Source organism: Rhinoderma darwinii, chromosome 1 (assembly GCF_050947455.1).
Source record: "Rhinoderma darwinii isolate aRhiDar2 chromosome 1, aRhiDar2.hap1, whole genome shotgun sequence".
NCBI classification, from domain to species: Eukaryota; Metazoa; Chordata; class Amphibia; order Anura; family Rhinodermatidae; genus Rhinoderma; species Rhinoderma darwinii.
The window spans coordinates 506,587,472-506,659,560 of NC_134687.1; the positions used below are offsets into that span (position 1 = coordinate 506,587,472).

Below are 72,089 nucleotides of genomic sequence, written 5' to 3' on the forward strand. Positions count from 1 at the left end.
CTGTGAAACACTATATACAATGAAGGAAATAAGTATTTGATCCCTTGCTGATTTTGTAAGTTTGCCCACTGTCAAAGACATGAACAGTCTAGAATTTTTAGGCTAGGTTAATTTTACCAGTGAGAGATAGATTATACAAAAAAAAAAAAAAAGAAAATCACACAGTCAAAATTATATATATTTATTTGCATTGTGCACAGAGAAATAAGTATTTGATCCCTTTGGCAAACAAGACTTAATACTTGGTGGCAAAACCCTTGTTGGCAAGCACAGCAGTCAGACATTTTTTGTAGTTGATGATGAGGTTTGCACACATGTTAGATGGAATTTTGGCCCACTCCTCTTTGCAGATCATCTGTAAATCATTAAGATTTCAAGGCTGTCGCTTGGCAACTCGGATCTTCAGCTCCCTCCATAAGTTTTCAATGGGATTAAGGTCTGGAGACTGGCTAGGCCACTCCATGACCTTAATGTGCTTCTTTTTGAGCCACTCCTTTGTTGCCTTGGCTGTATGTTTCGGGTCATTGTCGTGCTGGAAGACCCAGCCACGAGCCATTTTTAATGTCCTGGTGGAGGGAAGGAGGTTGTCACTCAGGATTTGACGGTACATGGCTCCATCCATTCTCCCATTGATGCGGTGAAGTAGTCCTGTGCCCTTAGCAGAGAAACACCCCCAAAACATAATGTTTCCACCTCCATGCTTGACAGTGGGGACGGTGTTCTTTGGGTCATAGGCAGCATTTCTCTTCCTCCAAACACTGCGAGTTGAGTTAATGCCAAAGAGACACAGCAAACGATGGGTATGATCCAGCGCAGGGAAAAAAATCAATCGAAAATCCGGATAAGTTAAAATGGAAGCTGGTTCCGATTTTATTGGTATGGAATAAAAAACGCAGGGAGAGCTGACTCCCGCAGAGGAAAGGTGGATAAATGGAGAGAAGATAGATGTGTGAAGCCTACGCGTTTCAGACGATCTCCTCGTCCTTAATCATGGCTGAAAAATAAATGATTTGACTGTTGGGGTGAGGGCTTATATCCGGTTTAATGCAGGTGTGTTGGATTGCGGTTCAGGAGACTGAAGGTGGAACGCAAACATATGATTGGTCTCGCGTCGTGTCTCATCATCCGTCTAACCCAGACATTTGCGAATCACAGCGCTAGGACCCGCAATGAATTCATGGTACGTATGTGTGTAGCTATCTTATATATTTGTTAATAGCGATTAGCTACGTCCATATTAATCTTTAAATGTCGGAAGGGATTCGACGTTTATTTGAGGAGAACGAAATTGTTGGTATATTTAATCCAGACCGGATATAAGCTCTAGGTGAAAAACGCCCCACTCGTCAAAATACAGTTTGGTGTGAAAAAAGTAGTGTGAATGCACCATAAGTGCAGAAAATCTAAAAAAGATAAAATGTGACTAGCATTGGCATATATGTCTCCATGCAGTAAGCTAATGTTTGGACATCAAAGTAGTATAATGTACAGAGACGACTTGACAGTTTACAGATGTTAGTGTGCTACATACTGTACAATAAAAGTATGTGGTCAGAGAACCCTTAATGGTTATAACAGCCTTATAACACCAGAAACACTGGCTATATAATATGGTTGGACGAATCTCATAACATTTCTTACCCTTTATTCCCATATAGCTTTTATAGAAATGTTATTGATTTGAGAAAAACCTTTTTGTTTATATATAATAATGTTCATGGGTATAGAAAGGGAAATCTACCACCCATAAAAATATATTTGTATTTGTATACTTGTCAATTTAGGGGTTTGATGTTCAAGGGTAAATTTTACTCTGCTATTAATTTTGTATTTCTTTGTAACGAAGCAATGTTCAAAGTGACAATATTAGACAAAGCTGACAAGGACTGTGATGTCCCTTCCCGTCTCTAGATTTAATTCGCGTTTCTACAAGAGGAAAGCCGTCAGAGTAAATCTTAGCATGCCACCCACGACGCTGGAAAATTTTGGATGAAATCTCGAAGGTTTGTTATCTGGGAAATTCTGAATTTTTAAAATTCTACTCGAACTTTATATGTATTGAGATTGGGCCGACAGCTCAAGAAAAAGTGCTCTCCCTTGGCATCAATTTTGCCCCTGCTTGCAACTTTGATCCCTTTAATACACTCATAGACATTAATAAATTTGTCAGAGACCTCACTATCAAGAGACATTTCACTAACAATACGGAGCCAGATTTAGACAGCCAAGATCTTAAGATAGAGAAAACATCCACTAAGGCTCAAAACCCCAAATTATATTGATTTGATGAATTGAGAACACTAATAGACCTGGAGAGTTTGAGCTTAGAATCACAATCTCAGAGGGTTAATATTTCTACGGAACTGAAAACCAGTAACCCCAAGTTCTATCCATTGGAATCAAGAATCGAATCAATGGACAGATTTCAAATGGCTGTGGAAAAAGATCTACAACTCCTCACAGACTCCACAACAACAACGAAATATCCTAAAAATTTGTCTAAAGATTCATTTCTAGCACTTAAGTCTCTAGAAGATAATAAGGATCTCATCATTAAAAAGTCGGATAAAGGGGGAAGCATTGTAATTATGAATAGAGATGCATACATCACAGAAGTTACCACCATGTTGTCTGATAAAGACACCTACAAGATCTTAGACCACAATCCTACCAATAATTTTCAAATAAAAATGAAAAAATGTATCCAAGAGGGTTTGGACAAAGGTCTTCTCACTTCCAAACAGTCTTCATATATTGATGTGGATTTTCCGACTATTCCAATCTTACATGCTCTCCCGAAAGTGCACAAAAATCTGAATCCTCCACCAATGAGACCCATTGTATCCGGCATAGGGTCACTCCTAGAGAGATTTTCGGAATGGGTGGACTCCCTCTTGCAACCCTTAGCAACGAAGACTCCAGGTTTTCTTAGAGACACTCAAGATGTTCTCAGATCCTTTGAGAATGAATTATGGTCCCAGGATTTTGTTTGGCTTAATTGTGATGTCATCTCATTATATACCAATATACCACACACTATAGCACATGAAGCATTGGAATATCATCTGCATAAACATAGCCCATATAGTCATGAGCTTCAACTGTATATTCTAGATGTCTCACTTTTTCTGATGCAACACAACTATTTCACATTTAACCATAAATTCTATCTCCAACTTAAGGGCGTCTCAATGGGGGCAAGATTCTCACCCTCTCTGGCGAATCTAGTAATGGCCTGGTGGGAGGAACTGTATATCTTTTCAGACAAAAATATTTTCAATACACACATTCACTGGTATGGTCGTTACATCGACGACCTGCTATTTATTTGGAAAGGACGAATTTCAGACATTTCTCTCTTTACGAGTTACCTCAACTCCAACGATGCCAACCTCAGATTCACCCACACTTTTCACCCTAATAATACAATCTTCTTGGATTTAGAATTGGAAGGGATCGAGGGAGAAATAATCTACACTAAGACACATCGCAAACCCATTTCGGGGAATACCATTCTGCATGCGAAGAGCAATCACCCTAGACAAACAGTTACCTCCATTCCCGTGGGTGAATTACATAGGGCTAGACGTAATTGCAACACGGAGGCTAGTTTTTTAGCGGAACAAAATATAATCTCCCAAAGGTTACGTAAGAGGGGATACCCTAACTGGACACTCGAAAGAGCTTCCAGGATCACTTCCAAAAAAAGCAGAGAGGACATGCTCACTAACAAAAAGAAATACTTAACATTGGACACAAATAAACCAGCTATTATTCTCCAATATAGCAATCAATTTTCAATAATAAAGAAAATTATCCTCAAACATTTACCTATCCTTAAGGAGGACCAAATTTTGGACAATATCTTAAAAGAAGGTTGCAGAATAGTTGCCCGCAAAGCTCCCACGATAGGTAATGTCGTGGCTCCATCGATGCTACGACCAGATACACATAAAAGCTCGTGGTTGGAACAAAGGGGATTTTTTAAATGTGGTACACATCCCTGTAAAACCTGTTCCTATGTTTCCCCCAAAAAAAGCTTTTCGGATTCAACAGATACTCACAACTTTTCTATAAAGAACTACATTAACTGCAACAGTGAGTCTGTGATCTATGTGTTGGAATGTACTTCATGTAATTTAAAATACATAGGCTGCACCAATCGTAAGTTTAAACAGAGATTTTTGGAACACCTGAGTTATATTAGGAATCCTAATATTGTAAATACATCCAATGCAGCCAAACATTTCATCCAACACCATAATAGGTCCACAGACTCACTGAAATGCTATGCTATTGAAAAGGTACATCCACCGAAACGGGGAGGTAATTTGAAACATAAAACGCTGGGCAGGGAAGCTTTTTGGATTTTTCGTCTAAAAACAAGACATCCTCATGGACTCAATCTGAGGAAAGAACTCATGTTTTATTATTAGATCAACTCTATCACAACCCTATCACTTGAATTGTCGGCCCAATCTCAATACATATAAAGTTCGAGTAGAATTTTAAAAATTCAGAATTTCCCAGATAACAAACCTTCGAGATTTCATCCAAAATTTTCCAGCGTCGTGGGTGGCATGCTAAGATTTACTCTGACGGCTTTCCTCTTGTAGAAACGCGAATTAAATCTAGAGACGGGAAGGGACATCACAGTCCTTGTCAGCTTTGTCTAATATTGTCACTTTGAACATTGCTTCGTTACAAAGAAATACAAAATTAATAGCAGAGTAAAATTTACCCTTGAACATCAAACCCCTAAATTGACAAGTATACAAATACAAATATATTTTTATGGGTGGTAGATTTCCCTTTCTATACCCATGAACATTATTATATATAAACAAAAAGGTTTTTCTCAAATCAATAACATTTCTATAAAAGCTATATGGGAATAAAGGGTAAGAAATGTTATGAGATTCGTCCAACCATATTATATAGCCAGTGTTTCTGGTGTTATAAGGCTGTTATAACCATTAAGGGTTCTCTGACCACATACTTTTATTGTACAGTATGTAGCACACTAACATCTGTAAACTGTCAAGTCGTCTCTGTACATTATACTACTTTCATGTCCAAACATTAGCTTACTGCATGGAGACATATATGCCAATGCTAGTCACATTTTATCTTTTTTAGATTTTCTGCACTTAGGGTGCATTCACACTACTTTTTTCACACCAAACTGTATTTTGACGAGTGGGGCGTTTTTCACCTAGAGCTTATATCCGGTCTGGATTAAATATACCAACAATTTCGTTCTCCTCAAATAAACGTCGAATCCCTTCCGACATTTAAAGATTAATATGGACGTAGCTAATCGCTATTAACAAATATATAAGATAGCTACACACATACGTACCATGAATTCATTGCGGGTCCTAGCGCTGTGATTCGCAAATGTCTGGGTTAGACGGATGATGAGACACGACGCGAGACCAATCATATGTTTGCGTTCCACCTTCAGTCTCCTGAACCACAATCCAACACACCTGCATTAAACCGGATATAAGCCCTCACCCCAACAGTCAACTCATTTATTTTTCAGCCATGATTAAGGACGAGGAGATCGTCTGAAACGCGTAGGCTTCACACATCTATCTTCTCTCCATTTATCCACCTTTCCTCTGCGGGAGTCAGCTCTCCCTGCGTTTTTTATTCCATACCAATAAAATCGGAACCAGCTTCCATTTTAACTTATCCGGATTTTCAATTGATTTTTTTCCCTGCGCTGGATCATACCCATCGTTTGCTGTGTCTCTACCGACGTGTGCCGACACGAGGATCCTGGCGCAATAGGCATCAAACACATTTTTTGCCTTAAGGTGAGCTGGAGGTTCTCTCCAATCTTTTTTCTCTTAATGCCAAAGAGCTCAATTTTAGTCTCATCTGACCACTGCACCTTCTTCCAAACACTCTCAGAATCATCCAGATGTTCATTTGCAAACTTCAGACGGGCCTCTACATGTGCCTTCTTGAGCAGGGGGACCTTGCGGGCACTGCAGGATTTTAATCCATTACGGCGTAATGTGTTACCAATGGTTTTCTTGGTGACTGTTGTCCCAGCTGCCTTGAGATCATTAACAAGTTCCCCCGTGTAGTTTTCGGCTGAGCGCTCACCTTCCTCAGGATCAAGGATACCCCACGAGGTGAGATTTTGCATTAAACCCCAGATCGATGTCGATTGACAGTCATTTTGTATGTCTTCCATTTTCTTACTATTTCCCCAACAGTTGTCTCCTTCTCACCCAGCGTCTTACTTATGGTTTTGTAGCCCATTCCAGCCTTGTGCAGGTCTATGATCTTGTCCCTGACATCCTTAGAAAGCTCTTTGGTCTTGCCCATGTTGTAGAGGTTAGAGTCAGACTGATTAATTGAGTCTGTGGACAGGAGTCTTTTATACAGGTGACCATTTAAGACAGCTGTCTTTAATGCAGGCACCAAGTTGATTTGGAGCGTGTAACTGGTCTGGAGGAGACTGAACTCTTAATGGTTGGTAGGGGATCAAATACTTATTTCTCTGTGCACAATGCAAATAAATATGTATAATTTTGACTATGTGATTTTATTTTTATTTTTTTATATAATCTATCTCTCACTGGTAAAATTAACCTAGCCTAAAAATTCTAGACTGTTCATGTCTTTGACAGTGGGCAAACTTACAAAATCAGCAAGGGATCAAATACTTATTTCCTTCACTGTACAGGGGTGGACTATATGTGGAGCACTATATACAGGGGTGGGCTATATCTACAGGGGTACTACATACATGGTTGGGCTATCTGTAGAGCTCTATATACAGGGGTGGGCTATATCTACAGGGGGCTATATACAGGGGTGGGCTATCTGTAGAGCACTATAGGGGGAGTTATTTGTGGGACACTATATACAGGGGTGGTCTATATGGGGGCACTAACTACAGGGGCTCTATGGTAGGCACTATCTACAGGGGGCACAGTGTGTGTGTGTGTGTGTGTGTGTGTGTGTGTGTGTGGGGGGGGGACACGGTGTATGGTGCTATTATAATTAGAGGTGCAGTGTATGGTGCTGTTATATTTAGGGGCGTAGTGTGTGGTATAATGAGAACTTTATCTTTGTTTATAGGTGCAGAAATGTTGGAAAAGTGAGAAGCTGAAGACATGTGAGCGGCAAACTGCAGAAATGGGCTGTGACCGGGAGAAGTCATCATAGAGGTCTGGACCAAATGGAGAAAAAGAACTAGAATCTGAGACGTCACCGGTGAGTCACTTAATGTAAATGTTCACTCTGCCTCTAATCAGTAATGTAGTCACTGTATGATCTGCAGCGAGATGATGGGTGGTATGATTATGATAGGATTTATTTTTTGTGAAACGGCATCTCCCAGCATATCCTTACCATTGTTCGGGCCATGCTGGGAGCTGTAGTTTTACGCCGTACATACCTATACGGCAGGGGTTGCACTAAATTGAGCTGTATTTATTCTGGGGCTGTATATATGTACCGAGCTTGGTTCTGGTGTTGTGTATAGGACCAATGTACAAATGTTTTTATGCTCGCGTTACATAAAAAGAAATGACACGTCGATTGGTAGAAAAAACAAACACGGCGAGGGGGAAGGAGATGTCGGGAAAGAGGTTGGGGGTGGGGGGGCGCCAAACTGAATCTTTGCCCCGGGTGCTGGAGAACCTAGCTACGCCTCTGTAGTGCTACACACCCTCCTGTAGATAGTGCCACACACTCCCTCCTTTGTAGATAGTAGATAGTGCATGGGTGCCCCCCAAACAAATAAAAAAAAAAACGTAGTCACATAGACCCGTGAGGTGCCGAGACGGTATCCTTGTGTAGGCCGGCTCCATCCAGTGGCGTTATCGTGCCGGAATGCGCAGGGATCCTGTCCCAGCATATTATGGACTGCATGCCTAAAATAGCCTGTAGCCTAGTGAATGGCAGAGCAGGGAGCGGATAGTTTCTTGCTCCGCCATAGTACTCAATTGCATCTGCGTCCTGAGGATGCAGATACAGTTGAATATGGCAGTCGCCCGGGGCAGCGGGCCAATGTCAGTTGCTAGTGACACGACTAGTATGTAAGGACCTTCTGGCCCTGGTCACAGGGGGTGGGGTTTGCTGGAACACGTCCGGGACAGTAATTTGCCTGGATTGTCTCTGTAAATTTGGGATAGTAGGCAACTATGTGCAGTGTGAATTTAGTCTAACTGTACCCAAATGTTATTTTTTCTAGAACGGTTTCTCGAACAAAAATTCCAGCCGCGAGTACTAGCAAACCTTCTAACTTTAGAGAGTGGTGCTAGCTAAGAAAATCTTCACGATGTAAATGTACATCATGAAATGTGAATACACTGACTTCTGAACTTTTCAGTGAGAGATACTGCAGTTAACAGTTCTGGAATGTAATCCGATGTCTTAAGATATAAAAATAATAATCATAATTTTAAAAAAAAGTAAACTTAAAAGGATATTCCGACCATAAACAATTTTGTCATATATGTAATAATCCCTAAATGTTTGATTGTCACAAGAACTGCTATTTAGGTCATGTTAGAAAGTATTCCACCACTAGGGGGCAATATAATCAAAATTATTAGATATTCATCAGAGCCATATGAGCTCACTACAGCAGGAAGAATTAGTAATAATATCATCAGATATTAGGATTTATGACAAATAAGTATATAGAAAGCCAGACGCTGTTACCTATTTGTCTGGCTAAATTGATGAATCCGGAAAGGAAACCATGAAAGAGTGAAAATAGCTATGACTCACTATGGGGTCTGCATTCACAATCTGCTGGAAAGAAAAAATAAGTTCTAACGTTAGAATCTCCTTGTCGCTTTGCTTAGGGATAGCTGTGAAATTTTCCTGTGATTCTGATTCATCAGGCTCATTGAAGTTATAATCTGCTGCTGGCAGATACAAGTACGACTTCTATAAAGATCATGTATGTGCAAGTGAAATTTTTCTATATCGAATTACATATTTTCCCCAATACAGAAGTGGTTAGAAATTAACGCAAGTATTAATTAATACAGCTGTAAGGAAGAGGCCTAGAAGTTGTCTGTCTAGTGCAGCATCTACCAACTGTGGGTTCTGCTGAAGTCTGATGTTCTGTGCAAACTAGTCCGAGGGTTTCATTAGAAAGTGCCACTGGAGTGGATGGACCTTTATAAGTTTCGGCGAACCAATAGTGTTAGCGAAGACTTTGCAGCCACATTGAAAATCTAGTAGAGGAGGATGGCAACACTTTTCTTTTGGTACGGAGTTCGCTGTGCTTGGCTCTTTAATGGGGGTACTGTGGCTTGCTTGATCAGCATGCAATCTTACTGGCTCTGTTGTGGGCACACTGTGTATATCCAGGTAATAAAGCCACTATGGCTTCTGATAAAGGGCTATTGGAAAAAAAATGGTCTGGAATGCTTTCAACGACAACTTTATTATTTTGCTATGTGGTCTAAAGATTACCAGTAGTAGTTTTGTATTTGTTGCTAGCCTAGTAGGTCTTCCTGTGAAATGATTTGCACCGGGGTTACCTCATGGAAGTCCACTGTAACCCCACCTACGTATATTTTACTAAGCTTGTCTTCTCACTTGAGCAAAGTACCCTGGGTAAATATGTCAGTGGAAAAGAGATGTAATAAGAAAGATCATTATTAGAGAGCTATTGAACCATACGTTCTATTATTTCCAGAAAACCTATAGTCGTCCAATAGTTTTAAACCATTCATTGGTTAAGAAAGCAACCCAGGGATTAGAATATGTTCTAATATATATGTAAGCAGGGGTGGGATCCGGCCGGGTCACCCCGGTTCCCCCGAACCGGTTGTTAATATTACAGCCGGTTCGCAGAACCGGGTGAAGCGGGAAGCAGGAACCGGTCCCCTGCATTCAATTGTATTCGCGTCCTTAGGACGCGGATACAATTCACTTCACTAGCGCTGCCCTGGCGAGGCACATAATGCCTCGCCATTCAGCGCTTTAGTGACGTCATCGCGTCGATGCATCGTTCCGCTGGAGGGGGACTGGCGCCGCTGGAGGATGGAGCGGAAATAGGACAGGTAAGAATTTTTTTTTTTTCCTTCTACCGTGGGCAGCGTTGTATATAGTCCCCAGTAGCTACAGGGGACTATATAGGGAACATAAACTACAGGGGACAATACATAAGTAGCAGTAGCTACAGGGGACTATATAGGGAACAGTAGCTACAGGGGATTATATAGGGAACAGTTGCTACAGGGGACTATATAGGGAACAGTAGCTACAGGGGACTATATAGGGAACAGTAGCTACCGGGAACTATATAGGGAACCGTAGCTACAGAGAACTATATAGGGAACAGTAGCTACAGGGGACTATATAGGGAACAGTAGCTACAGGGGACTATATAGGGAACAGTAGCTACCGGGAACTATATAGGGAACAGTAGCTACAGGGGACTATATAGGGAACAGTAGCTACAGGGGACTATATAGGGAACAGTAGCTACAGGGAACTATATAGGGAACAGTAGCTACAGGGACTATATAGGGAACAGTTGCTACAGGGGACTATATAGGGAACCGTAGCTACAGGGAACTATATAGGGAACAGTAGCTACAGGGGACTATATAGGGAACAGTAACTACAGGGGACTATACATAGGTAACAGTAACTACAGGGGACTGTATAGGGAACTAACTACAGGGTACTATATAGGGAACACTAACTACAGGGGACTATATAGGGAACACTAACTACATGGGACTATATAGGGGCCCTTATCTACAGGGAATGCCTCAGGGGGCCCTATCTACAGGGAACGTCACAAGGTCTCTATCTACAGGGAACGCCACTGGGGGCTCTATCTATAGGGAACGCCACAGGGGGTCCTATCTACAGGGGGCACAATACAAGGAACGCTACAGTGAATGCCACAGGGGGCACTATCTACAGGGAACACTAGAGTGGGCCCTGTCTGCAGGGAACGGTACATGGGGCACTATCTGCAGGGAACACTACTACCTACAGAAGGCTCTATGGGGAGCACTATATACAGAGGGCTCTATGGGGAGAACTATCTACAGAGGGCTCTACTGGGAGCACTATCTACAGAGGGGCACTATCTACAGGGGGCTCTATGAGGGGCACTATCTACTGGGGGTTCTATGAAGGGCACTATCTAGAGGGGGCACTGTGTGTGGTGCATTACTTTACAGTGTTTGACACAATTTTATTCATGGGCACAGTGTATGGTACTATTATAATCGGGTACAGTGTACAGTACTATTATATTCCGGGGCATAGTGTGTAGCACTATTATATTCGGGGACACAGTGTATGATACTATTATATTTAGTGGCATAGAGTGTGGCACCATAGAATTTGCTCTTCGTTTATAGGTGCAGAAATGTTGAAAAAGTGAGCTTCTGAAGACATCTGATTGAGCAAATTGACCCATTTCCGCAGAACTTATGCTTATGAGGGAATCAGTTTATTTTTCCACCAAAAGACACTTGGTTACATTTAAATGTTAATACTTTACTAGTTCCATCTATATACAATTAAGAATAGAAATCTTTCTATCGGAAGAATTACGTTTCCCCATGCTATCATTACCACTTTCAAAGAATTAAATAAATTTAAATGAAGACACACCACTGATAACCTATTATTTACATGGATATCAAATATAATACCTTATGAATATGGTTTAATTATAAAATGATCCTACTGTTGGTTTTTTACAAAGTATGTCATTAGTTGTTAAAAGAGAAATCATAATAAATATATTTTGTGAAGATAGGCACACATACTTTGCAACAGCTTAGGCCTTTTTTATGGAATATTTTATTCGAAATTATGGAACCAATAAATGAATGTTGGGACACTATATATGTACCTGGCTGTATCTGCCAAACGGCTCTGATGAAATCCCGTTCAGGGATGAAACGCGTCAGCTGATCTAATCAAACTGGGCGGGTAGTGACGTCTAAACCCTGCCTTGCAAATCCCTGACTATGCTGGAGACACCACATGGAAAAAAGATACCATACGGCTTGGAAGTTACCTTTTTGCCGGCGTGTGCCCTCACCCTCTCGGATTTTGTGCTTCTTGGTGTATGATGTGGAGTGATCCAATATACTGGCAAAGAAAGAATCACTTGATGTGACGGTGGAAGTTTGGAGGCCTCAAGCAATATATGACCATACAAATTGGAACTTACCTGGTGAAGGCCTTCCATGCGGCCCGTCGGGCTGACTGTTCTTCCACACGGCTCTCCGATGTTCGCTGGATGATTAGAGGTAAAACCTGTATGACCAATGGAAGTTGGGCTTGCCGTATAAAAATCTTGAAAAAACGGCCCTCTACAAGAGTAGAGATCGGGAGGGCTACATATTGACCCAAGGGTCTATGAATAGACTGCCAGTCACCATTAATCCCTATAACAATAAGGATGCAATTACTGAAGGGGAAGAGTGAAATAGACACGCTGTTAAATTTGTCACCTTACTATATGATGGCCATCTTCCTATGACGGGAACCACACTATACAGAAAAAATCATTACCAACTATCTGGAATAGGAGCTCTGGCCATTCCTAGGATAAAAAATATATATTGCCCAAAACCGCAAGTGTGAACACAACCTAGCGTTTGTTGAGAATTACCCCTCTGATATTATTCTTAGGAAAAATATATATATATAATGAATGTTATTCATCTTTTAAGGGATTCATTTTATGTATAGAAGATCAGTTCCAACTGTATGTTATCTTTTCCTGGCCAGGAGATTTTTTTAAATTTGTGTGTATATATTTATATTCCCGAAAATATTCGGAGTTCAAAATAAAATAATTTTCATAAATTTCTATTAACCCAAGAGTGCCTAGTATATTTCTGGAATACCTTTTCTTTTCTTTTTCTTTTTGTTTTCTATATACCTTCTATCAGAAATGGCACCGTGCTATATTTACATTGCATTTTTGGGTATGTTTATCAGGTATGGTTTAGTTATAACCACATGTTGTTCTATATGCTGTATATATATGTACTGAGCTTGGTTCTGGAGTTATATTCATCATAACAACCAAGCTCAATACATATATACAGCACCAAAGAGAAGCTCAGAACAAATATACAACTCCAGAACCAAGCTCAATACATATATACAGCACCAAAGAGAAGCTCAGAACGTATATACAGCACCAGAACCAAGCTTAGTACATATATACACAGCAACAGAACCAAACTCATACACATATACAACACCAGGACCAAACTCAGTACATATATACAGCAACAGAACCAAACTCATACACATATACAACACCAGAACCAATCTTAATACATATATACAACTCCAGAACCAAGCTTAGTACATAAATACAACCCCAGAACAAAGCCCAGTACATAAATACAACCCCAGAACAAAGCTCAGTATTTAAATACAGCATCAGTACCAAGCTCAATACATATATACCCATCAGAACAAAGCTCAGTTCATAAATACAGCACCAGAACGAAGCTCAGTACATATATACAGCAACAGAACCAAGCTCATACACATATACAACACCAGAACTAAACTCAGTACATGTATACAACTCCCGAACCAAGCGCAGTACATAAATACAACACCAGAACCAAGCTCAGTTCATCAACCTTAAAAGAAAAAAATGCTGGAAATAAATTCCTCTGTGTGTAATGAATCTATATAATATATGAGAGACACTTTTTGAATTGAATTATATATGTTTTGAGCTTGGTTGTTCTGAGCTTTATACTGAGCTTTATACTGAGCTTTGTTCTGGTGTTGTATTTATGTACTGAGCTTGGTTCTGGAGTTGTATATATGTACTGAGCTTGGTTCTGGTGCTGTATATATGTACTGAGCTTTGTTCTGGTGTTGTATTTATGTACTGAGCTTTGTTCTGGTGTTGTATATATGTACTGAGCTTTGTTCTAGTGCTGTATATATGTACTGCGCTTGGTTCTGGTGCTGTATTTATGTACTGAGCTTTGTTCTGGTGCTGTATTTATGTACTGTGCTTGGTTCTGGTGTTGTTTATATGTACTGAGCTTGGTTCTGGTATTGTGTTTATGTACTGAGCTTGGTTCTAGTGTTGTATTTATGTACTGAGCTTTGTTCTGGTGCTGTATATATGTACTGAGCTTTGTTCTGGTGCTGCATATATGTACTGAGCTTCGTTCTGGTACTGTATATATATGTACTGAGCTTGCTCCTGGCACCGTATCTGTGCATTAGCCGGGAGAGTTGTCGCGGCTTACTGCGCACTCCGCACTGTCCTCCACTCTTCTCATGTGCACAGCCTAACTAAATGGGCTGAGCACGTTTAGGATGTTGAATGTGCCCACATAGGCCTATACGTAATGGGTAAGTTTAATATAATATGTGGGGGTAGGTCTGTGCGCTTATGTAAATATATACATAGTGTGGCAATCCACACTAAAGCATTCTGGACAGGGCGCGTATGTCTTCGTTAAAAATTTGAATCCCACCCCTGTATGTAAGGCTAAGTTCACATCTCATTTTGTGCACACGTTTGTGGTATACGACGACGTATACGTTTTTAAAGTTATAAAAACGTATGCATTGGTAATATATGCTTACGTTTTTTTGTGGTATATGTCGCATACGTTTTTATACGTTTGTGTCCGTTCTTACTTATAAAAACGTATACTTTTTTTGTTCTTTAGCTAAATCAAAGTCAAGATTTCCCATATAAGGTTACAAGACGTATATGTTTTACGTATGCAAACGTAGGGTTTAATATTGCATACGTCATCCATATGTCGCCGTTGACTTCAATACAAATGAAAATGTATACGTTTTTGAAAAGTACTGAAAAGCGTAGTAGACTACGCTTTTCAGGACATGGAAAAAAAAAAGGATACAACGTAAGCACACAAAACGTGTGCACAAACAACACCATTAGGGCTTCCGTCCTGACCATAGATATCAGTGTGCACGCTGTGGTACACGTTTTGACACTATTTTCTCATGTCAAAACGTGCACGTCAGACGTATAGTAAAAACGAGATGTGAACTAAGCCTAAATGTAATGCAGAAATTCCTGCTGTGTGTTATTATTCATACAGTACAGATGTAGCCAAGTTTATCTTGACTCTGATAACTTGCTGCAGTGTGACATCACACAACAAAAGCCATTGAAAAGCCAAGTTACAGTTTCATCCAGTGTGCATTTAATGTGAAAGAGTCAATCACTGTAAGAAAAGTTTTATATATTGGAACCTAAAACTCTTGGGTATCTGTTGTTATTTACCCCAGATAATTATTGTTTGGCTTCTACCTTAAGGGGGGATTCACACGAGCGTGTATTCGGTCCGTGCGGGCCTCGTGGTTTTCACGCGGCACGCATGGACCAATACAAGTCTATGGGGCAGTACAGACAGTCCGTGCTTTTTGCGCAGCGATTGTCTGCTGCGCAAAAAGCGCGACAGGTTCAATAACTCTGCGTATTTCGCGCATCACGCACCCATTGAAGTCAATGGGTGTGTGAAAATCACGCGCACCACACGGAAGCACTTCCGTGGGACGAGCGTGATTCGCGCAACAGCAGTGAAAAGGATGAATGAAAACAGAAAAGCACCACGTGCTTTTCTGTTTCCGAACATCCAAACGGAGTGTCTTTGCGATGAGCGAAGCCGGACAAGCGAACCGAACTTCACCGGGTTCGGCCGAACTCGTTTTGGCCGAACCCGGCAAAAAAATTATCGGTACGCGACGTCAGGAGATAGTCACTGTCCATGGTGCTGAAAGAGTTAAACTGTCTCAGCACCATGGACCGTGACTTCCGATCCCAATATACATGAACCTGTAGAAAAAAAAACGAAGTTCTGACTTACCGCTAACTCCCGGCTTCTTCCTCCAGTCTGACCTCCCGGGATGACAATTAAGTCCAAGTGACAGCTCCAGCCAATCACAGGCCAAGCACAGGCTGCAGCGGTCACATGGACTGGCGTGTCATCCAGGGAGGTGGGGCCCGATGTCAAGAGAGGCGCGTCACCAAGGACGCGTCACCAAGGACGCGTCACCAAGGCAACGACCGGGAAGTTCTCGGTAAGTACGAACTTTTTCTTTTTTTTTCTACAGGTTTTGTGATATTGTGTTCGGCATTCACTGTCGAGGGTGCTGAAAGAGTTAGCTCTTTCAGCACCTTGGACAGTGACAGCCGTCGACTAGCCTCATCTCTATGATGGCGGCTGCGCGAAAATCACGCAGCCGCGCATCAGACACGGATGACACACGCAGCTGTCAAATGGTTTTTGCGCGCGCAAAACGCAGCGTGGTTTGCGCGCGCAAAAACGCAACGTTCGTCTGAATCTGCCCTAACACTGAGATTCTTGGTAGTATTTAGGCAGTACAGAGAAGATGAATTAACTAACAAAATAAAATCTGAATCTCTACCATTAAATATCATTTTTATTTTTTATCTAAATAGGTGCAAAATGTTGCACTGATTAATGTCTTAGTATTTCTTCATCACAGTCGGAGTTCCAATTTTATGATACAGCGCTCCAAGTACCCTGCATAAACATAGAGTTTAAGAGTTCTTTCTGCCTGCAGCCACCACTAGGGGAGCTCTAGAATTTACTCCACTTTATTTACACACAAAGAGGATCTGTCACTAGTTTAGTAATGCCCAATCTCCTAATCTAACGGATGCTGTTGCGCTGATAATTCCATTGAAAATTGTGTCCCAAAATTGTATTTTAAAAGTTATGAGCTTATTTCTAAATATGCAAATGAGGCTATACTAGCCAAAGGGGCGGTAACGCAGCTCTTTCTATGTGGGCGATGTTTGTGTTGCCTGTATGACACTGTCCAATCAGCATCATACAGCTTCTCCCCTTCCCTGCACAGCGTCATCACAGCTCCCTGGATGAGTGCTGAGTCGCTGTGTTGAAGAAGCTGCGGCCAGAAGTGTAAACACAACGTGATCTCATGATTGAAGCTGATAGCCTCATTTGCATATTTAGAAATAAGCTCATAACTTTTAAAATAATAAACGTTTTGGGACACAATTTTCACTGGAATTATAAGCGTGACAGCGCCTATTACATTATTGGGCATTACTAAACTAGTAACAGATTCTCTTGAATTAAATAAATAAGAAAGCAGTATATAGTATACTTAAGGCTTCGTTCACATCTGCGCCAGGGTCCCGTAATCGACTATGCTATTGATTCCATCAAGATGACGGAACCTTTGCACAATGAAGACAAACGGAAACCATTGGCACCGGATCTGTCACCATTGAAATAAATGGTGATGGAAACGGAAACCTATGAATTTGACCTTTGTAATTGGTGATTCTAACAATTTTCTCATTTACATTTATCAAAAATGTTCTGTCATTTTTGAGATGCAGCTTCTATGTATCCTCTATACATAATGAACTTAGATATGATCACTATAAGGCTGGATTCACACGAGCGTGGCGTTTTGCCTCCGCAAAAGCCACTTAACAGCTCCGTGGGGCATCAGCATATGATGCGCGGCTGCGTGCTTTTTGCGCAGCCGCCATCATTATGACGCTCCATTTGGATGTTTGTAAACAGAAAAGCAGGTGGTGCTTTTCTATTTTCATTCATCCTTTTCACTGCTGTTGCGCGAATCACGCAGTTCGCACGGAAGTGCTTCCGTGCGGCATGCGTGGTTTTCACGCACCCATTGACTTCAATGTAATGGCCTCCGTTTCTGCCATGTACGGAAGCCTATCAGGACCAGCCTCCTGATAGACTTCCTGTCAGAATGAAAGGACGTCACTGCCGTTCGCGATGCACACTGTCGATGACAGTGTCCGTGACAGTGTTGGTGACAGTGTGCATTGGGAACCGGGAGGTCAACTGTCCCTGACAACTGACACTCCACTGTTGCCGATCAGCACTCATTGCCGCTGATTTCGGCAATTAACACGTTACATGTGGGGCTCGATTGCGATCTCCGCATGTAGGGGGTTTGTAGCACGTCAGCAGCCCCCATGCAATTGTGGGGGCTGCTGATGCTTGTGATGGCACCCAGGGGCCAGACAATGGCCTCCGGGTCTGCCATGTACAGAAACCTATGAGAACCAGCCTGCTGGTCCTCGTAGACTAACTGTCAGAGTGACTATGACGTCACACTGACAGTTGGAATACGTTACACTACGTAGGTAGTGTAATGTATTCTAGCAGCGATCAAAGCTGCAGGTAAAAAAATAAAGTGTAAAAAGTAAAGAAAAAAGTTAAAAAAAAAGTTAATAAAAATGTTTTACAAAAGTGTAAAAATAAAAGATTTTTTTTCCTATAATAAGTCTCTTATTATAGGGAAAAAATGAAACTGTTAAAAAACAGTACACATATTTGGTATCACCGTGTTCGTAACGACCCAATCTATAAAACTATAATGTTATTTTTACCGCACGGTGAACGCCTCAAAAAAAACAAACTAAAAACAATGCCAGAATCACAATTTTTTGGTCACCACCTCTCCCAAAATATAGAATAAAAAGTGATCAAAAAGTCGCATGTACCCGAAAATAGTACCAATAAAAACTACAACCAGTCCCACAAAAAACAAGCCCTTACAATATGGTGACACAGAAAATAAATTATTTTATAAAGAAGTGATTTTATTGTGCAAACGCTGCAAAACATAAAAAAACTACATACATATGGTATGGTATCGCCGTAATCGTACCGACCCACAGAATAGAGTAAAATTGTCATTTATAGCGCATTATGAACGCCGTAAGAAATAAAGAATTTAAAACGCCAAAATCACTGTTTTTGGTCACCAAAGCTCGAAATAAAATGTAATAAAAAGTGATCAAAAAGTTGCATGTACCAAAAAATGTTACCAATAAAAACTACAGCTCGTCCTGCCAAAAATAAGCCCTCACACCGCTCAATTCATGTGAAAATAAAAAAGTTATGGCGTTTGGAAGGCGGGGAGTGAAAAACTAAAATGGAAAAGCAAAAAAGGATCAGTCCTGCAAAGGTTAATTAATTTCTATTAAAAAATAAATTGTTACCACATGTGGGGTATTGTCATACTCGAGAGACATTGTGTTACAGATTTAGGGCGACTTTTTCTCCTTTGTCCCTTGTGAAAATTAAAAAAATCAACATTTTAGTGGACAAAAATGTTTATATTCATTTTCACAGCCTAATTCTACTAAATTCTGCAAAAAACCTGTGTGGTATAAATGCTTACTATACCCCTAGAAAAATTCCTTGAGGGGTGTAGTTTCCCAAATGGGGTCACTTTTGGGGTGTTTCCACTGTTTTGTTCCTTCCAGGGCGTTGCAATCGCGACATGGCACTAAAAACCAATCCAGCAAAATCTGCGCTCCAAAATCCAAATGGTGCTCCCTCCCTTCTGAGCGCTGCCGTGGGTCCAAACAGCAGTTTATTACCACATATGGGGTATTTCCGTAATCGGGAGAAGATGCTTTACAAATGTTGGGGTGCATTTTCTTCTTTATTCCTTGTAAATATTAAAAATGTCTATGTTTTTCCAGAAAAAAAGTCGATTTTTATTTTCACAGACTAACTCCAATAAATATAGCAAAATACCTGTGGGGTCAAAGTGCTAACTATACCCCTAGATAAATTCCTGGAGGGGTCTAGTTTACAAAATGGGGTCACTTTTGGGGAGTTTCCACTGTTTTGGCACCACAAGACCTCTTCAAACCTGACATGGTGCCTATAAAATATAATCTAAAAATAAGCAGGCCCCAAAATCCACTAGGTGCTCCTTTGCTTTTGAGGCCGGTGTTTCGGTCCATTAGGGCACTAGGGCCTCATGTGGGATATTCCTAAAAACTGCAGGACCTGGGCATTAAATATTGAGTTGTATTTCTCTGGTAAAAGCTTCTGTGTTACACAAAAAAAAAATTAAAATGAATTTCGCAAAAAAAAAAGAGAACTTTGTACATTTCACCTCTACTTTGCTTTATTTCCTGTGAAACGCCTAAAGGGTTAAGAAACTTTCTGAATGCTGTTTTGAATACTTTGAGGGGTGCAGTTTTTAAAATGGGGTGATTTATTGGGGGACTCTAATATATAAGGCCCTCAAAACCACTTCAGAACTGAACTGGTCCCTGTAAAAATAGCCTTTTGAATTTTTCTTGAAAATGTGAGAAATTGCTGCTAAAGTTCTAAGCCTTGTAACGTCCTAGAAAAATAAAAGGATGTTCAAAAAATTATGCAAATATAAAGTACACATATGGGAAATGTTAACTAGTAACTACTGTGTGTGGTATTCATATCTGTTTTACAAGCAGATACATTTAAATTTAGAAAAATGCACATTTTTGCAAATTTTCTCTAAATGTTGGTGCTTTTTATGAATAAATATTGAATTTATCGACCAAATTTTTCCACTATCATAAAGTACAATATGTCACGAGAAAACAATCTCAGAATCGGTTGGATAGGTTAAAGCAATCCGGGGTTATTACTACATAAAGTGACACATGTCGGATTTGAAAAAATCGGCTGTGCCACAAGGCCAAAACAGGCTGGGTCCTAAAGGGGTTAAGTACCAAGCCTATTTTGGCGTTGAGGCCTGCTGGAATTTTTTTGTTTTTGTATCGCCGTATTCTAAGAGACATAACTTTTTACTTTTTCTGTCGACAAAACCATATGAGAGTTAATTTTTTGCGGTAGGAGTTGCATTCTTCAATGGCACTATTTTAGGGGTACTTATAACATTGATTCACTTTTATTAACTCGTTCTGGGGAGAAATTAAAAAATACCCAATAATTCCAACATTGTTTTTTGTGTTTTAAATTTACGCCATTCCTTGTGCAGTGTAAATAAGAGGTTACCTTTATTTTATGGGTAGGTACGATTATGGCAACACCAAATATGTATAGGTTTTTTTATGTTTTACTTTTGAATTATAAAAATACTTTTTAATTCAAATAATGGTTTTTTTGCATCTCTGCAATTTAACAGCCATATCATTTTTTTTTCTGTTGTTGTAGATTTTTTTGCGCGAAGAGTTGTAGTATGTATTGGTACCATTTTGGGGTTCATGGGACTTATTGATTAACTTTTATTTATTTTTTTTCTTGGGCAGGGGATGGAAGAAAAGCAATTCTGCAGTTGTTTTTGATTGTGATACCATATGTTTTTTATTTTTTGTTCACACTTGCACAAAATAAAACATTTTCTTTTTTTAAATATTGATTTTTTTTCTAATAAACATTATTTCACTCTCCTAAATTATTTTTACGTTTCACTAGGAGACTTCACTATGCGATATTCTGTTTTCCACGGGTTTTTTCATAACATTTTTCGGAGTGAAACAAATATAAGAACAATTGTCCAGAAATGTTGGACAGGGTGTAACAAAACCACAAAAAAGGCCATACTCACTAGGTAGGTGGGTGGGTGAAAACCCGTTCCCAGGGTGTAACAAGTAGTAACAATGTAGTTCGTAATGGGAACAACATTACAATGTAGTGATATCTAATACACATTTCCTTGCACTTTGAAGACATTGATTGGTGGTGATAAAGCAGATGAGGAACTCGAGATCCTGAGAAGGAAAGACATGACCACTATGCGATCTTCTGATCATAGATATAATCCTTTGGTATACTCAGTATACTAAATCATTATAGCTTGTGATTGTAAAACTGACAGGCAGTCTGTTGGGCCACACCTCTGGCAAGTCTAGGGGCCTCCCACTTTCAAACCACTTAAATGCTGCAGTCGCTATAGACCGCAGTATTTAAGGGGTTAAACCCTGGGATCGGAGCTATTTCAAATCCCGGTCATTACAGCAGGAGCCAGGCTGTCAGTCAACACCGGGATCCAACAGTGATCCTTCGGACACAGCTCCTGTGCCCGCTCGATCACCATGACGTATCTATATATCATTAGGGCTTAATGTAAGCCAAACCATGACGTACAGTTTTGTCCTGGTGGCTTAAGGGGTTATTTGGGCATCAGAAGTTGACACATAGGTTCAATTGTTCTTCTACTAAAAGGTGTTGTATGAGAGGAGAAAAAAAGTCAGTTTTTTCCCTAGTGACAGTTCTAGTTTTGTTCATGGGTTGCATCTGATGCTGCATGTTTGCACCACTCACTTTAAGGCCCTGTTCACCAGGGGCGTAGCTAGGGGGGGGGCAGGCGGGGCATGTTTCCCCCGCCAGCGCCCCCTCCTCCTGCACTATAATTGTACCTGTGTCGCAAGGACACAGGTACAATTAGAAGCAATGAATGACCGGGTACGTTCCGTGCCCGGCCATTCAGCACCTTTCCACGAATGAAGCGACTGGTACCTTTTGTACCAGTGAAGCTTCCGTCGATGAAAGGCGCTGACTGACTGACAGGGAAAGTCATCCTGCCCAGCCAATCAGCGCCTTTCATAGACGCCGCGTTCAACCCCCTGGAGACCTGCGCAGAAGAGAGCAGGTCTCCATGGCTGCCGGACGGCGTGGGAGCGGGAATAAGGTGAGTTTGAATAGCTTTATTTTTTAAGTTTTTTAATTGTAATAAAAGTGTGGCTGTATCTGCGGGGGGGGGGGGGCTTTGTCTACTCGTGGGGGTCTTTATCTAAGGGGGGGTCTATCTACAGGGGGACTATATCTACAGGGGGTGGGCTATATACAGGGGGACTATATCTACAGGGGGTGGGCTATATACAGGGGGACTATATCTATAGGAGGGCTATATCTACAGGGGGGCTATATCTACAGGGGGGCTATATCTACGGGGGGCTATATACTGGGGTGGGCTATCTATGGAACACCATATACAGGGGTGGGCTATAGCTACAGGGGGGCTATATAGTATATAGCCCCCTGTAGATATAGCCCACCCCTGTATATGGTGCTCCATAGATAGCCCCCCTGTAGATATAGCCCCCCTGTAGATATAGCCCCCTGTATATAGTCCACCCCTGTAGATATAGCCCCCCTGTAGATATAGCCCAGCCCTGTATATAGCCCAGCCCTGTATATAGCCCAGCCCTGTATATAGCCCACCCCTGTAGATATGGTCCCCCTATAGATATGGTCCCCCTGTAGATATGGACCCCTGTAGATATAGCCCACCCCATTATATAGTATCCCACAAATAGCTCCCCCTATAGTGCTCCACAGAAAGCCCACCCCTGTATATAGTGCTCCACAGATAGCCCACCCCTGTATAATCTAGTGGAGCACTATATACAGGGGTGGACTATATGTACAAGGGGGCTATATACAGGGGTGGGCTATCTGTGAAACACTATATACAGGGGTGGACTATATGTGGAGCACTATATACAGGGGTAGGCTATATCTACAGGGGGGCTATATACAGGGTTGGGCTATCTGTAGAGCACTATATACAGAGGTGGGCTATCTGTAGAGCACTATATGGGGAGTTATTTGTGGGGCACTATATACAGGGGTGGGCTATATGGGGGCACTATCTACAGGGGGCTCTATGGCAGGCACTATCTACAGGGGGCACAGTGTGTGTGGGACACGGAGTATGGTGCTATTATAATTAGAGGTGCAGTGTATGGCGCTATTATATTTAGGGGCGTAGTGTGTGGTATAATGATAACATTATATTTATTTATAGGTGCAGAAATGTTGGTAAAGTGAGAAGCTGAAGACATGTGAGCGGCAAACTGCAGAAATGGGCTGTGACCGGGAGAATTCATCATAGAGGTCTGGACCGGATGGAGAAAAATAACTAGAATCTGAGACATCACCGGTGAGTCACTTAATGTAAATGTTTATTCTGCCACTAATCAGCAATGTAGTCACTGTACAGTCTGAAGTGAGATGATGGGTGGTGTGATTATAATATGATTTATTTTTTGTGAAACAGCATCTCCCAGCATATCCTTACCATTGTTCGGGCCATGCTGGGAGCTGTAGTTTTACGCCGTACACACCTATACGGCAGGGGTTGCACTAAATTGAGCTGTATTTGTTCTGGGGCTGTATATACAGTGAAGGAAATAAGTATTTGATCCCTTGCTGATTTTGTAAGTTTGCCCACTGTCAAAGACATGAACAGTCTAGAATTTTTAGGCTAGGTTAATTTTACCAGTGAGAGATAGATTATATAAAAAAAAAAAAGAAAATCACATTGTCACAATTATATATATATTTATTTGCATTGTGCGCAGAGAAATAAGTATTTGATCCCTTTGGCAAACAAGACTTAATACTTGGGTGGCAAAACCCTTGTTGGCAAGCACAGCAGTCAGACGTTTTTTGTAGTTGATGATGAGGTTTGCACACATGTTAGATGGAATTTTGGCGCACTCCTCTATGCAGATCATCTGTAAATCATTAAGATTTCGAGGCTGTCACTTGGCAACTCGGATCTTCAGCTCCCTCCATAAGTTTTCTATGGGATTAAGGTCTGGAGACTGGCTAGGCCACTCCGTGACCTTAATGTGCTTCTTTTTGAGCCACTCCTTTGTTGCCTTAGCTGTATGTGTCGGGTCATTGTCGTGCTGGAAGACCCAGCCACGAGCCATTTTTAATGTCCTGGTGGAGGGAAGGAGGTTGTCACTCAGGATTTGACGGTACATGGCTCCATACATTCTCCCATTGATGCGGTGAAGTAGTCCTGTGCCCTTAGCAGAGAAACACCCCCAAAACATAATGTTTCCACCTCCATGCTTGAGAGTGGGGACGGTGTTCTTTGGGTCATAGGCAGCATTTCTCTTCCTCCAAACACGGCGAGTTGAGTTAATGCCAAAGAGCTAAATTTTAGTCTCAACTGACCACAGCACCTTCTCCCAATCACTCTCAGAATCATCCAGATGTTCATTTGCAAACTTCAGATGGGCCTGTACATGTGCCTTCTTGAGCAGGGGGACCTTGCAGGCACTGCAGGATTTTAATCCATTACGGCGTAATGTGTTACCAATGGTTTTCTTGGTGACTGTTGTCCCAGCTGCCTTGAGATCATTAACAAGTTCCCCCTGTGTAGTTTTCAGCTGAGCTCTCACCTTCCTCAGGATCAAGGATACCCCACGAGGTGAGATTTTGCATGGAGCCCCAGATCGATGTCGATTGACAGTCATTTTGTATGTCTTCCATTTTCTTATTATTGCACCAACAGTTGTCTCCTTCTCACCCAGCGTCTTACTTATGGTTTTGTAGCCCATTCCAGCCTTGTGCAGGTCTATGATCTTGTCCCTGACATCCTTAGAAAGCTCTTTGGTCTTGCCCATGTTGTAGAGGTTAGAGTCAGACTGATTAATTGAGTCTGTGGACAGGAGTCTTTTATACAGGTGACCATGTAAGACAGCTGTCTTTAATGCAGGCACCAAGTTGATTTGGAGCGTGTAACTGGTCTGGAGGAGGCTGAACTCTTAATGGTTGGTAGGGGATCAAATACTTATTTCTCTGTGCACAATGCAAATAAATATATATAATTTTGACTATGTGATTTTCTTTTTTTTTTTTATATATATAATCTATCTCTCACTGGTAAAATTAACCTAGCCTAAAAATTCTAGACTGTTCATGACTTTGACAGTGGGCAAACTTACAAAATCAGCAAGGGATCAAATACTTATTTCCTTCACTGTATGTACCGAGCTTGGTTCTGGTGTTGTGTATAGAACCATATTGCTTGTAAAATGTACAACTGTTTTTATGCTCGCGTTACATAAATAGAAATGACACGTCAATTGGTAGAGAAAACAAACACGGCGAGGGGGAAGGAGATGTTAGGAAAGAGGTTGGGGGGGGGGCGCCATACTGAATCTTTGCCCCGGGTGCTGGAGAACCTAGCTACGCCTCTGCTGTTAACACTGAGTTTTCTGACACTGATTTTGACGCGGAAACCGCATTGGAATCAGCGGCAAAAGACAGCCAAAACCAGCTCCCATGGATTTCAATGGGAGACGGAGGCGTTTTTTCCGCGGCGGCTTTTACTTGCTCGCAGTAAAAAAAAGTAGCATGCTCTTTTTTGCTGCGGTTCCACCTTTGACCCCCCATTGAAAGCAATGGGAGGCAGAGAAAGCATTTTTCGCTGCGTTTTTAGCCCGTGGCGCTCAATGGCCGCGGCCGAAAAAATGCAGAGAAATACGCAGCGATAACCGCGGCAAGAAAGTGCAGGCAGGTCAAAATCTGCCTCAAGGAATTTTGAGGCAGATTTTTCTGCCTGCAAAGAAACTCAGTGTGAACAGGGCCTAATGAGGATAAGCTGCAATACCAGATATAGCCTATGGGCTATATACCAAGAGACGCCATGTTTCTGGAAAAAAAAGCAGACTTTTTTTCTTATTTCATACAACCCCTTTAAATACCATTGCCAATATAAGATTGTCCTCTACTTTGATTCCTACATCCATTTTTGAGCTCTGTTAGATATGCATTGATCTATATTTTAGTAAAAAATAAAACGCTTATATTTCTCTGTGAGCAGTTTCATGAAACAGATTGTATGAAACTAATTTATACTCTAGTTGCCTTTTCCCAAACCATCAAAGCTATTTTATGCTCTAACTAGTCTGTTACTAAGAGATGCTCCCCTGGTGCCCTTGCCTGGTTGTAAATATATTATACAGGACATACAGTATCTGATTTTCGTGTAAATACTTCTAAACTCAGAAGAATAATTAGTAAAATGAGTATAAAGATGCAATATCTGCACTAATTTGTGCAATCTTTTTGACTATTGTATATAAACTGTAAATTGTTGGATATGTGAAGGACTAAAGATCATCACAACAACCCCTTTAGGTCTTCTGGACGTCATAGAGGGGTTGCTGAAACACCTCTATAAGCCAGAGTGCGGAGCCATTAACAAACAGCCACTCACTCTGGCAAATTTATCTGAAAGGCCACATGTATTACTACATTTTCTCTGTAGCGGCCACTGCGGAGGAAATGAGTGGAAGATTGCCACATTCCCTAGTAAAATAAGCGGTTTGTCTCTGGAGTCTCGGGAGTCGGACCTGCTGTCGCTCTCATATTAAAGTGTTGTCTGTGGAGAGTCAACCCCTTTAACAGAAAGTAAAAATTTGCATACATAGAACGGAGCAGAAAGAATAACATAAAACACATTAGTAAGGTATGTTACTTCTTTATTAATGCCTATTTCGATTAGACTTCAATACCCGTATAAGAAGATAGTGCTGTTCTTCACAGACTTTCTGTGGAGAGACTTCTTGTTCCTTTCATCCCAACACACCATAACTTTACTATAGATCAAAATCTAAGTCCTTCTGGAAGTTTTAGGTCTCTACCTGATAAATAGGCCCACTCACTGGAGATATGTATAGCTGATGCGGGCAACGACAACAGGAGGTACCAGTGCAGAAAAAAGTATATGGACCCTTGTTTTCCAGCTTCTAATTTTGTGACAGTGTGGCGCAAGCCATTGACCACCTCTAGCTCTTAATCCCCCTGTAATTGTGGGCAAGGATAAGTATGACCATATTCTTTTAAATGTGATCATGTGATCTAACCGACAGTAGGAAGCACAATTTTTTGTGTGGCCGGGCCCCTTCGCAGCGGCACATATAGTATGTCCACCTGTGATATATGGATATATATGGCTCTAAATATGAATTTCTATATCCTTTATGTTGACAACTTGCCCTTTACCCTAAATTCCTTGCTTCATTCTGAATTCAGGAACAGAATAATAATTAAAAAAGATAATAATACTTAAACACATATAGATTACATGATATTTTAAGGTTAGGTGTGCAGAAGGTAAAATTTATCAACTAATAAAATATGCTACAATATTGCATTATATAATATTATAACATTGCATTTCACATTCACCTGTTACCTATAAAAGTCTGAATATCTGACTTTCTTCACTTGTTTAATGTGGAAGTCAGAATCTGTGTGCAGACATGATCCAGACATGAAAATTAATATGTTTATTGAAAATATAATGAATTTAACACACACAAATATTCTCACCCTTTAGATATTCTCACCATTATCATGGCATCCAGTGGAAGTCACTCCACTGGCAATATAATGATATAATGTGTTATCCTGTGCGGAGGCTTTATCGTTCCCACAAGTCCAGTATTACATTATTAGACAAGACTGCAATCATAATGCTATGTTTTCTTCACTTTACAGGATCGCTGGTGGACAAGAAGTCTGTCTGGCAGGAAGGTGCGTCCACAAATATCACATGGAACCAGTTGGCTCTGGGCACTCTGCCAAGCAGCCTCATTTAGAGCAACAAGATCATAGGAACCTTTTGCTGGAAAAAAGACAGAATATCAATTTTCATTTTGGTTAAGCAAAGTAGGAAAACATTTTCAGGAAATACCTGTAGACTTAGCCTTAGCTAAAACCCAGTCATTGTGATTGTACAAGATGTTCTGGTTATTGTCTCATGAGTTCACTGACAAAAGTTATGCTCAGGTCATTATGTCTGACTGAACATAACACATGAATTGGCTATGTGTTGTTTACTAGATTATAGTAATATTTTGCATTCATTTTATGTATGCATTCAGCTAGCACTGTAGTATTTTCAGACATAGCAAAAGTGGGAGCAAAGGAATGCATAAAAGTTCTTAATAGAAAACTCCACTTTTGAACAATAGTTCAATGTTAAAATGTACATAAGAAGTTGACAAAATTTATTTCTTAGGTTGTACTGAATATTCTTGTTAAGCAAACTCTACAGTCATCAGGGATAGGCATCAATGGATGATCTGGGTTCAATGGAAAAAAAAAAGGGTAGAACGACTCCAACCAGAGAAGATGTAACCTGTGAGTAACTGGATTTAATTGTAATTCTGCCTGTGACTATGTCTGATCAGTACTGTATTCCCCTTTTATGGTCTGCACCATGATGTAGTACTTGTATGTGTACCACTATATTACCACTGTATGCCGGTATTTGTAATACTGATATTTGTATAGTTACGGCATATACTTGTCCTTGACTGAAAGAGCTTGTGTAGTATCCCTTAACGTGTGATCAAGTGTTTCTGTATCTTACTTTTATTTTCCTTCCTGTGCTGACAGTGTGGCTTGCAAGTTTATAGGGAGGGGCAGGACCAGGCAATTAAAAATTTGTTGCGATGCGCATTGTACAGCAATTTTTTCTGCCCCATCTTCCCTACATTTTAAAATCTAGATACGCCAATGCCTTTTGAAGGCCCAGGGGGAAGAGTGTATTATGAATTAAAAATATGCATATGAGTATACTGAATAGTATGCATTCAATGTTCTGAGATGACTAACCTTTTAAAGCCATATAGGACTTAAGGGTGTAGCTTACTTGATGGGTGGAGTCTGAGGTGACAGAAAATCTGTGCCTAAAGGTTTCTTACATTCGGTACTGAACATTCCTGATATTTGCTTCCCTTGACAGTGGATGTTAGGCTGATCCAATACATTTCAGATTATCGGCCGATAATGCCGTAATCGGTTGAATAGGCCAATATTTATCGCTGTGGGGAACATGGCGCTGATCTTTTGCATGTTATGTCGAGTTGCTCGCGGCTCGGGGAGTTTTGGAGGAGGGTGGTGGGTCTTATAGGTCAGGTGTATAATTGTACAATTGCCTTGGATCGGATTATTTGTGTCCTGGGTTATACTTCTGAATTACCTGTGACGGAGGGGCAGAGACTGGCGGTTCTGAGACTTTCGTATCAGGCTCACAAGCGGATAGCTGCACATAGGAAGGATACTGATCCCCCCCTGAGCTGTAGAGTTTAAATCCAGGGTCAATATTCTGCTGCGGCTCGAAAAATTTGTGTATTTTATGCGGGGCAAGTATAAGAGGTTTGAGGACCTATGGGCTCCCTGGTTGGATACACCAGATCTGGCCTCAGCTGAGTTGCTCCTAAACCAGGGGTGGGCAAACTTTTTGACTCGCGGGCCACAATGGGTTCTAAAATTTGACAGAGGGGCCGGGCCAGGAGCATTTGGAGGGAGTGTTTGGGCCGGATATACTAAAGCATTAAATGTAGTGTGTGCAAACCTCATAGCACAGTAAGAACACTACAACCCAATTTATTAACTGTCTTTCAAATGTGAAAAATAGCCCTTATCAGTTAATAAATTTGTCTCAAGGAATATGCAAGATATGGCATTTACATACTATTTCGCAGATACTGGGAGGAGGAAATGTAAATAGATTAAAATAACATACGCACTGTGATTTATCAAGAAAAAAGTTCTGTTGACTCTGTAAATTAGCTGCCAACCTCTGAGCAGTAGCCGCCCGTTCTTGTGTTGACTGCTTGCTAGCATAGTTTGCATGCTTCGTGGCAAAGTGACGGCTGATATTGTACTCTTTGAAAACCGAAGGGCTTAACGGTGACGTGAAACGAAGTGAAAATTAAAGTGAAATAAAGAGAAATACGCGCCACATTAACCCCTTAATGACCGGGCCATTTTGCACGTTAATGACCAAGGATTATTTTTTGTTTTTCCACGGTCGCATTCCAAGAGTCGTAACTCTTTTTTTATTCCGTCGACATAGCCGTATAAGGGCTTGTTTTTTCCGGGACGAGTTGTATTTTGTAATTGTACCATTTTTAGATGCTTATAACATATTGATTAACTTTTATTAACTTTATTTTAGGAGAGAATTGAAAATAAGCAGCTATTCCAGCATTAATTTTCACGTTATAAATTTACGCCGTTTACTATGCAGCGTAAATAACATGTTAACTTTATTCTATGGGTCGGCACGATTACAGGGATACCAAATGTGTAAAGGTTTTATATGTTTTTTCTACGTTTGCACAATAAAAACCCTTTTAGAAAAAAATTACTTGTTTTTGCATCGCCGCATTCCAAGAGGCGTAATTTTTTTATTTTTCCGTCGATGTGGCCGTACGTGGGATTGATTTTTGCGGGACAATGTGTAGTTTTCATTAGTACTATTTTGGGGTACATAGGACTTATAGATGAACTTTTATTTTATTTTTTATGGGGGGAATGGGAGAAAAGAGAGAATTTTGCCGTTGTTTTTTTGCGTTTTCTTTGGACGCCGTTCATCCGGCGGTTTAATTAATGTGTTCATTTTATTGGTCAAGTTGTTACGATCGCGGGGATACCATATATGTGTATGTGTGATTTGTTTTGACCGTTTTATTAAATAAAACCACTTTTTGGGGCAAAAAAGTAGTTTTATTTGACTTTGACTGTAATTTTTTTTATTTTTTTTTTCACAAACTTTATTTAACGGTTTTACTTTTTTTTTTTTAGTCCCACCAGGGGACTTCACTATGCGATATGCCGATCGCATATATAATGCTTTGGTATACTTCGTATACCAAAGCATTATTGCCTGTCAGTGTAAAACTGACAGGCAACCTGTTAGGTCATGCCTCTGGCATCGCCTAACAGGCAGATGCTGAAGACAGACCTGGGGGTCTTTGTTAGACCCCCGGCTGTCATGGAAACCCGACGGCGACCCGCGATTTGTTTGCGGGGGCGCCGATCGGGAGACAGAGGGAGTTCCCCCCTCTGTCAAACACATTAAATGCCGCTGTCACTGTTGACAGCGGCATTTAATGGGTTAAACTGCCGGAATCGGCGCGTGCTTCGATTCCGGCAGTTGCAGCAGGAGCCAGGCTGTGTATAACAGCCGTGCTCCTGCCGCTGATCGCGTGGGTAAACTGTCAGTACCCGCGCGATCACAGGACGGATATATACGTCCTCCTGCGCGAACTAGCAGCTGCTGAGGACGGATATATCTTGGACAAGTTCGGCGGGCCGGATTAAAAAGCCTAACGGGCCGTATGTGGCCCGCGGGCCGTAGTTTGCCCATGTCTGTCCTAAACCGATTGCCTATATGATCAGATCTCTTGATTGGGGATGCTGAGAGTTCCTGCTAATCTCTGGCCTTTCTCTGATAATGATTTATGTGATATGTGCTGACACTGAGTATTATGTTTGTCAAACAGTCTTTTCCACTGACTAATACATTGATGTGATGACGATAAGATATTGAATGATTATTATGATGGCTCTTTAGAGGTATCTGTTTACTTCCTGGAACATGTGCTAATTTGTGCTGTACACTTTGGTATTTTCTAAAAGCTGGTTCTAACCTTGAGCAAGGGGTGGGATAGGGTGGAATGGGAGGGGGTAGGATGTTCAACGTTGTTTTCATGTATGTAATCTATGAAAATATTAATAAAAAATTATTTGATTCAAAAAAAGAATAGGCCAATATTTATATAATGTGTATGTCCATCGTGTAAGAAAACTGTAATAATACCAATATCAGTCATTGCTATTCATGTTGTTTTTAATAGATTTGCTCTGTCTAGCAATGGGAGAAACTGGGGGAATGCATATTCTGTGTTAGGCTGGGTTCACACGACCATGTTACGTCCGTAATGGACGGAACGTATTTCGGCCGGAAAACCCGGACCGAACGCACTGCAGGGAGCCGGGCTCCTAGCATCATAGTTATGTACGATGCTAGGAGTCCCTGCCTCGCTGCAGGACAACTGTCCCGTACTGTAATCATGTTTTCAGTACGGGACAATTGTCCTGCAGCGAGGCAGGGACTCCTGGCATCGTACATAACTATGATGCTAGGAGCCCGGCTTCCTGCACTGTGTTCGGTCCGGGTCTTCCGGCCGAAATACGTTCCGTACATTACGGACGTAACATGGTCGTGTGAATCCAGCCTAAGGCCTCATGCACACGACCGTATTTTTTCCCACCCGGAAATACTGGCGTAAATACGGGTCCGGTGTCACACGTATTCGACCCGTATTGCACCAGTATTTACGGGCCCGTGCCTGTAAATACGGGCCCGGTGTCACCCGTATTCCACCCGTATTTACGGGCACATTTTTGGCTGCAAAATTACACTGCAGTAATCGGCAGCCCCTTCTCTCTATCAGTGCAGGATAGAGAGAAGGGACAGCCCTATCTGTAATAAAAGTTAAAGAAATTCATACTTACCCGGCCGTTGTCTTGGTGACGCGTCCCTCTCTTCACATCCAGCCCGACATCCCTGGATGACGCGGCAGTCCATGTGACCGCTGCAGCCTGTGATTGGCTGCAGCAGTCACATGGGCTGAAACGTCATCCAGGGAAGTCGGGCCGGATGTCGAGAGGGACGCGTCACCAAGGCAACGGCCGGGAGACCGGACTGGAGGAAGCAGGAAGTTCTCGGTAAGTATGAACGTCTTTTTTTTTTACAGGTTGCCCTATATTCTGATCGGAATTCACTCTCCATCGTGCTGAAAGAGTTATTGCCGATCAGTTAACTCTTTCAGCACTCTGGACAGTGAATATTTACTGACGTCGCCTAGCAACGCTCCCGTAATGACGGGTGCACACACATAGTCACCCGTTATTACGGGAGCCCCATAGACTTCTATGGGCTGTCCGTGCCGTTATTACGGCCTGAAATAGGACATGTTCTATCTTTTTCAACGGCACGGGCACCTTCCCGTAAGAAAACGGGAAGGTACCCGTGGCCAATAGAAGTCTATGAGCCCATTATTACGGGTCGTAATTACGACCCGTAATAACGGGTGTTTTTATGGTCGTGTGCATGAGGCCTAAGGCTGTAAAACAGACTGAAATTTGTTCAATTTGTGCCCCGTTTACAAAGTGTAGGCTGTTGTAAACAGCAGTCAGTATTTTGCTGAGAGATTAGAAGGGGAATAGTAGGGAATCTGTAATACCCTCCAGCTCTGCATTTTACTATTGGAGCGTGAGGTTAAGTTGCTGTAGATATAAGATAACATTCGGCTGACATCCATCTCCCCTTACCTCTCATAAACATGTACGCTCGTCTAAAGTTGCTAAAAAATAAATACAGTACCTAATGGGATTGCATTTTTAAGTGTAGGGGACTATGGTGCCCAGAGTCCATGTTGTTAGCCCTGTCTGCATAAGCTCTGTCTATACAAAACTCTTATTTATAAAGTTTGTTTCTTTATTGCCAACATCTATTCCTGGCACAGTAGACAATGGAACAGTTTTTGCTCAATTTAACATTATTTTTTAATTTCAAGGGAGCAGACGCTCGTTCATTTTAAGCGGGGTCTCTGCATTTTTTACATATTACAATGTCTCTAGTTGGCACGGAAAAAATGTGTGCTCTGCCCAGTTTTAATGTGATTCATATTCCACAGCTTATGTTGTAACAACAAGCAATGGTTGGAGGATCTGTTAGTGACATATTTTTTTTATTTTGAGTACACACTTGCCAACGTAATTTATGTGTTTTTCATATTTTATTGTGTTACAACATGTGATTAAGAATTCAGGAATATACACAAATGACAAAACAGATATTTTAGCAAGATAATACAATCAAGTCCAATTTCTCTTTTGGAAACATTCTATCCATGATACAGTAACATTCAGATAATCTAAAGGGAAATTAATTATTACAATTTCAGAACTAGTGATGTGCAGGATTATTCGTGTTTTCTGCTTATACTCAGATTGTCAGATGTACTATCCTGTGCATCTCCATACAATCTAACCTCTAAAAGTACTGCATACCCTGGTCAATACATGCTGATACTGCCCTAGTGCTCCCAACGTCATATTTCTGTAATCAGGTCATGAACATGTCAAGCCGTCGAAAATATTTGTGATAATCTGGAACTGGACTATTTTTTTACATGCTTTAAAGTTGATATATATTACCATAATAATCTGCCCTATTTAGGGGAAGCAAGATAAAGGGACAGACCCACTGTACTACTAGTCCAAAAATCACACAAAAAATATTGCGCCGTTTTGTCCACAGTATTCATAAGGTGGAGCTCATGAATTATGCATAGTCTGTTTTATTAGTTCATTAGTTATGAGTCACAGCCTGTATTATGAGTGCATTGGTTATGAGTCACAGCCTGTATTATGAATGTGTTGGTTTTGAATCACAGCCTGTATTATGAGTAATTTGGTTCTGAGTCACATCCTGTATTATAAATGTGTTGGTTATGAATCACAGCCTGTATTATGAGTACATTAGTTATAAGTCACAGCCTGTACTATGAATTCTTTGGTTTTAAATCAAAGCCTGTATTATGAGTAATTTAGTTATGATTGACAGCTTGTATTATGAGTAAATTGGATATGAGTCACAGCCTGTATTATAAGCGTTGGTTGTGAGTCACATCCTGTATTATGAATGCATGGTTAATGAGTCACAGTCTGTATTATGTATGCATTGGTTTTGAATCACAGCCTGTATTATGAGTAATTTGGTTATGACTAACAGCTTGTATTATGACTATGTTGGTTCTGAGTCACAGCCTGTCTTATGAATGTGTAGGTTATGAGTCACAGCCTGTATTATCAGTGCATTGGTTATGAATCACAGCTTGTATTATGAGTGTGTTATTTATGAGTAGCAGCTTGTATTACGAGTATGATGGTTATGATTCACAGCCTGTATTATGAATGTGTTGGTTATGAATCACAGCCTGTATTATCAGTGCATTGGTTACGAATCACAGCCTGTATTATGAGTAATTTGGTTATGAGTCACAGCCTGTATTATGAGTACATCAGTTATGAATCACAGCCTGTATTATGAATGCTTTGGTTTTGAATCACAGCCTGTATTATAAATCATTTTGTTATCAGTCACAAACTGTATTATCAGTGCATTGGTTATGAGTCACAGCCTGTATTATGAGTACATCAGCTATGACTCACAGTCTGTATTATGAACGCTTTGGTTTTGAATCACAGATTGTATTATGAGTAATTTAGTTATGAGTCACAGCCTGTATTATAAGTGTGTTGGTTATGAGTTGCAGCTTTTATTATGAATGTGTTGGTTATGAGTCACAGCCTGTATTATGATTCCATTGGATTTGAGTTACAGCCTGTATAATGAGTGTGTTAGTGACTAGTTACAGTCTGTATTAAAACTGTTTTGGTTATAAATATGTTTGTTACGAATCACAGCCTGTATTATATCAGTGTTTTATAATGTAAATGTTTGATTATAGAAAAACACAGTGCATCTTTTTTTACTCATGACATTGCCTAGAAAATAAAACTTGCACAATCGGAAGTGATGTGACTCCATTAACTGTTCTACATTTCACTGTTGCAACATCTAAATTCTAGCATTTTGGTTGACATTAACGCAATTCTTCATTAGATAACTGTTTTTGCCCTGCCATACCTCCAATCTGTCTGACTTCCGGCTTCTTTGGTTCAGGTCTTCGCAAATTCTTTGGTAATCTGTCATTTTCCAGATGCCATTTCTTTAAGCACTGGGGTTCATGGATGCGGATAGATTTTGATCCAAACTCCCGGCCACAAATGTAGCATACAACCGTTGGGGGTGGCTTTACAACTTGTGGCTGTGAACAGAATGGTTTGAGTAAAGATAACTAAGAATGACTGAAAACTGTAATTTTTGTACAAATTTTTATTATTTTTGCAATTTAGTCATATATTTTATACATACATACATACATTATTTAATTTTTTTTATATAGCGGTAACATATTCTGAAGCGCTATGCTAGAATGCAATCACTCACATCAGTCCCTGTCCTTTGTGCAGCTCACAATTGAATTTCTCTTTGTGCCTATCAGTATAGAAACCCTTAAATGGCAGAACCAGATGTTGCCCAAGTCAGATTCAAACATAGGAGCTCAGTGCTGTAAGGCACCAATGCTAATCACTCAGTCACTGTGCCTAGCAGATTTCTTATTGTAACTAGGAACATTTGTATATGACCAATGGTATTTTAATATTTATAGATAACCAACTATAATGAAAAAATATATATCTATTATGTTATGCTTATGTTGACAATTTTTTTAACCAAAGTCAGTATTTTTTTCTGCAGAATCAGTAGTATTAGCTGCTAGATACGCACTAGAGGTATACTGTCAGAGGGCACATAGATCAGACAGCTTTTATTTTCCCTGTGCCTTTCTATTGTTTCCCCTAAGAAACACCACAGGTCCTGTTCAGTTGCTTATTTGACCCTGCTCCATATAATTAATGTATTTTGCCACCAAAATTCTATTGTCAAAATTTGTTGTTTTTTTTACAGTTTTCCTGTCCTGACAACATTGAATGGGGTTTCCCAGTGTTTAAAAACCCTGTGTAGATGGTTTACCTGCAGTAAGATTTATCCCTTCGGCCCCATGCACATAAACATGCTTTTGCGACCGCAAATCCCCGGAAAATCCATGGGAGAATTGCGGCCCCATTCATTCCTATGCGACCATGCACACGACCGTGGTTTTCACGGTCCCTGCATGGCCCGGGAGCCTGGACCACAGAAAGAACGGGCATGCCTTATTACGGCCGTGTCCATGCTCATTGAAAATAATGGCCGCGGCCATGTCCATCGCCCTAGATTTGCGGGCATCTCGCATCTGACAGTCCACTCCCGGCCGACCCGAAAATCACGGCCGTGCACATGGGTACGGTCGTTTGCATGATGCCGAACTGATGTGCTGACTGCAGCTGCTATGTAATTCAGTCTCACATGAAGTCATATGATGGTGCTCCTGATAGTGTGACATTCTGTACACTGAACATGTGGATATCTCCCCCTCCCCCTCCCTGTAGTGCAGAACTTCACACATCACATAACGCTCATCTCCTTTGCTCCCTGGCTCTCCCCGTTCCCTTCTTGTCTCTGGAGGGATTCTGTTGCATTTTCTGGGCAGCAGATACTGATGAGATGTGTCTCAGTATCAGACAGTGAGTAATTACAGACAACCTTACACCTCGTAATAGAGGGACATGCAGGCAGCTTTTAAATACAGGAAACTCCTGTAAGACGGCAGAGGAATGATGGAATCTGTAGTGCTATAGATGGTAATCCCACCCACAGAAAGCCGTTGCAGCATTAAAAAAAGAGATGCTGTAAAGGGCTGGGTTAAATAGTGAATAATAATTTCTGGCATCGTCTGGTGAGCATTTTGACACATTTAGGTACTTTTCTGTCATTTACATCTAAGTTCTGAAAACCCCATTATGTATACTTTGAAGGTCAAAGGTCATTGTGAAGGCAGAAATCTCTCAATTGCTGAATATTTGAAGAGATCTCTAAAATCACTAAAATGCTCTCAGTACTATATAGAGGTCCATACAACATTATACTTGTTTGCTCCATATTCTCTCTATATTTTTCACTATACTGCTTCATGTATTATATAGATGCTGCAAGAAAATGTTTTTAACAATACCAGCCCCCATTTTCTGTATACAGTATTATATTATAGAAAATATTGTCGTGTTCAAAGTCAATAGAATTTTTGGTTTGTTTTAAGCAATATGGATACAAGCTGTAACGTCCGTGGTCGCTGACCACAAACTCCTTCCATCCAGTCGACGCCCTTCTCTCAAAAGATGTCTGCACATACGCCCATCCTCCTCCACAGTGACCACCAGGGTGCGCTCATGAGCTCAGTCCAGACCTGAGAAGCCAGAGCGCAAGCATGTTGGTGATTGAGCTAATTGGTCCAGAGCACCCTGGGCTATAAGAAGGTCCCAGCCCCATCCTCCCACGCCTGAGCTTTGTTGTTGTATTCCTAGTCTGTCTTGCAAATGGTCCCCTAGTTTTTCCTGCTCCCAGTGTTTCCTGTTCCTGTATCCTGTAACCTGTATCCTGATCTAGTGCCATGCTTAGCTGTAGCCGTGCTGTGCTGTATACCACGCCTGTCCTGCTTCTCCACGCCTGACGTCTACCTGCTGCCTAGTTCCTGCCAAACCTGCCTTGCTACTGTCCGAGCTGCCACAGGTACCCAATATAAACTATGGACTCTGACCTGCGCCCTGATGGCCAGCTGCCATACAGCCAAGGCGGTACGGCCCAGTGGGTCCACGAACCCTATGTGACACAAGCATTCGATTTCTAGAAGGTACAAGCTGTCATCATAATATTAGAATTAATTCTGTCCAGAAATAAAGATAGCAGGATGGCAACCGACTCCCTCAGCGATTTCTTGCAGAGGCATACAGAGGCTTTAACTGTAAAGGATCTGCCAGACACAGCTTCTGTGTCGACGCCCGTGGTTACTCAGTCTGCACCTGCTCCTAAGTCTGATCGAGTGACTCCTTCTTCTACCACTCAGGCTGGGAGGCTGAGGAGTGGGAGAGCCTATCACAGCCTGGCCAGACAGAGCTAGCTCACGCCCTCTGTCTATTTATACCTTCATTTCCTGCTTCTCCTTTGCCTGTGATTCTGCTTGTTTCCTGGCTCTGCTGCTGCTTGTACTATTTGTCCTCTGCTTCATATTGACCCTGGTTTTACTGACTACTCTCTTGCTCTGCGTTTGGTACCTCGTACACTCCTGGTTTGACTCGGCTCGTTCACTACTCTTGTAGCTCATGGTGTTGCCGTGGGCATCTGCCCCTTTTCCCTTAGCTTCTTTGTACCCTTGTCTGTCTGTCTGTTGTGCACATAGTGAGAGTAGGGACCGTCGCCCAGTTGTACGCCGTCGCCTAGGACGGGCCGTTGCAAGTAGGCAGGGACTGAGAGGCGGGTAGATTAGGGATCACCTGTCTGTCTCCCTACCCCGTCATTACATTAACTATAGGATTTGTTACAAATGTGGCAGAAAAAATACTGTGTCATGCTTCATCCAATGCTACTATGTCCATAATAGGGTGCTGTACGAATGCACCATTAGACGGCACATGGAGGACCTATGGCTCCATAGTTCAGAGCCTCAAGGACTCTGTGTTTTCTTTAAAGGCTCCATGCATACAGCTCTGCCATGTATATGATGTCAGAAGTGTTTTTAATCTATAATCATTATTATTAGCCTATAGAATTATGTGATACCAATAAGATTATATGCTCTCTCTTATTTACAGTGCATTTGCCAATATTAGTAAGCTAAAGTTATAAATACAGTATATCACATATATTTCCTTAAAGAAGAGTTCAGTTAGGCATGCCATTGATATTAATATATAAAGTACTTAAAGTGTTTGCCCTTTCAACACTGAGGCTTTTATTCTTTTAGTGCTAGAAGCTGAGGCCAGGGGAGGTCAGTCCATAACGTCAGGGGGCCCGTGTGAGGCGGCCAGTCGCTTCCAGTTCTTTCGAACCGGTTGTTAAAATGACAGCCGGTTCGCAGACCCGGGAGAAGAGGGATGTCAATTCGGTACTTACTGAATGCAATTGTATCTGCATCCTTGGGATGCGGATACAATTAAGCAGTCTAACGCGCTGGCGGGAGCAAGGGAGCCATAGGTTTCCTGCCCCACCAATCATAGCTTTGTATGATGTAGGTGGCTTGATGACATCATCAAACTGCATGCATCGCTCCGCCGGAGTAGGCCTGGCCAGAATTCATTCTTATTGAGCAGGATTTGCTGATGCTACATGAGTAACAAGTTAGCATGGGGAAGGGGAAAGTAAAGAACAGTGCAGTGCGTCGGGAACAAGGGGTTGGAGTAAGAATTAGTATGACATGAAAATAGTTGGGATAATAATCTACTCATGGACATGGACACATATAGCCCTACATGTAACTATTAGTAGCATGGCCTACCAATCAAAAATAAAAATGTTGCAACCGACAACAATAAGGAGAGGAGGTCAGATAGGTCATTGTGGCCACTGTTTAGTATAGCTATTCTTTGTTTTGCCTGGAATAGATCTTTAAATATCATACACAGTATTTCACATTGCTTTTACATTATCTGAAGCTAGAATCAAATTGTCCCTTTGGAAGTTAAAAGTTATTTAATGATTTCTTGGTCTCTTTACAAGAGTGATAGATCAAGTTTTGTAGGTATCCAGTTACCTCAACATAAGCATCAGTAACCAGAGTGTCTGATGCATTTGAGAATTTATAAAGTGTTAATAGTAAGATTGTGAGGAAAAGACAGATCAGATTTAATTGAGTAACATTCAGCCCACAACAGTTCTCCTGTAAATTAATTCCTTTAAAAAGTAAATCTAGCTACTCAGAGAAGAAATACACCACTATCTGGTGTTCAGGCCAGAAGAGAGTAAAAGTTCATACATTGATTATTCATTATATTCATTTTTTTTTTCTTCTCAATATGTAGATCAAAGGATAATTTCTGCAATGTTCCAAGAACGTGATCAAATCTTTTGTAAATTTCAGGAGATTTCTCTTGTTTAATGACCTCCTATGAAGGTCCATATTTGCACTTTCACCTACATTTGTCATGTAAGTGCAATTAAAACAGCCCCTTCCCTATCATAATACATTATTTCAGTTGACTGACTTTAAAATGTAACTTCATATTTAGGAATTACATTTTTACTTGAGGATGGATTTTTTTCACATAGGATATCCATATCAATAGAAAGCCCTGCTGGGACCACTGCATGCAGCTATTGGTAGACATTGTACAAAGTATGTTTCACTTTTTGTACAACAATCTCAAATTGGCATAGGAGGAGGGAGATACAAGCCAGTGTCCTATAGGTTGCTCACTTGTAACTTTCAGATTGTCACTAAAGTAGCACAAGAAATGTGGTGGAGGTTTCTATTGTAAAGTATGAGCACGTTGGCTGGCACCATTACAGGTGCACTTTTGCTAACCTTATTACAGGTGCTATGGCTGTGGCTACTACGGGGCACTGTGGCAGTATTATGTTGGCATACATAGCTGGCAATAGTATTTGGTCACTTGATTACATGGACATAGTCATGTGGTTCTTAGGAGTCCTGACTTTATTTGTCAAAATTGCCATTTATAATATGGTGTGTTCTTCTAAACATAATTTTAAGGTTATTTTTCTTAAATACTTACCTGCTAACTACAATAACTACTTTAATTAATCTTTAATGTGCAACACCCAAGACTATACTAACATAACGTCAACTGAAAACCAAGTTTTTAACATATTTTCCACCTTGACATCATCAACTTTTATGGAATTTCCAGAAGGACTTGGTACACCACTGCTGAATAGCAAAGTTGATATTTTGCACCTGAATTCCGCAAATGGATATATGAGAGGTGAATGAAGCTGTCCACAAATTTTGTCAGTAGATTCCGCTAATTTCAACTGAAATCAAGTTAATGTTTATAGTGTTGGCAGGTTGCTGGATCAGGCAGATTGGATTTCACTTGGTCAATCATAACTTTCACTTGGTCAAGGTAGGCAGTACCACAAATGTCATGCAGTCAGTCCATCTTCCCCAATTGTTCAATGTCTACATTATTAGGGGTTTAGGACAGATAACCTTTGGCTGAATGATTAATTCAGTCAAGTCTTCTCATGTCTACAGCCACTTGTACAAAGGTTGACATCCAGTTTAAAATAATGAAGAAATATAAAAGCTCTTTACTATCAGTCACTGTGTATAGATGACCACTACAGATAACACATCAGAGTTACTCTATACTACCTTCACTCTATTACTATATCATCATGCATCTAGAACTGCCTTTTATATCTTTACTAGAACATATTGTCATTTAGAATATGTCAAAAAAGTTTTAATTTCACTTTATCAAAACATTCTTAAACCTAAATAACTCTACTATAACAGTGCTGGCATAAATTAAGAGAGTGGAGATGAAGAGCAAAGACGAGAAAGAATTCCTATTCTAAACAATTCATCGGGTTCGCTTTAGAGCAATAACTAATAATAACTTCAAAATAAATTTTTTTAAATATTTTTGAGTAAACATGGGGTGCAGTATTTTTTTTCTTAATGTTCTTTCCATGACAGCGCTGCTGGTAGATCATTAGACCAAAAAAAAAGCAGATGACTTCCAAATATGTAAAAAATATCTAGGCATTGGCATCATTTTGCTAATCAGAGAGAGTTTTATTTAAGTCTTCCACTTTTCATCTCCCGTCAGAAGGCTTAAATGTTAATAAAGTTAGAACAGACTTGACCGAAGAGATGCATTTGAGATGTATACGTCATCCTGGTACACATCTGCTTCAAAGAGACAAAGAAGCTTCCTGAGATACATAAGAGATTAGAGTGTAAAGTGAGACTTAGAATAACAGAACAATCATAAAACACAGCAAATGTACTGAAAATAGTTAGCAGATGTTTATTGTGATCAGATAGGAAGAAGTTCAAAGGACAAAAGAAAACTGGTCTCCAACAATATATAAAATGAATTAGTGCGTATATTTTATAATTAGAGCAATTAAACATTGTTGCCTGCACTATAAATATTGCTGCCTGCATTATAAATGTACTTTGCATGATCCCCTTTTTCAACATACCAAGAACATCTTTCAGATTTCGTATGAGAAAAATAAACAGATTGGTAATTCACCTTTATAGGGTGATGTTCAAATAATGTTCAATGATCATATAATCTGGATTCTTAAAGAAATTAGAAATAATTCGAAATTAGAAATAATGGAGAAAATATTAAATGTGTTACCTTTTGATTCAGAACATCAGAATCCTTATTTGTGTACATCGGTTTATTACTTTGCATATTTTGACTTTTGTTGTTCGGACCTCCAGCTTTAGCTTTACAACTTTTTTGATGAACTATGAGACGGTCGCTTGCAAAAGTTCTCCCACAGTTTGAACATGGCAACAGTTGGTCTTTAAAACTCTGCCAAGAAGCTTCATTTTGTACTGCTTGACTTGCTCCTTTAGACAAATCCACTTGTGGTTTCTGAGGAACAGGTCTTCGTTGCCCTTTAGGTAACCTATCATTTTCTATTTTCCATTTTTCAAGGCACTTCGGTTCATGTATTGGGAGAGATTTAGTTCCAAACTCTCGTCCACATATGTAACAAATTAATGTCCTTGGCTTCACTGGAATGTGAGGATTCATAGCATTGGAAAACTCACTGGTTGTTTTAGATTCTGGCATAGAATTTGGATTTGTTAATGTCTTGTTAGCTGTGGAATGCTGAGATCCTAAACTCTTACCATTTGGTTTGCAACTTCTTTGGTGCACAAGAAGGCGATCTGGAAGAAATGTACGGCCACAATTCCCACATGGTAAAAGCTGTGATTGGGAACTTTGCCATGCGGCCTTATTTACTGCATCATCTGAGCCACAAACCTGAGGTTTTATTGGAGATGCTCTTCTGAGATGTTTTGGGAGACTTTCATTCTCTACGTGCCATTTTTCTAGGCATTTGGGTTCATGGATGGCAATTGACTTTGAACCAAATTCTCTGCCACAAATGTAGCAGACTTTAAAACCTGGTCTTCGAGGAGGAATAACTGGTCGTTTTTCTTCACTCTTTGACATGGTTTTTGTTGATCTTTTTACTAATATAGCTGTTTCTGGCCTGACAATTCTACGGATGTTAGATACTGACTTAACATAAGGTTCTTTTACAATCTTACTTGTTTCTGTGCTATTTGTCATTAGCTAAGTGTTGTTTTTTTAAATCAACTGAAGATTTCTTTCGTGGTCTAGATTTTTCAGCATTTTAGACTCTTTTTTTCAACTTGACTTCAGGTTTTGTTTACAATCTTATAGATGTTCCTACTTTGAATTTAATCTGAAATGTGACAGATAAAATTATTATTAATGGATAATACATTTTAATGAATAATCAATTTTAAAACTTTGTATTTTTGAGATAATTACTAACTACACACATATGTATGACACAGAGAAGACTACAAGTGGTGCTCTATTTGCCTAGCCCCAGCAATATGTCCTTCTAAGTTACTTAATTTGGTCACTTTAAGACTTCAGTGGGCTATGAAAAATATATTATATCAGAGGTCCAGCTTTCCTCTGCAATAAAGAAGATAAAAACGTAGAAAAAATTAATGGGTTTTTGTAAACAAATTTACAACTATCAATCCTCACAGTAAACATGTGTCCATTGCTTCAATACTTTTTGCATATTTTTAGACATAACACGACTGATAAATTAAATAACACTTAGCTTTGAACCAGGGTTCCAATTAGGTTTAAAGGGGTTGTTTGATTTAGAAATTTTTTTTTCAAATCTATTGGGGAATTCTGTTAATAAAGGGGGTCCCAAATTTAAGACCCTTTAAGCTAGAACAGAGAAAGGCTACAAATAGCATATTTCACTCTGAAGGACCCCATCATAGTCGCACATCACATTGACAGCCCAATGATTTTAATGAGAACTGTGCAATGCTTTAGATCCAGTGCCAGATTCACCACAGATTACAATTAATTGCTGTGGATTCCAGCACTAGAACACCCTGTGATCAACTTATAGTCAGGAAAACTTTCATTAAAAAAAAAGAAGGTATTGTCCAAAGACAACCCCTTTAAATAAGAATTGCGATAGTAGATTTAGCTTTAGTGCATATTTATTTATATTTAGTGGTTTAGGTGGCATTAGTGTTCGCAGGGTGCTGTCGCCATTTTTTGTCTGCTGTATTTCTGCAGTCACAGGTGTTCTTGCACCTGCATACATTTTGTATCATTTAGTTGGAATGTGCTGTTCAACTTTTTGTTGTGTTTATGTGATCCATATATGTGGGGTTAGTGACTGCCTCCACTTGTTGTTCTTGCACTCCTCCCATTCTGCCCTGGGTGATTTTAATCAGTTCAATGCTGGATCCTACCATCCCCAGGTATATATGTAGGCTTAGTCCCAGTTCTGGGTGTATGTGCAGCGTAGGTTCCCACCTTACAGAGGTCGCCTTGTCGTGGCAGGTGGGCTAACACTTTTTGATCAAAATGTGCACTAAGAACCTCCCTATTTGTAAGTAGATTTAGCTTTAGTGCATATTTATTTATATTTAGTGGTTTAGGTGGCATTAGTGTTCGCAGGGTGCTGTCGCCATTTTTTGTCTGCTGTATTTCTGCAGTCACAGGTGTTCTTGCACCTGCATACATTTTGTATCATTTAGTTGGAATGTGCTGTTCAACTTTTTGTTGTGTTTATGTGATCCATATATGTGGGGTTAGTGACTGCCTCCACTTGTTGTTCTTGCACTCCTCCCATTCTGCCCTGGGTGATTTTAATCAGTTCAATGCTGGATCCTACCATCCCCAGGTATATATGTAGGCTTAGTCCCAGTTCTGGGTGTATGTGCAGCGTAGGTTCCCACCTTACAGAGGTCGCCTTGTCGTGGCAGGTGGGCTAACACTTTTTGATCAAAATGTGCACTAAGAACCTCCCTATTTGTAAGTAGATTTAGCTTTAGTGCATATTTATTTATATTTAGTGGTTTAGGTGGCATTAGTGTTCGCAGGGTGCTGTCGCCATTTTTTGTCTGCTGTATTTCTGCAGTCACAGGTGTTCTTGCACCTGCATACATTTTGTATCATTTAGTTGGAATGTGCTGTTCAACTTTTTGTTGTGTTTATGTGATCCATATATGTGGGGTTAGTGACTGCCTCCACTTGTTGTTCTTGCACTCCTCCCATTCTGCCCTGGGTGATTTTAATCAGTTCAATGCTGGATCCTACCATCCCCAGGTATATATGTAGGCTTAGTCCCAGTTCTGGGTGTATGTGCAGCGTAGGTTCCCACCTTACAGAGGTCGCCTTGTCGTGGCAGGTGGGCTAACACTTTTTGATCAAAATGTGCACTAAGAACCTCCCTATTTGTAAGTAGATTTAGCTTTAGTGCATATTTATTTATATTTAGTGGTTTAGGTGGCATTAGTGTTCGCAGGGTGCTGTCGCCATTTTTTGTCTGCTGTATTTCTGCAGTCACAGGTGTTCTTGCACCTGCATACATTTTGTATCATTTAGTTGGAATGTGCTGTTCAACTTTTTGTTGTGTTTATGTGATCCATATATGTGGGGTTAGTGACTGCCTCCACTTGTTGTTCTTGCACTCCTCCCATTCTGCCCTGGGTGATTTTAATCAGTTCAATGCTGGATCCTACCATCCCCAGGTATATATGTAGGCTTAGTCCCAGTTCTGGGTGTATGTGCAGCGTAGGTTCCCACCTTACAGAGGTCGCCTTGTCGTGGCAGGTGGGCTAACACTTTTTGATCAAAATGTGCACTAAGAACCTCCCTATTTGTAAGTAGATTTAGCTTTAGTGCATATTTATTTATATTTAGTGGTTTAGGTGGCATTAGTGTTCGCAGGGTGCTGTCGCCATTTTTTGTCTGCTGTATTTCTGCAGTCACAGGTGTTCTTGCACCTGCATACATTTTGTATCATTTAGTTGGAATGTGCTGTTCAACTTTTTGTTGTGTTTATGTGATCCATATATGTGGGGTTAGTGACTGCCTCCACTTGTTGTTCTTGCACTCCTCCCATTCTGCCCTGGGTGATTTTAATCAGTTCAATGCTGGATCCTACCATCCCCAGGTATATATGTAGGCTTAGTCCCAGTTCTGGGTGTATGTGCAGCGTAGGTTCCCACCTTACAGAGGTCGCCTTGTCGTGGCAGGTGGGCTAACACTTTTTGATCAAAATGTGCACTAAGAACCTCCCTATTTGTAAGTAGATTTAGCTTTAGTGCATATTTATTTATATTTAGTGGTTTAGGTGGCATTAGTGTTCGCAGGGTGCTGTCGCCATTTTTTGTCTGCTGTATTTCTGCAGTCACAGGTGTTCTTGCACCTGCATACATTTTGTATCATTTAGTTGGAATGTGCTGTTCAACTTTTTGTTGTGTTTATGTGATCCATATATGTGGGGTTAGTGACTGCCTCCACTTGTTGTTCTTGCACTCCTCCCATTCTGCCCTGGGTGATTTTAATCAGTTCAATGCTGGATCCTACCATCCCCAGGTATATATGTAGGCTTAGTCCCAGTTCTGGGTGTATGTACAGCGTAGGTTCCCACCTTACAGAGGTCGCCTTGTCGTGGCAGGTGGGCTAACACTTTTTGATCAAAATGTGCACTAAGAACCTCCCTATTTGTAAGTAGATTTAGCTTTAGTGCATATTTATTTATATTTAGTGGTTTAGGTGGCATTAGTGTTCGCAGGGTGCTGTCGCCATTTTTTGTCTGCTGTATTTCTGCAGTCACAGGTGTTCTTGCACCTGCATACATTTTGTATCATTTAGTTGGAATGTGCTGTTCAACTTTTTGTTGTGTTTATGTGATCCATATATGTGGGGTTAGTGACTGCCTCCACTTGTTGTTCTTGCACTCCTCCCATTCTGCCCTGGGTGATTTTAATCAGTTCAATGCTGGATCCTACCATCCCCAGGTATATATGTAGGCTTAGTCCCAGTTCTGGGTGTATGTGCAGCGTAGGTTCCCACCTTACAGAGGTCGCCTTGTCGTGGCAGGTGGGCTAACACTTTTTGATCAAAATGTGCACTAAGAACCTCCCTATTTGTAAGTAGATTTAGCTTTAGTGCATATTTATTTATATTTAGTGGTTTAGGTGGCATTAGTGTTCGCAGGGTGCTGTCGCCATTTTTTGTCTGCTGTATTTCTGCAGTCACAGGTGTTCTTGCACCTGCATACATTTTGTATCATTTAGTTGGAATGTGCTGTTCAACTTTTTGTTGTGTTTATGTGATCCATATATGTGGGGTTAGTGACTGCCTCCACTTGTTGTTCTTGCACTCCTCCCATTCTGCCCTGGGTGATTTTAATCAGTTCAATGCTGGATCCTACCATCCCCAGGTATATATGTAGGCTTAGTCCCAGTTCTGGGTGTATGTGCAGCGTAGGTTCCCACCTTACAGAGGTCGCCTTGTCGTGGCAGGTGGGCTAACACTTTTTGATCAAAATGTGCACTAAGAACCTCCCTATTTGTAAGTAGATTTAGCTTTAGTGCATATTTATTTATATTTAGTGGTTTAGGTGGCATTAGTGTTCGCAGGGTGCTGTCGCCATTTTTTGTCTGCTAAGAATTGCGATAGGTGTAGTGTTTAAACAAATTGTCTCATGACAGAATCACTTTAAATAGGGCATTTATGGGCATAACCAGCATGGTAGCAGGCATAGCAATTGCTATGGGGCCGCACAGATACGGGAGCCCAACTCCAATAAGAAGTAAGGTGCAGTAACTGATCACAATGGATGATGGAGTGGAAGGAAAGTAGAGGCAGTGGAAGATGGAAGACCAAAGTAATCATAAGGTTTTATTATTCCTAACACACTTGCTGCAGTTGCCTGTCATTTGGGAATTGGACCCCAATTTAAGTCTTGATATAGGGCCCTAATGTTACTAATTACACCTCTGAGGGCATCTGCGTAGTGCTCCGAAAGAAGCAAACACTGTGAGCATCCTGAAAACTGTTGGGGGTATTGCAGATTGATGGTTTAACTACACTTCTCAACATTGAAATTACAAAACGAAGAAGGGCAAGGCGTAAGGTTATGCAAATTGAGAAAGTAGCAGGTGTTGCTAAGATCTGCAAATTATAAATTTTTCAAAAAACTAGCTCCAATCTGTGGCACATGAGACCTTAAAAACTGTATCAAGTGGTGTGGTTTGAGATGATTGTTTGATGCCTCCTATTCGTCAACGTTCCAGTTATCGCCATTTTTCACAAACGGAGAGGGACAAAATCCTTGAACTGAGAGACCTTGGTTTATCACTCCGGCAGATGCTACGCACTTAGGCCGATATGTCAGCACTGTTCAACGTTGCATGTCCCAGAAGTTAGGACAACAACAACGGGAATGACAGCAAGAGGTGCGTGGAGGCGAACCTCTGCATGGACGGATTGGCTGAATGGAAGAATAGCGTGAATCCATTCTAAACTGCAAGTGAAATAGGACGTCACATCTCAAGCCTAGGGCGGCAACCAGTGTTGACACAAAGTATCAGAAGGCATTTGCACGACATTGGGCTACGAGCCAGATGTCTAGCTACAGGTGTTTCATTGACCACACGCCATCGCTCTCAAAGGCTATCGTGGTGCACAGCAAAACGGTATTGGAGCCTGGAATGGAGGCCTATCGTCTTCAGTGGTGAGTCCCGCTTTTGTCTCGGACACAATGATAGCCAGATACACTTTCAGCTACTCTCTTCAACCACTTATGGGCTGTTGCCAAGATGTATTATGCAGAGAATTTATAAAGTGAATTCACCATTATTGCACTCATTACCCAGCACTTTGTATTTACATACAGTTGGCCGCTTGTACATTACTTAGCAAACATAAATGTTATCTGCCATAGTTGTGCTTAGTTTGTCTACATAGTGCCGCCATTTGTACTATATGTTCTGGTTGTCCATTTTCCTTGTGGTAATCATCTCTATGCTTTTATATGTGTGTTTATTTTAATTGATTTAATAAACTTTCACTGTTTTAATTCATTTCTCGTGTGTCAGACTCCAAGTTATAGGTTATGTTTCATATCTAGCGGGTTCACCATCACCACCATGCTTATTATGGGCCTGTGGCCCGGTTCCCTATAGAGCCCATATACCAATGTGAAGGGCCATTTACAACGGATGTTCTAGGGAGCTGTTTGGTGTCCTCCATTTAGGTACAGGATAGCCAGAGATTGGTCCGGGGACCACGTGGGCAATGCTATGAAGAGGCCTTCACAAGGAAACGGACACCGGTCCTACTCCCAAGATTATGGTGTGGGGTGGCATAATGTACGGTAGCCGAGCCACCTCTAGTCTTCATTTCAGGTACACTAACAGCTCAGCGTTACATTGATTTGGTTATAGAACCAGTGGCACGGCCATTTCTCCAAAGTGTCCCAGTAGCCGTTTTTCAACGGGACAACTCCAGGCCGCATGTTGCTCGTGCTACTGTGAGCAGCCTGCGTGGCTTAAACGTGCCACCATGGCCTGCAGCGTCTCCGGACTTGTCTCCCATTGAGCACATCTGGGACATCATTGGTCGGCAATTGTAAAGGGAGCTGCCATCGGCCAATCTTGATGATTTGCATGTCCAAGTGCCTTCAGCGTGACATAACATTCCCCAGACAACGATTAAAAACCTCATTGATAGAATGCCAAAGCGTGTAAGTGCCTGTATTTCTGTGCATGGCGCTCATACTCTATACTGAATAGATCAAGAAATTTGGAATATTTTGTATCCATTTTTTTATCATTTGCATAACGATCCTGTGAATTCAAAAACTTTTCCTTCTTGGTGTTGCAATTTCAATGTTGAGGAGTGTATTTAGGCATTATATAGATGTACCTACTTTAATGATTATGCTTATTAGAGGAAGCCTGTGGGGTCCTTCATAATGCTACATTGCCCAGTGTCCATTGTCCAATTAAACAGGAAACCACAAGCAGCATATGGCACCCCTGTATTCTGGTTTATGGTGCTTTAACGTGTAAACACAGCCTTACAGTGAGAACTCTCAGTGTCTACTTGATTAACGCTTTAGTGGCATTCTGTAGACAGGTGATTGACTATTATGGCATTAATATGCGAGTATAAAGTTATGGATTTTACCAGTTTTGTTCACTTGAACATTTACACCCGTAGATTCATAGTTCAGATATACTTTTTCAGTCAAATATATATATATATATATATACATACAGTAAAGGAAATAAGTATTTGATCCCTTGCTGATTTTGTAAGTTTGCCCACTGTCAAAGACATGAACAGTCTAGAATTTTTAGGCTAGGTTAATTTTACCAGTGAGAGATAGATTATATTTAAAAAAAAAAAACAGAAAATCACATTGTCAAAATTATATATATTTATTTGCATTGTTCACAGAGAAATAAGTATTTGATCCCTTTGGCAAACAAGACTTAATACTTGGTGGCAAAACCCTTGTTGGCAAGCACAGCAGTCAGACGTTTTTTGTAGTTGATGATGAGGTTTGCACACATGTTAGATGGAATTTTGGCCCACTCCTCTTTGCAGATCATCTGTAAATCATTAAGATTTCGAGGCTGTCGCTTGGCAACTCGGATCTTCAGCTCCCTCCATAAGTTTTCTATGGGATTAAGGTCTGGAGACTGGCTAGGCCACTCCATGACCTTAATGTGCTTCTTTTTGAGCCACTCCTTTGTTGCCGTGGCTGTATGTTTCAGGTCATTGTCGTGCTGGAAGACCCAGCCACGAGCCATTTTTAATGTCCTGGTGGAGGGAAGGAGGTTGTCACTCAGGATTTGACGGTACATGGCTCCATCCATTCTCCCATTGATGCGGTGAAGTAGTCCTGTGCCCTTAGCAGAGAAACACCCCCAAAACATAATGTTTCCACCTCCATGCTTGACAGTGGGGACGGTGTTCTTTGGGTCATAGGCAGCATTTCTCTTCCTCCAAACACGGCGAGTTGAGTTAATGCCAAAGAGCTCAATTTTAGTCTCATCTGACCACAGCACCTTCTCCCAATCACTCTCAGAATCATACAGATGTTCATTTGCAAACTTCAGACGGGCCTGTACATGTACCTTCTTGAGCAGGGGGACCTTGCGGGCACTGTAGGATTTTAATCCATTACGGCGTAATGTGTTACCAATGGTTTTCTTGGTGACTGTGGTCCCAGCTGCCTTGAGATCATTAACAAGTTCCCCCCGTGTAGTTTTCGACTGAGCTCTCACCTTCCTCAGGATCAAGGATACCCCACGAGGTGAGATTTTGCATGGAGCCCCAGATCGATGTCGATTGACAGTCATTTTGTATGTGTTCCATTTTCTTACTATTGCACCAACAGTTGTCTCCTTCTTGCCCAGCGTATTACTTATGGTTTTGTAGCCCATTCTAGCCTTGTGCAAGTTTATGATCTTGTCCCTGACATCCTTAGAAAGCTCTTTGGTCTTGCCCATGTTGTAGAGGTTAGAGTCAGACTGAATAATTGAGTCTGTGGACAGGAGTCTTTTATACAGGTGACCATTTAAGACAGCTGTCTTTAATGCAGGCACCAAGTTGATTTGGAGCGTGTAACTGGTCTGCAGGAGGCTGAACTCTTAATGGTTGGTAGGGGATCAAATACTTATTTCTCTGTGCACAATGCAAATAAATATATATAATTTTGACTATGTGATTTTCTTTTTTTTTTTTTTATATATATAATCCATCTCTCACTGGTAAAATTAACCTAGCCTAAAAATTCTAGACTGTTCATGACTTTGACAGTGGGCAAACTTACAAAATCAGCAAGGGATCAAATACTTATTTCCTTCAGTGTATGTGTATATATATATATATATATATATATATATATATATATATATATATATATATGTATATATATTTATTTAAGAATCTCACATGTAAAGTATAGTAAGTTCAGCAGCAATACAATTTGAAGATTATTGAAATCTATTGTTTGCATATATTGAATCCTACTGCCCACAGAATGATGCTGTATTTTTGTGTTTGCTTTATTATGCATATAATGTATATCCAAACCTTCTAGATATTAAAATTATATATTTGTTGTCAAATACATAATTATTGTATATACCCATTATATATATAGATGACTGGGTCATAGCATCTTCAAAAAGGCAGGTCTTGTGGGGTGTTTCTGGTATGCAGTGGTTAGTACCTAGCAAAAGTGGAACAAAGAAGGACAACCGGTTAACCGGCAAAAGGGTCACGGGCAATTAAGACTCATTGATGCATGTTGGAAGGGAAGGCTAGTCAGCCTGGTCCGATCCCACGAAAGAGCTACTGTAGCACAAATGATCTCTTGGCGGCTAAATCGGACGGTAAATATTCTCTCCTGATTCTTCTGGATCTCTCTGCAGCCTTTGACACTGTAGACCACCAACTCCTATTTAAGATGATCCAGTCTATTGGCCTCAAGGACGCTGCTCTCTCTTGGTTTTCCTCCTATCTCTCTGACTGCTCGTTCAGTGTGTCATTTGCTGGTTCTACTTCTTCTCCTTATCCACTTGCAATCGGGGTTCCTCAGGTATCAGTTCTAGGTCCACTCCTCTTTTCTCTCTACACAGCCCCTATTGGACAAACCATCAGCAGATTTGGCTTCCAGTACCATCTCTACGCCGATGACACCAATTATATGCCTCTTCCCATGACATCACCCCTGCTCTAATACAAAACACGGGTCATTGTCTCTCCGCTGTCTCTAACATCATGTCCTCTCTTTATCTGAAACTGAATCTTTCTAAAACTGAGCTCCTCGTGTTCCCACCATCTACTAACCTTCCTAAACCTGATGTCTCCATCTCAGTATGGGGCACTATCATAACTCCTATGCAGCACGCCCGCTGTCTCAGGGTTATTTTTTACTCAGATCTTTCCTTTACTCCTCACATTCAATCACTTTCACGCTCCTGTCATTTTCACCTCAAAAACATCTCCAGAATCCCCCCTTTTCTTACTGAGGAAACAGCCAAAACTCTCATTGTTGCTCTGATTCACTCTCGTCTCAACTACTGTAACTCATTACTAGTCAGTCTGCCCCTCACTAAAGTCTCCCCTCTCCAATCTATCCTTAATGCAGCAGCCAGGCTCATCTTTATGACCAACCGCTACACCAACACCTCTACCCTCTGCCAATCACTTCACTGGTTGCCCATCCCCTTCAGAATAAAATTCAAACTTATTACTCTCATCCACAAAGCTCTCCACAGTGTTGCACCTCTATACATCTCCACCCTCATCTCTGTCTACCACCCTACTCGGGCCCTACGTTCTGCCAACGACCTTAGATTAAAATCCTTCATAATCCGAACCTCCGACTCCCGTCTCCAAGATTTTTCTCGAGCTGCACCTGTCCTCTGGAATGTGCTACCCCAGACAATCACATCAATTCACAATAGCCACAGTTTTAAACGTGCCCTGAAAACACATCTTTTTAGACAGGACTATAACATTCCCTAATCTGACTCCTTTCCATGGCCCTCCTTTTAGATTAGTCATCAGTATTAGATTGCCTCACACTCCTTCACTTCATGTCAGTCATACACGGATACGGATACTGGCTGGTGACCGGCTCCTGCAGCTTTATATGTACCACCCCATGTGTATAAAAAATGGCTGGACTATTGTACAGAACAAAGACTGTTACAATTCAAAAAGAAAAAAACAAAAAATATTTTCCAAAACATACCAGGCACTCTTTGGGATAAGAATAATTTCATATAAATTTTTATTAAATTCCATATAAAAATATATTTTAAAGATTTTTCATATATAAATATATCTCTTTCCTCTTTTATCCATAATACAAAGATTTTTTATAGGAAAAGAAAAGGGTTTGAGCAAACACATTTGTTTCAAACTAGATGTACATAATTAAAAAAAATGTCTCCTGGCCAGGATACCAACACAGACTTTTATAACATTACTGCCATTAATTTATCCCCCTCTACACACAATGACATGTCATGATGAGATATCTAGGTAATAGGTGTTCTATACATAAGCCAAAATCAGACCCATATAAGAGATTAGCTATAAGAACCGGTTCTGAAGATTTTTTATCCAGACACCATTGGTCTCCGTTCACACTTGCACTTTTTTCTTTTTACTCCTTCTTTTCTAATTTTGGTCCGAAACCAACAGAAACAGTTCCTCTTGTGTAATAGCAATGCAATTGTATATAAGGAGTTAAATATTTAACTTTAAATCTTCCTATACTCGGGGGCAGCCGAGATTTCACCCAAAGGTGAGCAAATCTAAGCAATGGAGCACGCTCCTACATTGAAGAGTCGGAATCCTGCTATGCTGGTATCCACGTTAAATTTTTATTCAGACACCATTGGTCTCAGTTCACACTTGCAGTTTTTGCTTTTTCCTCCTTCTTTTAGAATTTTGGTCCGAAACCAACAGGAGCAGTTCCTCTTATATAATAGCCATGCAAATATAGATAAAGAGTTGAATACTCATCTTTATGTTGATCTCGCAACTCAAGGTGGACTGAAAGTTCACTCTTTTTCACTATGTTCCTCCTCCTGGAGCAATTGTAGAGTTAAGGCAGATTTTAAAAAAAATTATATATATCAATCGCGTTTTTCACCCCTTCAATCTCATCATTGGCAGATCACAATTCCCACATGGAAGGTTCTCCTTATATCCACTCCATCCACGGTCAATCCTTATGTTGAATAGCTTGGATCTTCCTATGCTCGGGGGCAGCCGAGGTTTCACCCAAGGTGAGCAAATTGTAGCAATGGAACACACTCCTCACTGGAGAGTCGGTATCGTAATATGCTGGTATCCACGTTGGTTTTTTCTGGCAACACTGGAGACTGCAAGAGTGCTTGATTCTCACACACTCCGTTTCCCGCTCTCGTCTATTTCCCCCCCTTTGTGTCTCCCTTATTTCCTCATAGATTGTAAGCTCTGGCGAGCAGGGTCCTCACTCCTCTGGTTTGAAAACTGTAAATTAACTTTGTCACTATGTAATGTCTGATATTGCTTGTTTCATGTTCCCTCTAAATTGTAGAGTGCTGCGTAATATGTTGGCGCTATATAAATAAAGATTATTATTATTATATTGCTGACATTAATGCGGTCTATGATATAAAGGTGTCAAAACACAGTGCAATGTAGCTTTCTGTGTTTGGGGTGCGTAGTCGCAGACCAGTCAAAGTGCCCATGCTGACCCAGTTCCACTGCCGAAAGCGCCCACAATGGGCACGTGAGCATCAGAACTGGACCATGGAGTCTATTCTTCAACAGTTTAAACCTGTTTGGCAGCGTGAGGGGGACCTACACAATATTAGGCAGGTGGTTTTAATATTATAGCTGTACGGTATGAATATATTAAATGTGTATATATATATATATATATATATATATATATATATATGTGTGTGTATATATATATATGTGTGTATGTATATATATATATATATATATATATGTGTATATATATATATGTGTATATATATATATATATATATATATATATATATATTAAATAGATCAATTTGCAGACATCTGCCTAAGTTAAGTCCCAACTGCTTGTGACTCATGAAAAGAATAACAACTAAGTGATAAGTTGCCCAGTGTTTAGTCTGGCAAGTGAATTAAACAGAAAGCAGGAATAAATATAAATGTTACGCAGAATTCAACTTGGATCATTTGCTTAGTTTCTGTTAATAGAGGTTAAACTCTTAGTAGGTATGTTAAATTTTAGAGCAGAAAAGCCCACAATGCTTCACAAATAAAAAGTAATGCAGATAAATAAAGTATGGCATTCAGAACTACTAACATTGCAAAGAGGAGCAGAGACAGACTAAAGTAAACATTGTTTTTCTTACCATCGAGATGAACAGTTTATTCCAGGATCCAGGATATTAGCATGTAATATTACAGGTTTACTTGCTGCCTTGTTGTGGAGGAATGTCCGCGTTGTCGTTGCTGCAGTAACTATAATGCAGCTACTATCTCTTAGTATCTAAGCAACATGTCAACAAACGTGATGAAACTGAATCCAGACCTAATGGCTCCAGGGTAGTTCAGCAAATAGGACTAATGCAGGAACAAAAGTGCTAGGATCTATTTCTACAGTACCACAACTTGTATGGACATGTACTAGATAAAGGAAACAATAAATGACCATGTAGAGCCTTATGAGGTTCTATCTTCAAGTATATTCCTGTGATCCGATGCATAAAAAAAAAATACACAAAGGATATCATGTAGAAATTTGAGACCAGGACGCCCCCAATAACGCAAGTTTTTCACCGCAAAAATCGCAACATGTGCTAATTGTTGCGGGTATTACCTCCCCAATGAATTCAATGGGAAAACCTGCAACAGAAAACCAGCGATCCCGCAGCATAAATTGACATGCTGCAGATATTTAAAAAAATGCACCACAGGTCAATTTATGAACGGTTTATCGGTGGGTTTTTTGCATGGCCCCATAGAAATGAATGGGTCAGTGTGCTATCCATTAAAAAATGGATAGCACACTGAAGCATTTCACTGAAGAGTGCTTGAGGCCTTACACTGCGGATTTTTCTCAATGAAATCCGTTGCAGAAAATCTGCAGTGTTTATGCTACTTGTGAACTTACCCTAAAATAAATGCTCAGTGCTACCCCATTAACATTCTCTCTCCTGTCCCCCACATGAACACTGGGGACCATTTCCCCTATAATTGATCAGGTCACAGTTTATTATTCTTTAGAAAAAAAACAAACACCTGCAGCAGCCCCCCTTCCGGACTGGAGCCCCACCGGTTACATCAGTATATTGTTCTACTTTTAAGGCTGGGTTCACACTACCTATATTCAGACGTAAACGAGGCGTATTATGCCTCGTTTTACATCTGAAAATAAGGCTACAAGACGTCGGCAAACATCTGCCCATTCATTTAAATGGGTTTGCCGACGTACTGTGCAGACAACCTGTCATTTACGCGTCGTCGTTTGACAGCTGTCAAACGACGACGCGTAAACATACAGCCTCGTCAAAAGAAGTGCAGGGCACTTCTTTCAGACGTAATTTGAGCCGTTCTTCATTGAACTCAATGAAGAGCAGCTCAAAATTTACGGCTGTCAGAGAAGCCTCGCAAAATGCGCGGAGGAGCATTTACGACTGAAACGAGGCATCTGTTTTCTCCTGAAAACAGTCTGTCTTTTCAGACGTAAATGCCTGCTATCGTGTGCACATACCCTAAGGGTATGTTCACACGGCGGGGGTCCGTAACGGCTGAAATTACGGGGATGTTTCAGCCTGAAAACATCCCCGTAATTTCAGCCGTACCGGCATGTGCAGGCGCTTGAACGGCGCGTCAATTACGGCCGTAATTAGCGCTGCTATTCATTGGAGTCAATGAATAGCGGCTCCAATTACGGCCAAAGAAGTGACAGGTCACTTCTTCTACGCGGGCGTCTATTTACGTGCCGTCATTTGACAGCGGCGCGTAAATATACGCCTCGTGTGAACAGACAAACGTCTGCCCATTGCTTTCAATGGGCAGATGTTTGTCAGCGCTATTGAGGCGCTATTTTCGGGCGTAATTCGGGGCAAAAACGCCCGATTTACGTCCGTAAATAGGCCGTGTGAACATACCCTAAAAGTAGGCCAATGAACTGAGGTAACCTGAGACCTTGTGATTTAAACTAACCAATGTCAGTTTAGATTAGTTTACTGTCACAGACCCAGGAGGGTAAATATGATAATGGTTTTGCTTTTTTACTTATTAGTGTTACTAATGTTTTGTGTTTGTTTTTAACAGGTTCAGTCATTGGACTAGGTCGGATTTGAGGACTACTTTGATGACGGCGTTTTAATTTTCAATAAAATGGTTAACGAGAGTTGTGTGTTGGGGGGTTTATTTTAATAAAATATTTTTTCTGTGTGTCTGATTGCACACTAATTTCTGGAAAACCATTCTACACTAATTTCTGCAAAACACCTGTGGGGTTAACATGCTCACTACACCACTTAAGGGGTGTAGTTTCCAAAATGTGGTCACTTGTGGGAGATATCCACTGTTTTGGTCCCACAGGGGCTTTACAAAAGCGACATGGTGCCGAGAAACCAATCCAGCAAAATCTGCGCTCTAAAAGCCCAATGGTGCTCCTTCCTTTTAGAGGGCTGTTGTGTGTCCAAACCGCAGTTTATAACTACATATTAGGTATTGTTGTACCCAGGAGAAATTGCTTTACAGATTTTGTTGTGCCTTTTCTCCTTTATTTCATGTGAAAATGAAAAATTGTTAGCCAAAACTATATGTCATTGAAAAGAAATGTGATTTCTAATTTTCACAACCCCATTCTATATATTCAGCAAAAACCTGTGGGGTAAAAATACTTACTATACACCTAGATGAATTCCTTGTGGGGTATAGTTTCCTAAACTTCTCTGGGGTTTCCACTGTACTGGTACAAAAAAAATATGAATGACCCTAATAGCTGGCAGGCAACAAACATCTAATACAAAAAACAAATGTGCCTGATCGGACACAATACCCGGCTTTCCCAGCTATCATAGCGTGTGGGTAACTAATTAATAATTACATTTTATTGGATATAGCTAAAAAAGTAACAAAGTGGGACATACAACATATAAATTAAAAATAGCCAGGGTTGACCAGCATTAAGGTAAGTACAGAGACGTGATCGTATTTAAAGAAGTGGAGTGTACCTAAGAACTAGTGTAGCATAACAGCGGCAGTCATACGTTATGCCGCTGATTCTATCAATATGATAGCTGGCCTAACTCTGAATTAAAATTAGCACAGAAGTCCCCCCCCCCTCCCCAGACATGTTTCGCTAGACCTCGGAGATTACATACGTAGGGGTGTGGTGTGGCCTGAGCTTGGCTTAAAAACCCCCATAAAACACCCCATTTTAAAAACTAGACCCCTCATGTATTCAAAACAGCATTTAGAAAGTTTTTGAACCCTTTAGGCATTTCACAGGAATTATAGCAAAGTGGAGGTGAAATTTGCAAATTTCATTTTTCTTGCTGAATTTCAATTTTATTCTATTTTTTTCTGTAACACAGAAGGTGTTACCAGAGAAACACTACTAAATATGTATTGTCTAGATTCTGCAGTTTTTAGAAATGTCCCACATGTGGCTCTAGTGTGCTCGTGGACTAAAACACAAGCCCCAGAAGCAAAGGAGCACCTAGAGTATTTTGGGGCCTTTTTTTTATTAGAATATATTATAGGCAGCATGCCAGGTTTGAAGAAGTGTTGAGGTGCCAAAACAGTAGGAATCCCCCAAAAGTGACCCCATTTTGGAAACGGCACCCCTCAAGGAATTCATGTATGATTGTTGTTACCATTTTGACACCACAGTTTTTTCATAGCGCGTATTTGAATTGGGCCGTGAAATAATTTTTTTTTAATTTTTTCCAATAAGATGTCATTTTTGATCAAAATTTCTTATTTTCACAGGGAACAAAATGCCCCATTTTGTTGCCCAATTTGTCCTGAGTGCGGCAATACCCCATTTGGGGTGATAAACTGCCGTTTGGGCCCATGGGAGGGATCAGAAGGAAAGGAGCGCTATGTGTTCTTTGGAGTCCAGATTTAGCTGGATTGGTTTTCGGGTGCCATGTCGCATTTGCAGAGCCCCAGAGGTATCAAAGCAATGGTAACCCACCAGAAGTGACCCCATTTTGGAAACTGCACCCCTCACGGAATTCATTTATGGGTGTTGTGACCATTTAGACCCAACAGTTTTTTCACAGAATTTATTTGAATTGGGCTGTGAATTAAAAAAAGTGTAATTTTTTCCAATAATATGTAGTTTTGGCTCAAAATTTCTTATTTTCACAAAGAATAAAATACTCCACTTTGTTGACCAATTTGTCCTGAGTGCGGCAATACCCCATTTGTGGTAATAAACTGCTGTTTGGGCCCATGGGAGGGATCAGAAGGAAAGGACCACCATTTGGCCTACTGTGGATTTTCTGGTGCTAAGTCATGTATGCAGAAGCCCCTGATGTACCAGTACAGTTGAAACCCCCGAGAAGTGACCCCGTTTCAAAAACGACACCCCTTAAGGCATTCATCTAGATGTGTAGTGAGCATTTTGACCCCACAGGTATTGTCACAAATAGGCTTCTACCTGGCTATACACGTTGTGCCTCATGACGTACACACTATCCCTCCATGTTTCACTCACTTGCACCCCATTATCCATTTATTTCTATTGAGGCACTTCATTTATTACTGCCCCCTATATTTCACTTATAGTATTACACTTGCACACACACTATTCATTTATTATTTCTTACTACACATCCCATGCACCACACACCACTCCCCTCAAGACTAGTGGGAGTGGCTATTATTATTTAAAGCACCTGCTCGCCCTTTCATCAGCATTTCTGGCCTGGCTGTGTCCATTTGTAAGTATGGCCTTTGTCTGTGTTTTTGTATATGTCCCTGTGTTTTTATCGGTTCTGTAAAAGATAATGCGCAGCAGATGGTGCAGAGTGAGATTTGCAATTTTTTATATATATATGGCATGTCAGTGTCCGATATATTGTGCCCAGCATGCGCCACCGGAGACATACACCCCATAAATTATAATGTGGGTTCTCCCGGGTACGGCAATACCCTACATGTGGCTGTTAACAGCTGCCTGGCCACACAGCAGGGCCCAAAGGGGAAAGATGAGGGGGATAAGCTGTGCGGAGTGCATCAGGGTGTGTAAAACTGGGGTAGATTGAAAATCAAGGGATGTATGATAAATTTTAAAACACTTTCATACAGAGCCCTGTTTTTTTGGGACACGTGTCACATTGATATATTGTGTCTTACCTTATCCCCCTCTTATAGCAGACTTTGCACATCTTTTGACTTTTTCCCTTCTTGCCAGTTTGGGGAACTTCTCCTGGAAAGTGTTGCCCTGGTACGATGCGTGTGGCCTTGTTTCCAGAAGTACTGGGTGCCCACCCCCCTTCCTGCTCCGTAAAGATTAGGTTCTTGATAACTACCTCTTGAAATTTCAGGAAAGTTCCCCTCTGGCCTGTACATCGACGTAGCACGTACACATTGTACAATGCCATCTGTATGATGTGCCCGCCAGCTTCTTATATCACACCGCATGGCGCTGTAGGGCTTCAGGGCTTGATCTGACAAGTCCACCCCTCCCATGTACCTATTGTAGTCCAGATTGCAGTCTGGTTTTGGGAGTCTGTGTACTGGTACCTCATACAGGTACGTGGGTACTGGTGTGGCCATGTATTGTTGTCAATACAAGGACATCTCTCTTGTCCTTGTACTTGATACACAATATATTGATGCTGGATTTTGCCCAACTCTCACCCCTTCTAAGTGTTTGCCCAACCAGTGTCTTAGGGAGGCCTCTCAGATTTCTTGTAGCAGTGCCGCATTCTGCAGTACTTCTGTAAGCGAGGCAGTTGAAGAGTGGGATGCTGGTATAAAAATTATCCAGGTAGAGGTGGTAACCCTGGTCCAGCAGTGGGTGCACCAAATCTCACAAAAATGTTTGCGTTAATTGCCAGTAAGGGGGGGCATTCTGGGGGCTGAATACTGGTGTCCTTCCCTTCATATATCCTAAATTTGTAGGTATACCCTGATGCACTCTTGCACAGCTTATATATCTTCACGCCATATCCTGCCCTCTTACCCGGCAGGTACTGGCGGGATGAAGCCTCCCTTTAAAATGTACCAAAGACTCATCAATAGAAATACAATTCTCAGGGGTGTATGCTTGGGAAAACCGGGCACTGAAATGGTCTAATAGGGGTGTCCGTTTTCCGGAATTTAAAGTAAAGTAGAGGTGAAATTTACATATTTCATTTTTTTGTCAGAAAATCCTTTTTTTTCAATTTTTTTCTGTAAAACAGAAGGTTTTACCCGAGAAACGCAACTCAATACTTATTGCCCAGATTCTGCAGTTTTGAGAAATATCCCACATGTGGCCCTAGTGCGGTAATGGACTGAAGCACCCGCCTCCGAAGAAAAGGACCACCTAGAGGATTATGAGGCCTCCTTTATATTAGGTACCATGTCTGGTTTGAAGAGGTCTTGTGGTGTCAAAACAGTGGAAACCCCCCAAAAGTGACCACATTTTGGAAACTAGACCCCTTGAGGAATTTATTGTAGTTTTCCTGGGGTGCATGCGACTATTTGATCAGTTGTTGTTCTATTTTTAAGAGTCATGGTGACTAAAAAACAGCAATTCTACTATTGTTTTTTATTCAATTTTTTTACAGCGTTCACCGTGCACTATAAATGACATTCGCTTTATTCTGCGGGGCGATACGATTTCGGCGATACCATATGTTAATAGTTTTTTATGTATTTTTGGCGTTTGCACAATAAAATACTTTTTATTAAAAATCATTTACTTTTGGTGTTGCATATTCTAGGAGCCAGAACGTTTTTTCTTTTTTTACATCAAGAAAGCCGTGCGAGGACTTGTTTTTTGCGTAACGAACTGCAGTTTCGATCAGCACCATTTTTAGGTACATGCGACTTTTTGATCTCTTTTTATTCAATTTTTTTAGGTAGTGAAGTAACCAAGTGATTCTGGTATGGTTTATTATTATTTTCTTTTACACCGTTCACCGCGCTGGATAAATAACTAAATACTTTTGTAGTTCAGGCCGTTACGGACGTGGCGATACCAATTATGTATAGTTTATTTGTTTATTTATTCATTTTTATTAATAATAAAGGACTGATAATGGAAAAAGGGGGATTTTTACTTTTGTTACTTTTAAAATTTTTATTTTCTTATTTTTACACAACTTTTTTTTTTCTTTTTTTAACTTTATTACTTTGTCCCACTAGGGGAGTTGAGGGCAGGAGGCCCTGATTGCTATTCTAATACACTGCACTACATGCGTAGTGCAGTGTATTAGAGCTGTCAGCTACTCACTGACAGCAAGCATAGTGGGTCCTGACTTAGTCAGGACCCACTAGGCTTCCATAGATGGCATAGCCGGACGCCAGTGTTAGGCGTCCGGTTGTCATAGCCACCATCGCTGGCCGCTGTCGTGTAGCAGGCCGACGATGGTAGCTTAACCCCTAAGAAGCCGCGATCGCTATTGAACGCGGCTTCCAAGGGGTTAATCAGCAGGGACTCAGCAATCGGTCCCTGCTGAAGGAGCTGTGGCAACTGCTGTACGAGACAGCAGCTGTCACAGCTCCTGTATGTGTCGGGAAGACGGCCGAAATGGCCGTTCCTTCCGCGACGTACTATTCCGGCGCTGAGCGCGAACGATGCACTTAGCACGACGGAATAGTACGTCGCTGAGCGTTAAAGCAGTGTACACCTTTGAAAACTTTTTTTTTTAAATAAAAATGCATATCAGTGTGTTTCTAATGCAACTTCCTAATTGCTTTTTATAAAAAAAAATTGAACTTTTTGAGATACAGCTGCTTTGTATCCTGTATACAGAGTTGCTCTATCTAGCGCTGAAACCTCTATCCGTCAAGTCAGCGGCACTGATGGGTTCAGTGTCCACCTGTTATCGATCACATCTAAGCGAATATACCAGACTATTAGATTTATTTTTAATAACTGTATTTTACCACAACTGTGGCCATCTTTACAGAAATCCCCACTTTACACACACACACACACACACACACACACACACACACACACACACACACACACACACACACATATATATATATATATATACACACACACACACACACACATACACACAGTGGTATAACTACCGCTGTAGCAGCCATAGCTGCTGCTATGGTGCCCGCGGCATGAGGGGGCACGTGCCACCCGCCTGCATGGCCCCCCCATGCCCGGAGGCTCTGCTAGCAGCCGCTGTGGCTACTACATCATTAGCGACACCACATTCAATAGTATCGGCGTCCATTGGACGCAGATACTATTGAACACTATGACAGAGCAGGAAGGTACCTCCATGCTCTGCCATAGGCTATAGGCCACATTCGGTCTGCAGCCTATTAGACGCAGGGTCAGGAAGCATGTGCAGGTCGGCGTGATGACGTCACTGAATCACGCCAGTCTACACAAGTATCCCGTTAGCGTTGAGGAGCTGCTCCGTTCTTCGGGTGAACGGGGCCCAGGTAAGTATAATTTTTTTTGCTTAGGGGGGCGATATAACGCACAATATACAAGGTAGGTGGGGGCTGTATAGCACTGTCTACAGGGGGGGCTGTATAGCACTGTCTACAAGGGGGGCTGTGTAGCACTGTCTACAGGAGGGGTTGTATAGCACTGTCTACAGTGGGGGACTGTATGGCACAATCAACAAGGGGTGGCTGTGTGTAGCACCCAGTGGAGGGGGGCCCAGTCAAAAGTTTGATATCGGGCCCAGTGTTTCCTAGTTACGCCCCTGTATATATACTAATTGTATCAGTCATATTTCAGCACATAATTGATACCTACCACTTCTGGGCACCAGCTGCACAAGCTCTTAACCTCAGTCCAAACGGTCAGATTTTTCAAAGCTCTTTATATGGCAAGCCCCTTAACCCCTTCCCGCTCCTGGACGTACTATTACAACATGGCAGCTGTATCGTTCGCGCTCCATGACGGAATAGTACGTCTCGGGAGTAACGGCCGTTTCGGCCGTCCTCCCGACACATACAGGAGCTATGACAGCTGCTGTCTCGTACAGCAGTTGTCACAGCTCCTACAGCGGGGACCGATCGCTGTGTCCCCGCTGATTAACCCCTTAAAAGCTGCGTTCTATAGAGATCGCGGCATTTTAGGGGTTAAGCTGCCATCGCCGGCCTGCTACACGATAGCGGCCGGCGATGGTGACTATGGCAACCGGACACCAAACAATGGCGTCCGGCTATGCCATAGACGGAAGCCTAGTGGGTCCTGACAACGTCAGGACCCACTATGCTTGCTGTCAGTGACTAGCTGACAGTTCTAATACACTGCACTACGCATGTAGTGCAGTGTATTAGAATAGCGATCAGGGCCTCCTGCCCTCAAGTCCCCTAGTGGGACAAAGTAATACAGTAAAAAAAAAGTTAAAAAAAGATGTGTAAGGCCTCATGCACACGACCGTATTTTTTCACACCCGTAAATACTGGCGTAAATACGGGTCCGGTGTCACACGTATTCCACCCGTTTTGCACCAGTATTTACGAACCCGTGCTCGTAAATATGGGTCCGGTGTCACACGTATTCCACCCGTATTTACGAGCACGTTTTTGGCAGCAAAATAGCACTGCACTAATCGGCAGCCCCTTCTCTCTATCAGTGCAGGATAGAGAGAAGGGACAGCCTTTTCTGTAATAAAAGTTAAAGAAATTCATACTTACCCGGCCGTTGTCTTGGTGACGCGTCCCTCTCTTCACATCCAGCCCGACATCCCTGGATGACGCGGCAGTCCATGTGACCGCTGCAGCCTGTGATTGACCTGTGATTGGCTGCAGCGGTCACATGGCCTGAAACGTCATCCAGGACGTCGGCCCGGATGTCGAGAGGGACGCGTCACCAAGGCAACGGGCGGGAGACCGGACTGGAGAAGCAGGAAGTTGTCGGTAAGTATGAACGTCTTTTATTTTTATTTTTTACAGGATAGGGGATACATGTCTTTTGTTTATGGCAGAGCGGGGAGATACCTCCCCGCTCTGCCATAGTTTTCATTGTAGTCCCGGCGGTAGTTACGCCACTGGGCTGTGGCCTGCAGACCGGGTAGTCCCCTGACCTCGCCTCACCTCGCAACGCTCCCGTAATCACGGGTGAACACACGGAGCCACCCATGATTACGGGAGCCCCATAGACTTCTATGGGATGCCCGTGCCGTTATTACGGCATGAAATAGGGCATGTTCTATCTTTTTTAACGGCACGGGTACCTTCCCGTGAGCAAACGGGAAGGTACCCGTGGCTAACAGAAGCCTATGAGCCCGTTATTGCGGGTCGTAATAACGACCCGCAATAACGGGTGTTTTTACGGTCGTGTGCATGAGGCCTAAAAATAAGAAAATAAAAGTTTAAAAAGTTTTAAAAGTAAAAATCCCCCTTTTTACCTTATCAGTCATTTATTATTAATAAAAATATATAAACAAACAAATAAACTGTACATAATTGGTATCGCCACATCCGTAACGACCTGAACTACAAAACTATTTCGTTATTTATCCCGCACGGTGAACGCCGTAAAAGAAAATAATAATAAACCGTACCACAATCACAATTGTTTGGTCACTTCACCTCCCAAAAAATGGAATAAAAAGAGATCAAAAAGTCGCATGTACCTAAAAATGGTACTGATAGAAACTACAGTTCGTTACGCAAAAAATAAGTCCTCGCACGGCTTTATTGATTGAAAAATAAAAACGTTCTGGCTCTTAGAATAAGGTAACACAAAAAGTGAATGATTGTTTACAAAACGTATTTTATTGTGCAAACGCCATAAGACATAAAATAAAACTATAAACATCTGGTATCGCCGTAATCGTATCGCCCTGCAGAATAAAGTGAATATGTCATTTATAGCGCACGGTGAACGCTGAAAAAAAATAGAATTAAAAAACAATAGTAGAATTGCTGTTTTTTAGTCACCACACCACCTAAAAATAGAATAAAAACGGATCAAAAAGCCGCATGCACCCCAAGAAAACTGTAATGGATTCCTCAAGGGGTCTAGTTTCCAAATTGGGGTCACTTTTGGGGGGTTTCCAATGTTTTGGCACCACAAGACCTCTTCAAACCGGACATGGTGCCTAATAAAAAAGAGGCCTCAAAATCCACTAGGTGCTCCTTTGCTTCGGAGGCCGGTGCTTCAGTCCATTACCGCACTAGGGCCACATGTGGGATATTTCTCAAAACTGCAGAATCTGGGCAATAAGTATTGAGTTGTGTTTCTCTGATAAATCCAATTGTGTTGTAAAAAAATGGAATAAAGAGGATTTTCTGAAAAAAAAAAAAATTTAAACTTCACCTCTACTTTGCTCTAAATTTCTGTGAAACACCTAAAGGGTTCATAAACTTTCTAAATGCTGTTGTGAATACTTTCTAAAATGGGGTGTTTGATAGGGGTTTCTAATATATGGGCCCCTCAAAGCAACTTCAGAACTGAACTGGAACCTAAAAAAATAAATAAATGAGGCAATACTTCGCTTCTTACATTATACTGATAATGAGCAGCGCCCACCCCGAGATGACCCCAGTTTTGACCGTTTGTATAAACTGAGACCCCTATTAGACCGTTTCAGAGCCCGGTTTTCCCAAGCATACACCCCCGAGAAGTGTATTTCTATTGATGAGTCCCTGGTACATTTTAAAGGGAGGGTTCAATTCCGCGAGTACCTGCCGGGTAAGAGGGCAAGGTATGGTGTGAAGATGTATAAGCTGTGCGAGAGTGCATCAGGGTATACCTACAGATTTATGATATATGAAGGAAAGGCCACCCCAAACCAGACTGCATCCTGGACTACAATAGGTACATGGGAGGGATGGACTTCTCAGATCAAATCCTGAAGCCCTACAGCGCCATGCGGTGTGGTATAAGAAGCTGGCCGGGCACATCATACAGATGGCATTGTACAATGTGTACATGCTACATCGATGTGCAAGCCAGACGGAACCTTTCCTGGAATTTCAAGAGGTGATTATCAAGAACCTAATCTTTAGGGACCAAGAAGGGGGGCACCCAGTACTTCTGGAAGCGAGGCCACACGCATCGTACCAGGGCGGCATCACTTTCCAGGAGAAGTTCCCCAAACTGGCAAGAAGGGAAAAAGTCAAAACAGGTGCAAAGTCTGTTATAAGAGGGCGATAAGGGATGACACAATATATCAATGTGACTCGCGTCCCGAATAACCAGAGCTCTGTATGAAAGAGTGTTTTAAAATTTATCATACATCCGTTGGTTTATAATTTACCCCAATTTTACTTACCCTGATGCACTCCGCACAGCTTATCCCCCCTTGTCTTTCCCCTCTGAGCCCTGCTGTGTGCCCAGGCAGCTGATAACAGCCACATGTAGGGTATTGCCATACCCAGGAGAACCCACATTACAGTTTATGGGGTGTAGGTCTCCGGTCAAAATGCTCACTACACCTCTAGATGAATGCCTTAAGGGTGTAGTTTTTAAAACGGGGTCACTTCTTGTGGGTTTCAACTGTACTGGTACCTCAGGTGCTTCTGCATACATGACTTCGCACTAGAAAATCCCCAGTAGGCCAAATGGTGGTCCTTTCCTTCTGAGCCCTCCCATGGGCCCAAACAGCAGTTTATCACCACAAATGGGGTATTGCCGCACTAAGGACAAATTGGGCAACAAAATGGGGTATTTTGTTCCCTGTGAAAATAAGAAATTTTGATAAAAAATTACATCTTATTGGAAAATATGTCATTTTTTTAATGTCACGGCCCAATTGAAATAGGTGCTGTGAAAAAACTGTGAAGTCAAAATGCTAACAACAACCATAAATGAATTCCTTGAGGGGTGTAGTTTCCAAAATGGGGTCACTTTTGGTGGGTTTCCATTGCTTTGATACCTCTGGGGCTCTGCAAATGCGACATGGCACCCGAAAACCAAACTAGCAAAATCTGCACTCCAAAGAACACACAGCACTCCTTCCCTTCTGAGGCCTCCCATGGGCCCAAACGGCAGTTTATCACCACAAATGGGGTATTGCCACACTAAGGACAAATTGGGCAACAAAATGGGGTATTTTGTTCCCTGTGAAAATAAGAAATTTTGATCACAAATGACATTTTATTGGAAAAAATGAAATTTTTTTCATTTCACAGCCCTATTCAAATACGTGCTGTGAAAAAACTGTGCAGTCAAAATGGTAACAACAACCATAAATGAATTCCTTGAGGGGTGTAGTTTCCAAAATGGTTGTCACTATTGGGGGATTCCTACTGTTTTGGCACCTCAACACCTCTTCAAACCTGGCATGCTGCCTAAAATATATTCTAAGAAAAAAGAGGCCTCAAAATGCACTAGGTGCTTCTTTGCTTCTAGGGCTTGTGTTTTAGTCCACGAGCGCAGTAGGGCCACATGTGGGACATTTCTAAAAACTGCAGAATCTGGATAATACATATTTAGTAGTGTTTATCTGGTAAAACCTTCTGTGTTACAGAAAAAAAACTGAATAAAATTGAAATTCAGCAAGAAAAATGAAATTTGCAAATTTCACCTCCACTTTGCTTTAATTCCTGTGAAATGCCTGAAGGGTTAAAAAAGCTTTCTAAATGCTGTTTTGAATACTTTGAGGGGGTCTAGTTTTTAAAATGGGGTGTTTTATCAGGGTTTATAATACATAGGCCCCACAAAGCCACTTCAGAACTCAAGAGGTACCTTAAAAAAAAGGCATTTGAAATTTTCTTAAAAATATGAGAAATTGCTGTTTATGTTCTAAGCCTTGTAACGTCCAAGAAAAATAAAAGAATGTTCAAAAAACGATGCCAATCTAAAGTAGACATATGGGAAATGTGAACTAGTAACTATTTTGGGTGGTATAACCGTCTGTTTTACAAGCTGATGCATTTAAATTCTGAAAAATGCTATTTTTTCTAAATTTTCTCTAAATTTTGCAATTTTTCACAAATAAAGACAGAATATATCGACCAAATTTTACCACGAACATGAAGCCCAAAGTGTCACGAGAAAACAGTCTCAGAATCACTTGGATAGGTTTAAGCATTCCAACGTTATTACCACATAAAGTGAAATATGTCAGATTTGAAAAATGGGCTCTGAGCCTTAAGGCCAAAACTAGGCTGCGTCCTTAAGGGGTTAAAAAGAACCTTTCACCTGCCCATACATGTGCAGCTGAGTGCACCATGTAATAGGCAGGGCTGCACAAATCCTGGAGCATTTTAAAAACTTTTCCTATCCTCCTCCGTTATTTAGATATTGGTGCCGTTATGTTTGGCGCCCGATATTTAAATAACCCCCTGAACTGTCAGTGGGGCATATAATTGGCAAGGGGGCGTGTTACGGCCCCGTGTTATGGCTGTGAAACTGTCCAATCAGCTACGGACAGTGTCACAGCAAGAGCTGGAGAAAGGAGAGCGTGTGCGCGCACACCTCTGCCACCACCACTGAACAGAAGAGGAGTAGAAGGTGAATTCTTCGTCTTCTGTTCCGCGGCGGCGGGAGCTATGGGCGCACGCTCTCACGACTCAGCTCAGGCAGACAAGGACGACAAGTCTTGTCGTCCTTGTCTGGGGAGAGCTGAAGAGTGAGAGTGTGCGCGCACGGATCTGACGCCGCTGGCGATACTCCTGCCGCCACAGAACAAAAGAAGAAGAATTGACATTCTTCTTCTCCTCTGTTCAGTGGTGGCTGCGGAGCTGCGCGTGTGCACTCACGCTCGCCTCTCTCCATCTCTTGCTGTGACACTGTCCGTAGATGATTGGACAGTGTCACAGCGATAGTAACACTTCCCCTTGCCAATTACACGCCCCATTGACAGTTTAGGGTGTTATTTAAATATCGGGTGCCAAATATAACGGCACGGATATCTAAATAACGGAGGAGGATAGGAAAAAAATTTAAAGTGCCCCAGAATTTGTGCAGTCTTGCCTATTGCATGCTGCACTCAGCTGCACATGTATGGACAGGTGAAAGTTTCTCTTTAAAATCCTATTTTATGCTCCGCCCATCTTATTTTGTCCCTTGAAAGATGCAACTCCCGCTGATTTCCTGACTGTCTGTTCTCAAGCATTTGCTGCTTAAGCAGATCTCTCCTGTGTAGTAAGGCAATCCTGGTCCATGGTCACCTAGCAATCCCATTACCTTTAGTTCCATTATTCTCTAATGCCACACAATGCCAAATAATAAGTTCATTGAGAAACATGCCACATGTACAGAGCATGTCCTGTTCATTACAATCTACCCATTAGTGAGGGAGATGGAAACCAATCACATGATGTTTTTCAATCAATAGGGTCAGTCATGTCTTAGTTGCCTTCAATTAAGGTATCAATTTCTGTAGCCCCTTTTCAATAGGCTAAAACAGTCAAGGGGGTGAATATAAGACTTCCATCCAGTCCCACAAACACCATACCATGTAT

At 41.2% G+C, this 72,089-nt stretch overlaps 1 protein-coding gene across 1 annotated transcript; it reads right to left on the minus strand.

The window, feature by feature from the left end:
• Positions 1-28,023: 28,023 nt before the first annotated feature.
• Positions 28,024-57,003, minus strand: LOC142744345 (zinc finger protein 474-like). Its single transcript, XM_075854803.1, has 4 exons — positions 56,915-57,003; positions 43,293-44,379; positions 36,103-36,283; positions 28,024-28,212 (listed from the first exon to the last, which is right to left on the minus strand). Exons 2-4 carry the CDS (start codon positions 44,241-44,243, stop codon positions 28,064-28,066), a joined length of 1,281 nt encoding a protein of 426 aa, XP_075710918.1. The 5' UTR covers positions 44,244-44,379; positions 56,915-57,003; the 3' UTR covers positions 28,024-28,063.
• Positions 57,004-72,089: the final 15,086 nt, after the last annotated feature.

Excerpts from the sequence above, each read along its gene's own strand:
- LOC142744345 (XM_075854803.1), bottom strand. The coding sequence starts at position 44,243 with ATGACAAATAGCACAGAAACAAGTAAGATTGTAAAAGAACCTTATGTT. Across the intron at positions 36,284-43,292 it reads CTGATGTTCTGAATCAAAAG|CCACAAGTTGTAAAGCCACC; the intron begins GTAACACATTTA and ends TTCTGTTCACAG. Across the intron at positions 28,213-36,102 it reads GGAAGTCAGACAGATTGGAG|CAAAAGGTTCCTATGATCTT; the intron begins GTATGGCAGGGC and ends TCTTTTTTCCAG.